This window comes from Ornithorhynchus anatinus, chromosome X1 (assembly GCF_004115215.2).
Source record: "Ornithorhynchus anatinus isolate Pmale09 chromosome X1, mOrnAna1.pri.v4, whole genome shotgun sequence".
Taxonomy (NCBI): Eukaryota; Metazoa; Chordata; class Mammalia; order Monotremata; family Ornithorhynchidae; genus Ornithorhynchus; species Ornithorhynchus anatinus.
In genome coordinates, this window is record NC_041749.1 from 90,226,689 (window position 1) to 90,287,636 (window position 60,948).

At 47.8% G+C, this 60,948-nt stretch overlaps 3 protein-coding genes across 5 annotated transcripts; 1 reads left to right on the plus strand and 2 right to left on the minus strand.

The window, feature by feature from the left end:
* Positions 1-15,359: 15,359 nt before the first annotated feature.
* Positions 15,360-38,761, minus strand: LOC100074417 (cytochrome b-c1 complex subunit 1, mitochondrial). Its single transcript, XM_001505983.4, has 13 exons — positions 38,654-38,761; positions 33,061-33,201; positions 32,475-32,561; positions 30,430-30,559; positions 29,759-29,957; positions 28,655-28,734; positions 26,344-26,459; positions 23,351-23,494; positions 22,441-22,601; positions 21,523-21,608; positions 19,348-19,436; positions 16,420-16,495; positions 15,360-15,660 (listed from the first exon to the last, which is right to left on the minus strand). The coding sequence occupies exons 1-13, from the start codon at positions 38,720-38,722 to the stop codon at positions 15,596-15,598; spliced, it is 1,443 nt and encodes a 480-aa protein (XP_001506033.2). The 5' UTR covers positions 38,723-38,761; the 3' UTR covers positions 15,360-15,595.
* On the plus strand, positions 38,761-51,669 carry LOC103170413 (nuclear pore complex protein NUP62-like). 2 transcript variants are annotated; one of them, XM_007668311.3, is made up of 6 exons: positions 38,761-38,898; positions 41,554-41,633; positions 43,135-44,757; positions 44,963-45,018; positions 47,609-47,679; positions 50,393-51,669. In XM_007668311.3, the coding sequence occupies exons 2-6, from the start codon at positions 41,614-41,616 to the stop codon at positions 50,762-50,764; spliced, it is 2,142 nt and encodes a 713-aa protein (XP_007666501.2). In that variant the 5' UTR covers positions 38,761-38,898; positions 41,554-41,613; the 3' UTR covers positions 50,765-51,669. The 2 variants fall into 2 exon arrangements, with proteins under 2 accessions (XP_007666501.2, XP_028906992.1); XM_029051159.2 differs by lacking the exon at positions 38,761-38,898 and adding an exon at positions 39,280-39,343.
* A 1,088-nt stretch (positions 51,670-52,757) lies between these two features.
* On the minus strand, positions 52,758-56,750 carry LOC114806543. Of its 2 annotated transcripts, none has more exons than XM_029051544.2 (4): positions 56,658-56,750; positions 54,243-54,304; positions 53,969-54,072; positions 52,758-53,720 (listed from the first exon to the last, which is right to left on the minus strand). In XM_029051544.2, the coding sequence occupies exons 1-4, from the start codon at positions 56,678-56,680 to the stop codon at positions 53,274-53,276; spliced, it is 636 nt and encodes a 211-aa protein (XP_028907377.1). In that variant the 5' UTR covers positions 56,681-56,750; the 3' UTR covers positions 52,758-53,273. The 2 variants fall into 2 exon arrangements, with proteins under 2 accessions (XP_028907377.1, XP_028907378.1); XM_029051545.2 differs by lacking the exon at positions 56,658-56,750 and adding an exon at positions 55,005-55,127.
* Positions 56,751-60,948: the final 4,198 nt, after the last annotated feature.

The following is a 60,948-nucleotide window of genomic DNA, read 5'->3' on the forward strand; positions in this document are numbered from 1 at the left end:
GGATGGCAAGAAACGGGAAGGTGGAAAGTGAATCAGAGAAGGCCTCCTGGAGGAAGTGACTTTGTAGAAGGGCTTGGAAGGAGGGGAGGGATGTGGATTGACGAAGAGGAGAGGAGAGGGTGCTGTGGGTGAAGAGGGCAGGGGGCGGTGGGTCAGAGGCAGGCCAGGTGTGAGCGAGAGACAGTTAGCAGGTTTGTTTCAATGTGCACCGCATAGACTCTGTTCTCCTAGATCCCAGGGCTCTCTGCAAACAGATTTCTCCTTCTCTCCCCCCTAGACTTGAAGCTCCTTGTGGGTAGGGAACATGTCTATCAACTCCATTGTACTGTACTCTCCCCAGCGCTTCGTACAGTGCTTTGCACACAGTAAACCCTCAAAAAATGCCATTGTTTCTCTCTTGAACCTTCCTCTACTTCCCCACATATTTTTCTAAAGCCTCTTCTTTGAGGGCCACGGGTCATGTCTATTCAACATGAGGGGAGAGTGGCTTGGCTGAGAGGGTTAGGACAGGCAAGGGGAACGGGGCCTCGTGGCCATGACCCTCACCCCCTCCCATCCTCCTTGGTCACTGCTGCTGCTCAGCAGAGAAGTAGGCCAAAGAGGCACCTTGCTGCCCCCTTACCTCCCAGTACAGCCACTGCTCCTGGCTTTGGAAAAGTACAGGGGAGGGCAGCAGAAAGGGAAGTTTGTCCCACACAGCCCTGGGCTGAGACGGCAGGGGAATGGGGGCTCATGAAGCCCCAGGCTTGAGGAGGCTGAATAAAAGAAATGTACACGAAGCATTTAAGAGAAATATTCTAAGCCAACTTTGCAGACTTAACTGCCAACATCTTCTCTAGGAAATACATCGGGGAGAGGTCTTTCTGCTCTTTGGAGGGAGCTCCAAGGGCTTCCATCTCTTACCAATGGCCCTAGGCATTCCACCTGTGGGCACAGACTAGTTGGGGGTGAGCACAAAGATATTGGGCTAGCGGGCCTTTTTTGTACTACAGCAAGGGTAATTTGCTCATTTTTCTAAGTTGTGGAAGGGGGGGCAGCATTATGATTCTGGAAGCATCACGCCACAGAAGTGAGCACCCCACAGAAACGGATAGTAGTGTGGCTTAGAGGAAATAATAATAATAATAATAATTGTGGTATTTGTTAAGCACTTGGTATGCACCAAGCACTGTACTAAGTACAGTGGGTTAGATACAAGATAATTAGGTCAGGCGCAGTCCCTGTCCCATAAGAAGCTCACATTCCAAGTATGGGACTGGGAGTCAGGAGACGTGGGTTCCAATCCTGGCTCCACCACTTGCCCACTGGGTGGCCTTGGACAAGTCACTTGACTTCTCCAGGCCTCAGTTTCCTCATCTGTCAAATGGGGATTCAATACCTGTTCTCCCTCCCCCTAGACTGTGAGTCCCATGAGGAACAGAGACTTTATCTGATCTGATTGCATTATATCCACCCCAGGCCTTAGCACAGTACTTGGCACATAACACATAGTAAGTTCTTTTTTTTTTTAATGTGGGTCTCCCCGACTAGACTGTAAACTCTCTGAAGGCAGGGATAGTGTCTACCTATTCCATTGTATTCTTCCCAGCTCTTAGTACAGTGCTCTGCACACAGTAAGCGCTCAATGAATACCACTAATTGATTGCTTAACATATACCAGAATCATTATTATTGTAGCAGAGCATCCTCCTCCTACGGGCACTAAACTGAGACTCAAATGGGTCACGGAGCACAATGGGGTAGACTCAGGTCAAGAACTAAGGGCCCCTGATTTTCCAGTCCCCTCGAGCTCTGGGCAAGTTCAGCTCAACCTCCTCCCACTGCCAAGCAGGAAATGGGCAGGATGCCAATAGGCCCCTGGTACCCTTGGCAGGGAGACCACATCCTTGTGCACCAGCCAGGAAGGCATGTAAAGGGTTCCATCTTTCTGGGCTGCCCTCTTCCGCTACTCCCACCACAAAAGGCTAGTCCCTTTCCACGGCTCCAGTAGGCCCACAAACTTTCCAGAGCCCTTGCCCTGCTCCCAGACTTGTGGGGGGAAGATGCAGAAACAAGCCCCTCGCCTTGCTAGGCATAACATCTGCTCTCAGCCATTCTGCAGGGAAAATCATTAGGGAAACATTCAGTTCCTCACCCGGAAGCTCCCAGGGACAAGTTCTTGCCTGCCCCTTACCAGTCACCCTGCTGCCGCCCGGAGACATGAAAACTCAGACACTGCACAGCTAGGTCTCACCTCCTTTCATTTTCCAAGCCACAGACTACTCTGGCAGCCAGCAGTTCTCCCCGTCGACCCCCTCGCCGGGCCCTACTGCCAGGTGTTGTGGCCAAACATTCCCACCTGGCATACAGGAGTATGTCCACCTGGCTTACTCCTATTTGCCACGTTGGGCCCACCGGATCAAGCCTCGAGGTGACAGCTCTTCAGTCAATCAACTGCTCAATCGATGGTATTTATTGAGCACATACAATGTGCAGAGCACTGTACTAAGTGCTTGGGAAACTACAATGCAACACTCTCCAGCCGCCAAAGGCCAGAAGGATTCCCTGGCGATTCACAATGATGTCAGACTTTGGGCACGGTACAAAGCACAAAAGAGCTTTTTTCCTCGGACTTGTTTTAATCCATTTAGCTCTTGCCTAAAACATATCCCTGGCTAGGTTCTGTCTTTAAAAGAGCTTCGCAGTGCAGTGTTTTGCTGTTGAAGAAGAAATGGCTTCAGGGGATGATTTACAGAACAGTTCATAAAATGATTCATGCCTTCACTCTCTCGGCCACACCCAGGCGTTCGTTCGGGGAGCAGAGCCAGGATGAGTACCGAGACCTCCCGCTCGTGATATCCCTCCAGTGTCTTAGAGATCTAGCGCCTTTTTTTATGCCCTTGGAGCCCCAGGGGGGAAGAGCGCGGAATCAAATATCGGGCGCTTCTTTGCTTCTTTCGAGTGGGAGCAGGGAGAACAAGCTAGGAAAGAGGCCCCTGGCGTGGGAGGGAAGAAGGGAATCTGGCACTCTCTGTTCTGCCACGAAAGCCCCAAGTGTTCCTGTGTGTTTGCTCCTGAAACTAAGCCTATCTAACCCCCAAGATCAAAATGGGTCTGTATCAAAGGCTGGGGCTCGTTGGAACTCCCTAAGATGTCGTCTGAAGTCTTTTCAACTGCAAATTTTTTCCCTAGACAACGGGACCCAGAATCTGTACAGTTAACAGGGCCGGAACAATATGATAGATTCTCATGTTTACAGTCGCAAGGCAACAAACCAATGCCAAAGTGGGGGCCCAGCTATACCAGCACATTTGCCAGCTCTAGATTGCAGAATGATAATAATAAGGGTATCTGTTAAGCGCTTACTATGTGCCAGGCACTGTTCTGAGCACTGGGGTGGATACAAGCAAGTCAGGTTGGACACGGTCCATGTCCCATGTGGGGCTCACAGTCTCAATCCCCATTTTACAGATGAGGTACCCGAGGCACAGAGAGGGGAAGTGACTTGCCCAAGGTCACACAGCGGACAAGTGGTGAAGCCGGCATTAGAAGCCATGACCTCCTGACTCCCAGGTCTGTACTCTATCCACTGCGCCATGCTGCTTCCCTCTGTCCCAGCCAGAGTAACCTCCCCAGCCCCCAGGAAACTCTTCAGCAGTAAAATACAACTCCTCCTCCACCAACCCTGCTCTCCATGTTTCAAGTCCTGGGGCTTGCTAAAAATGAAAATTGTGGTGATTGCTTAAATGCTTACTCTGTGCCAAGCACTGAGGGATGTACGAGATAATCAGATCGGACACAGTCCCTGTCCCACTCGGTGCTCACAGTCTAAAAGGGAGGAAGAATGAGCATTTTATCCCCATTTTACAGTTGAGGACACTGAGGAATGGAGAAGTCAAGTTACCCGCCCAAGGTCACACAGCAGGGATTAGTACCCAGGTCACCTGACTCCCAGTGTTGTGCTCTTTCCACTAAGCCATGCTTTCTTGTTTAAATGCCTTTGGGATCGCCCTCTGTGGCATACCACAGCCTGGGAATTGGTTGCTTGGGAGGTTGGCAGGACCCTTGGTTTGGGGCATTTAAAAACAGGATGAACAGGGCCCTGGGAAAGGAAAATGATGCATTTCATGTCCTGGCTGGGATAGGGATTTTCCAATCCGGTCCAAGGTCTAGAGCTATGGGACATTTCCTCAGTGAGCCTCCTTCCCTTGCAGGACATCAGAGAGATGTAAGCTTCCGAGACCAAGGTTTGTTTGATAAGATAGTTTGAGGACTACGGTTTTATCCCCCCCCACCCGCCCCTGCCCCCCATTCACCCATCAGGGTCCTATTCCCCAAGAAAAATTCTCTCCCTTTAAAAATGGCCGATGGAGGGATTATGTGAGACTCGTGCCAGTGGGAATCAACTGCTGTGCCAGTTGGTTCAGAAGTTTCCTCTCCCTCTGGCACTGAGGAGTCCAGTTGCCAACCACAACATTGGGATGTGATGACTCAGCAGTCTGGGGGGAGATTTTTTTTTTTTTTCAGAGGCCCCAAGATTCGAGATCCCTCACAAGCTGGCACATGAGGGACCTCTTCGATGAATCATCTACAGTCAACCAAAACGCGCCTATAGCTGAAAGGCCAGTTGGTATCTGAAGGGCATCTCTTCCTCTCGCCTCCAAATTCAGGGGTCTAGGGGACTTAGCTTCAAGAGGTAAAGTTCTTCCATTTGGGTATGGCTAGGGGAGTAACCCCTCTCAGGATGGCACCTGGAGAGTTTCCAGTACTCTACCAGTCTCGGCTACAGGAGGGAGAGTCAAACAGAGGTCTACCCATTCCGGACCTAGCTTGGGCAGTGGCTACCAAGTGGAAGGCAATCTGCTACAAGTCAAAACTCACCTGTGCTGGGCAGCAGTGGCCTGGGAGAGATTCGAGGGCGGAGACTCGAGTTTACTGCATGGAAGGCGGCAGTGGTAAACCACTTCCGTATTTTTACCAAGAAAACTCTATGGATACACTACCAGAACGATTGCAGATGGAAAGCGGGGTGTTCTGGGAGAGATTCATTCATTCATTCATTCAATAGTATTTATTGAGCGCTTACTATGTGCAGAGCACTGTACTAAGCGCTTGGGATGAACAAGTCGGCAACAGATAGAGACAGTCCCTGCCGTTTGACGGGCTTACAGTCTAATCGGGGGAGACGGACAGACAAGAACAATGGCACTAAACAGCGTCAAGGGGAAGAACATCTCGTAAAAACAATGGCAACTAAATAGAATCAAGGTGATGTACAATTCATTAACAAAATAAATAGGGTAACGAAAATATATACAGTTGAGCGGACGAGTACAGTGCTGTGGGGATGGGAAGGGAGAGGTGGAGGAGCAGAGGGAAAAGGGGAAAATGAGGCTTTAGCTGCGGAGAGGTAAAGGGGGGATGGCAGAGGGAGTAGAGGGGGACGAGGAGCTCAGTCTGGGAACGCCTCTTGGAGGAGGTGATTTTTAAGTAGGGTTTTGAAGAGGGAAAGAGAATCGGTTTGGCGGAGGTGAGGAGGGAGGGCGTTCCAGGACCGCGGGAGGACGTGACCCAGGGGTCGACGGCGGGATAGGCGAGACCGAGGGACGGTGAGGAGGTGGGCGGCAGAGGAGCGGAGCGTGCGGGGTGGGCGGTAGAAAGAGAGAAGGGAGGAGAGGTAGGAAGGGGCAAGGTGATGGAGAGCCTTGAAGCCTAGAGTGAGGAGTTTTTGTTTGGAGCGGAGGTCGATAGGCAACCACTGGAGTTGTTTAAGAAGGGGAGTGACATGCCCAGATGGTTTCTGCAGGAAGATGAGCCGGGCAGCGGAATGAAGAATAGACCGGAGCGGGGCGAGAGAGGAGGAAGGGAGGTCAGAGAGAAGGCTGACACAGTAGTCTAGCCGGGATATAACGAGAGCCCGTAATAGTAAGGTAGCCGTTTGGGTGGAGAGGAAAGGGCGGATCTTGGCGATATTGTAGAGGTGAAACCGGCAGGTCTTGGTAACGGATAGGATGCGTGGGGTGAACGAGAGGGACGAGTCAAGGATGACACCGAGATTGCGGGCCTGCGGGACGGGAAGGATGGTCGTGCCATCCACGGTGATAGAGAAGTCTGGGAGCGGACCGGGTTTGGGAGGGAAGATGAGGAGCTCAGTCTTGCTCATGTTGAGTTTTAGGTGGCGGGCCGACATCCAGGTGGAGACGTCCCGGAGGCAGGAGGAGATGCGAGCCTGAAGGGAGGGGGAGAGGACAGGGGCGGAGATGTAGATCTGCGTGTCATCTGCGTAGAGATGGTAGTCAAAGCCGTGAGAGCGGATGAGTTCACCGAGGGAGTGAGTGTAAATGGAGAACAGAAGAGGGCCAAGAACTGACCCTTGAGGAACTCCAACAGTTAAAGGATGGGAGGGGGAGGAGGCTCCAGCGTAGGAGACCGAGAATGATCGGCCAGAGAGGTAAGAGGAGAACCAGGAGAGGACAGAGTCCGTGAAGCCAAGGTGAGATAAGGTATGGAGGAGGAGGGGATGGTCGACAGTGTCAAAGGCAGCAGAGAGGTCAAGGAGGATCAGAATGGAGTAGGAGCCATTGGATTTGGCAAGAAGGAGGTCATGGGTGACCTTAGAGAGAGCAGTCTCGGTAGAGTGGAGGGGACGGAAGCCAGATCGGAGGGGGTCTAGGAGAGAATGGGAGTTAAGGAATTCTAGGCATCGATTGTAGACGACTCGTTCTAGGATTTTGGAAAGGAAGGGTAGTAGGGAGATAGGACGATAACTGGAGGGGGAAGTGGGGTCAAGAGCGGGTTTTTTTAGGATGGGGGAGACGTGGGCATGTTTGAAGGCAGAGGGGAAGGAGCCCTTGGAGATTGAGTGGTTAAAAATAGAAGTTAAGGAAGGGAGGAGGGCAGGGGCGATGGTTTTAAGAAGGTGAGAGGTAATGGGGTCCGAGGCGCAGGTGGAGGGGGTGGCACTTGCGAGGAGGGAGGAGATCTCCTCTGAGGATACTGCAGGGAAGGATGGGAAAGTAGGGGAGGGGGTTGTTGGGGGGGAGGGGAGAGGCGGAGGGGTGACTTTGGGGAGCTCAGACCTGATCGTGTTGATTTTCGTGAGGAAATAGGTGGCCAAATCATTGGGGGTGAGAGATGGGGGAGGGGGAGGAACAGGGGGCCTAAGGAGAGAGTTAAAGGTCCGGAACAATCGGCGGGGGTGACGGGCATGGGTGTCGATGAGGGAGGAGAAGAAGCTTTGCCTGGCGGAGGAGAGGGCAGAGTTAAGGCAGGAAAGGATAAATTTGAAGTGTGTGAGGTCGGCTTGGTGCTTGGACTTTCGCCAGCAGCGCTCAGCAGCTCGAGCATAGGAGCGTAGGAGGCGGACGGAGGAGGTGATCCAGGGCTGTGGGTTAGTGGAGCGAGAGCGGCGGAGGGAAAGGGGGGCGAGAGAGTCGAGATGAGTAGAGAGGGTGGAGTTGAGAGCGGAGACCCGCTCGTCGAGAGTGGGAAGAGAGGACAGGGCGGCAAGGTGAGGAGAGATGCTATTGGAAAGACGGATGGGATCGAGAGAGCGGAGGTCTCTGTGGGGCAGTAGCGAAGATTTGCAGGGGGAGGGAGTGTGAGAGATGAGGCAGGTGAGAAGGTTATGGTCAGAGAGAGGGATTTCAGAGTCGGTGAGGGAGGAGATAGTGCAGCGGTAGGAGATGACGAGATCGAGGGTGTGACCGAGTCGGTGAGTGGGCGCGGTATGGTGGAGGAGGAGGTCGGCAGAGTCGAGGAGGGATAGCAGGCGGGCGGCAGAGGAGTCATCGGGTACATCCGTATGGATGTTGAAGTCTCCAAGGATCAGAGTGGGCAGAGAGAAGGAGAGAAGGAAGGTGAGAAAGGGGTCAAGGTGGTTGAAGAAGTCGGAGGTGGGACCGGGAGGGCGGTAGATGACAGCGACAAGTATCTGGAGGGGGTGGTAGAGGCGAATGATATGGGCTTCGAAGGAGGGGAAGGAGAGGGAGGGGGGAGGAGGGATAGTGCGGAAGCGGCAACGGGGCGAGAGGAGGAAGCCGACACCTCCTCCCTTACCAGTGAGTCTGGGGGAGTGGGAGAAGGAGAGGCCTCCGCTGGAGAGAGCGGCGGCGGAGACCGTGTCTTCGGGAGAGAGCCACGTTTCCGAAAGGGCGAGGAGGAGGAGAGAGCGGGAGAGGAAAAGGTCATGGATGAAAGGTAGCTTGCCTGTAATAGAGCGGGGGTTCCAGAGGCCACACTTGAAAGTAGCAGTGGGTGCAGGGGGAGGAGGGGGGGAAGGGCGGGGGGAGGGGAGGGTTTGGATGGGAAGGAGGTGGCGGGGCCCTGGACGAGGAGAGGGGGATGAGGGGTGGCGGTGGGACAAGAGGACTGGGATGGGGCATGGGTGGGGAAGAGAGAAGGGGGGAGGGGGTGAAGAGGGGGTTTGGTGGGGGGAAGAGTAGGGGGAGGGGGAAGAGGGGTAGCGCTGGTAAAGTGGGGTTCTAGGGCAGGAGAGAGGAGGGGGGGAGGAGACAGAGGAGAGAGCGGGAAAGAGCTGAGCGAGAGAGGGGAAGGGGAAGGGGAGGATAGGAAGGGGTGGGAGGGGGGAGGGGGGGAGGAGGGACATGGCGAGGCCAGAGAGGTGGGAGGCAGCACTGACAACAATAAACAGTAATAAACGAAATCGGTAATATAGCAACATGATACAATATGATACAATACAGTAGTGCTAATATAGCAACATGATACAGTATGTGGCTGAGGTGTCGCTACGGGTCAGAAATGACTTGATGACATAAGACAAGACAAGGGGAGTTAAAGGAAAGAGCTGCTCCTTCCTTCTCCCTTCCAGTTTTCCTAATAGAGACCCCTCTCCATACCCAAAGCCCCAGGAGAAAGATAGGCGATGCCATCCCCACCATCAAGCACTTCCAGTGTCCCACCCTTCCGTGCCAGAATACATGACTTCCAGCTCCATCCTCAGAAAGGATTCACAAGATCCAGGCCACTTGAAGCAGTTCCGGAGTCCCACACCTCTCTGACTTCACATCAGGGCAACCAGAACAAGTCATCTTCCACCTCCCCGCAACCCGAGGCACTTTCAAATCAGGGGATCATTCCAATAAGAGCCTTATAGGAGACCTGCTAGACACTGCTATGCTTCTCCCCATTCGATCTTTAGTCAAACTCTTCAGTTATATTCTGTTATACTGTACTCTCCCAAGGGCTTAGTAAAGTGATTGGTTATAGATATAGCAAACCTACCACTAAACCATTCAGCTGTCTATCTGTTGCTGAATTGTACATTCCAAGCGCTTAGTACAGTGCTCTGCACATAGAAAGCACTCAATAAATACCATTGAATGAATGAATGAATATGTCTTCCCTGCTTGCTTTACCTGTTCTCTCATGGAATTAGAAGCTCCAAGTACATTTGATCTAGGGTTTAGAGTCATGAGGTGGGGGAAAAGGCATCTCTTTATGTAACATAAACTGAGATTAACAACCTTGGGATTGGTCAGCCAGCCCACTCACTGACTGTACCTCGATCTCACCTATCTCGCTGCAGACCCCTTGCCCATGTCCTCCCTCTGGCCTGGAACTCCCTCACCCTTCATATCCGACTGACCATCACACTATCCGCCTTCAGTGCCTTATTAAAATCACATCTCTTCCAAGGAGCCTGCCCCGACTAATCCCTCGTTTCCCCTAATCACTCTTTTCTGTGTCACCTGTGCATTTGGATCTGTACCCCTTAAGCACTTGATATTCACTCCACCCTCAGTCCCACATACTTACGTTCGTATCCTTACAGTCTGCCTTTTCCCTCCGTCAGTAATTTATTCTAACATCAGCCTTCCCCTCTAGACTGTAAACTCTTTGTGGACAGGGATTGTGTCCACCAACTCTGTTGTATTGTACTCCCTCAAGCATTTAGTACAGTGCTCTGCACACAGTAACTGCTCAATCAATACCACTAATTGATCGATAAACTCTTCAAGGGAAGGGACAGTGCCTTTTCTCCTATTGTCTTCCCAAAAACCTAGTTCAAAGCTCCACCCGCAGTAAGCCTTCCATAAATGCTAATGAAAGTTGACTAAATTACTCAGTTGAGTTTGGAAGAAGGGCAACATGGCGGACTTCCTGGAGAAGATGGGTTCTGAGGTGAATTTTCAGTTACTTGGAACACGTGAAGAGAGAGCCGGGATGGTGAATAAGGAGCATATGGGGTCGAGAAACACTACTGAAACAAAGGGCAGGGGCCAGAGAACAGGAGCTGAAGTGATGACGTAGGTAGAGGCAGACTGGCAGAGGAGGGAAGATTCTGGAGAAGCTCACTCATAGACTGTTCAACCTCTGACCGGTCTCCCAAGGGCTAAACTCCCACATCCCATAGGGCTGAACTCTCCTGTCCCGAAGAGGAACTGTCTCCAAATGCAAGCAAAGATTTGAAAAGGCTGCTCTTCCTTATCGCAAGAGAGTTGGATGGGTTCTCTGGCTTAATCAATCAATAGTATTTATTGAGCAGTTACTATGTGCAGAGCACTGTACTAAGTGCTTGGGAGAGTATAATACAATAGAGTTAGCAGACATGTGCCCTGCCCACAATGAGCTTACAGCCTAATGAAGTAAGGCTTCAAAGCTTTATTGAAGGCACATCTCCTCCAAGAGGCCTTCACAGACTAAGCCCCACTTTCCCTCATCTCCCACTCCCCTCTGTGTTACCCTGACTGGCTCCCTTTTCTCTTCCCCCCTCCCAGTCCCAAAGCACTTATGTACATATCTGTAATTTTATTTATCCCTCTGCTCTTCCCCCATCCCAGCCCCAAAGCACTTATGTACCTATCTGTAATTTTATTTATTCGTATTGATGTCTGTCTCCCCCACTCTAGACTGTGAGCCCGTTGTGGGCAGGGAATGTCACTGTTTCTTGTTGTATTATACTTTCCCAAGTGCTTAGTTCAGTGCTCTGCATGCAGTAAGAGCTCAATAAATACGACTGACTGAATGAAAAACAAAACACTGAGCACTGTCCACAAATCAGTGCCTGAGCCTAGGGGCCCTCTTGCCTGAAGTTTATTACCCTTCCAAACATCTGCTTATCCCAGCTGAAGGAGCCAGGCTCTGGTGGGGCAGCCCTGTGTCGGACCACTGCCATCTCTCCATCAAGCCACAGGACCCAGGCCTGTCCCCAAAAGGCCACTGAAGTGAAATCATTCATCAGTCCCAAAGAGTTTACAGCTCTACAGTAAAGCACACTTTCTAGCCCTTAATTTGGGGCGCAAGCTGCAGATTAGTTTCACTACAGTTATGAAATGAGAATTGAACAGTTTCTGACTTGTCTCGTACATGCTAGAAGTTCTGAGACAGGGAGTCTTGGTAAGCACAAACAGTTTAGCTCAGACGATTATTCTTGGACTCTGACTCAATGATGTTCCCCCTGCACTGAACCTTTTTAAAAAAAATTTTTTGCTTGTTGGGACAATGTCTGAAAAATCAAATGGAAAAGCAAATATATCCCCGGAATCACCCAGAGAATCCAAATCGAACAAGGTGGAGATTTAGCGCCACCTGCTGAAAACTATTCACCCAAACCAGCTGAGCAGTCCATGAAGTCTACTGGTTGCCCTTGATGGCAACCATGAAATCCATGAAGTCTACTGGTTGCCCTTGATGGCTTGGTATGATATTACTGAGAATAAGACGTAGGAAAAAGAGAGGGACTTGGGGATGGGCTCGTTTGCACTTCATTACTCGAAATTGGTTCTTAAAAACTTCTGGGGCACGTGTCAATTCACAAACATCGATCTGTAACTGCTTTGTCATCAGAATTCATCTTTCTACCTAAACCCTGTCCTCCACGCTGTCTTTTTCATCACCATAGACAACACCACTATCCTCCCTATCTCACTAGCCTTGGCATTATATATATCTCACCTTGGCATTATACTCGATTAATCTCTCTCATTCAATTCACACATTCTATGTGTCTCCAAATCCTGTTGGTTCTACTTTCAGACATGGCTAAAATCCACCCTTTTCTCTCCATCCAAATTACTACTACACAGATTCAAGCACTTATCCTCTCCCACCTTTACTGCATCAACCTCCTCGCTGACCTCCCTTGCCTCATGTCTCTCCTCAATCCAGTCCATACTTCACTCTGCTGCCTGAATCGTTTTTCTAAAAAAAAATTCAGTCCATATCTCCCCACTCTTCAAGAACCTCCAGGGTTTGACCATCCACCTCCGCATCAAGGAGAAACTCCTTATCCTTGGCTTTAAAGCACTCAATCGCCTTGCCCCCTCTTAATTTATCTTGCTGATTTCCCAGTCCACACAATTCACACTCTTCTAAGGTCAACCTATTCAATGTATCTCAATCTCACCTAACTTGCCACCACAACTCTTTGCCCAGACCTTCCACCTGATCTGGAAATCCTTCCCCTTTCATATATCACAGACAACCACTCTCCCCACCTTCAAAACCTTAATAAGGTTAAGAGGCCTTCCCCAATTAAGCTCTTTTTCCCCCCACTCCTCCGCCCTTCTGTGTCAACTATGCTCTTGGATCTTTACTCTTTTAGCACTTGAGAGTCACCCCACCTTCAGCCCAGCAGCACTTACATATCTGCAATTTATTTTAATGTCCTTCTCCACCTAGAGACTGTAAGCTCCTTGGACCGAAAGGAACGTACCTACCAACTCTGTTGTATTGTTCTCTCCCAAGCGCTTAGTACAGTATTCTGCACACGGTAAGTGCTCAAAGGCCACTGACTGATTCAGCTCTGAGGACAAATTATTTATAAGAGCAAGAATAGGATGGGTGTGAAACCAAAGTCGAAGCCTTTGTCCACATGTTTGGTCCAGCTCACAGGCACTTCTCAGGAAAGTTGGTGTCAGACAGCCCTAAGATAGGGGTGAGCCAGCACAAGTAGGAGACAGATCTAAACTTGGATTTTCCTTTTGTGTAGGCTGCATCTCCAATCTAAGCATTCTTCCCCTTTTCTCCCCCTGGGGCAAACCTCCTACCACATGATCCCATTATGGCTCTGGATTGCCTGATAAGGAAGAGCAAAAGGAACTGGAACCAAAGCAAGCAATTTGCACACCCACAAACCCCCCAGCCTCCATTTAAGGTAACTTAACTCCTTCCTGACTGGTCTCCATGAAACTGGTCGGATAGTTCATGAAGGGTATTCACTGGAGTGCTTACTGTGTGGAGGGCACTGTACTAAACACTTGAGAGCACAATAGTTAATGGAATGATCCCGGCCAACAGGGAGCTGACACTCTAGACGGGGAGACAAACACTGAATTGGAGAAGGGAAATGGTAGACTGTAAGGATAAGTACATAAGTGCTGTGGGGCTAAGTGAATATCAAATGCTTAAAGGGTACAGATCCAAGTACACAGGACACAGAGAGGAGGACAGGTAGGGGAGATGAGGGCCAAGCCAGGGAAGGCCTCTTGGAGACATATTTGGGGCGGGGGGTTTGAAGGTGGGGCGTGATAGTCCATCAGATATGGAAGGGGAAAAATATTGCCACACCATTCAGGTAAGGAGACAATCTGATTTGCTTGTATTACCCCCAGCACTTAGTACAGTGCCTGGAACATAGTAATCACTTAAATACCACTATTATTATTTTCCAGAGCACCTCTACATCAATCACCTCACTGTCCTCGGAGCATCCCTAAAGTCAAGAGGCCAAGATCAGCAGCCTTGAGGCAGAGAGGTTAAATGACTTGAACAAGGTCACAGCAGGTGTGTGGCACAGCTGGGGTTAGAACCCAGCACCCACCTTTCCCATTATAGTCTCCATCATAAGGACATGCAGCATGGCCTAATGGAAAGAGTATGGGATTGGGAATCAGGAGACCTGGGTTCTAGTTCTGGCTCTGCCCCTTGTCTGCTGGGTGACCTTGGGTAAGTAATAATTATGGTAGCTGTTAAGCACTGTGTACCAGGCGCTGTACTAAGCGCCGGGGAGGATAAATGCAAATCGAGTTGGACACAGTCCCTGTCCCACATGGGGCTCAGTCTTAATCCCCATTTTACAGATGAAATAATAGGCACAGGAAAGTGACTTGCCCAAGATCACACAGCAGACAAGCAGCAGAGGCAGGATTAGAACCCAGGTCTTTCTCTCAGGCCTATGTTCTATCCACTAGGCCACACTGCTTCTCAAGCCACTTAACTCCTCTGTGACTCAGTTTCCTCACCTACAAAATTGGGGTAAAATATTTGTTCTTACTCCCTTAGGATGAGAGAGCCTTATGGAACAGGGACTGTGTCCAATCTGATGATCTTGTGCTTGCCCCAGGCAGGGCTTAGCACATAGTAAGCATTACTTATTAAGATTAAGACATTATTATTATTATTGTGTACATAACCCTGAAATTAGGGATTGTACTTGGGAGTTTTATTCTTTAACTCAACAAGCACCTGGAGAGAAAATGTGATTTTTGCAGATTTTGCTATTAATAATGTATTGAGTGAACAGCTTCAGCTGGAGGACTAAAGCCAGCTGGCTGCAAACCTGCCAAGCAGCAAAATGATGACCAATTGACAGTGGGTGTTTGCCACATGTCCCAGCAATAAGGAAGGAAGGTTTAGGGTTTCTTCAACTGTCTGTGCTTTAGTTTGAAGACAGGATCCTAAGTAAGATACAACATCTCTAGCCCCTTGAAACATTAATCTAACAAATGAAATAGTTCTGTTGGCAAAGCTCTAGCCCAAAGTAATAATAACGGTATTTAAGCGCTTACTACGTGCCAGGCACTATATTAAGCACTGTGGGGGAGTGGGAGAATACAAGAAAATCAGGTTGGACAGTCCCTTTCCCACACCAGGCTCACAATCTTAGTCCCCATTTTACAGATGAAATAACTGAGGCACAGAGCCCAAAGTCACACGACAGAAAACTGGCAGAGCTGGGATTATAGCATGGCTCCCAAAAGTCGATTCCTTTTCTATAAGATGCCTGCCCAGCTCTGACCAGAGAAAAGAAATCAGCAGGACTTTACCGAAGGATGAAACCTCAAGAGTGAAGCTGGCCAGAATCCGTGAAAGCTTCTTTGCCATTGCACTGCCTTTCCAACCCTCCAACGTACCCCTCCCAGTTCCGAGCCTCTCTTCTGTCAGCTGGAAACAGTGTGTACCCAGAGCTGGAAAATCCGTTACCACACATATCAAAGAACTCATATCTGCACCGACAAAACCATCACTCAATGGCCCTCAGCATTAAATGGACTGTGGCTTTTGTTTAGGCTGAAACATCCCAAACTGGAGACATCCCATCTCCGTTTTGGAAACCTTTGACTTTAGGCTAAACTTCCATCTCTTACCACCATCAGATGTAGTATTTGCCAAAAGGAAAAAAAAAATTCACTTCCTCCGATTTAATTTGTTTTTATTTAGAAGTGATTACAGCTTTTGGTTTGTTTGCCCCCACATCCCCTCTCCCCTCGATGATCTGGATTCAGTTAACCAAGAAAGGACATTTAGCGAGAGAGAGAGAGAGAGGGAGGGAGAGAGGGAGGGAGGAAGGAAGGAGGGAGGGAGCGACTTTCCTAGAAGGGTCTCCGTGGACCAAGATGTCACTATTCCTGCCCTTGGGTGAGCTTGGAGCTTAAAAGCGAAGCCAAAACATGCCGCTGCGGATGCGGTTATAATCTGGGAGTTGTTCGATGGGACCTGAGTGAACAAAGCAGGATTAGAAAACACGATGTGGAGTTTGCACAGACCAAGAGGGGGGAAAAGAAAAAAAATAAAACAAACCCCAGTTCATTACTGCTGCACTCATGATATGACAACAGCTTTCTCCCCCTGCCCTGCCCCACTGAGGGACAAGAGGCCCCAAGAAATGCTCAATGGCCCTGCAGACCAGCATTCCCAGAGCCTTGTTCCTTTGAGATCACTTCCTGCTCTCTCCAACTGTACAGTGACTAAAGTCCCAGATGACACAAAAACCCCAAGACACCCCCAGCCCCCACCAAACCCCACTTGAGACCAACTAACAGGATACTAATGGGCTCTGCTCTGTTTTGACGGAGCCAAGTTTTACCCTGGGAGGTGAGTGTGGGGGAGGAGAATTCACCACATACTTTGGAGGGAAGGGGAAGGGGAGCCGCTGGGACAGGTTTCCCGAGAGGGAACTCCCCATGACTGACAGGGAGCAGGTCAGAGCAGCACAGTGAGGAGCCTCACACCTTAGCTGTTTTTTATATAATAACTGGAGCAGCTTGGATGGTGCTGGGACAGGAGTGGAGGTTGTCTATCGGTGTGCACACGGGCGCATGCACACACACCTCTCAACCCTGAATTAATTTCCTTTTCACAGAAATATAACTCTCCCGCAAAGTCACAATGGGGCTGATGATTTCAATCCAACTTCAGAAGCAAGCTTGGCATTGCCCAGTTTTTCTAGCGTTCCCACGGGACAGAGTCACTTACCAATTCCAGCAACTGCAGGGCATTGGTCATATATGTATTTAGAGCAAACCTCTCGGACGGTGATGGCATCAACAGCCTAAAGGAGAATCAATCACACACGCACAAAAGTAAAGAGTTATCTGCCTATAAATTGATATTGTTGAAGAAGATTGCTCCTAACTCTGGCAAAGCAGTTTCTGTCCACTCCTAACAATCACTGAGGAAGAAATGCTATCAGAACCACCCAATTACAGACTAATTACTACAAAGTGTACTACAAAGTGAATAATTATTAACTACCCTCCTTTGCCAACCTTAGTATTACACTGAAGATGCAAGCGATTACTACAAACAGTTCAACAGCTGTAGTCAGTGGTTCTGAGGTGTAGCCATGACCATTTTGAGAGAGCTACCAACAAGATCATCAAAGTACGGAATGAAAATATCCCTTTCATGGACGTTAGAGTTTTTCATGTATTTTATAAAACTTGTTTACCTAAACACTATCTACTTCAAACCATTTGCCGTTATATATTTTTAATGGATCACAGAAATGTCAGGAAGGTGGAATAGTGATCACAGAAGTCTCTGCGAAATACTTCTCCAGAAATGATCATGGAAGTCTCTGCGAAATACTTCTCCAGATACCCAATTCATTAATTCTCACCAGCTCCTATCCTACCTACCCCGTTCCCTGCAACTCTGCCTATCACCCCTCCTTGGCTCCCTTCTCTTTCCACCCTCACCTGCCAGCCCCCTCCCCAGGCATGTGCTGGGCATGAGGCAAATAACAGTGGCAATTCAGAAAGGGGTGCGATCACTGAAGTGCGGGTGTCCTCTGCCACCGATAGCCACACCCCGCCTTCCCTTGAGCAGGTATTAGGAAGCGAGAGGTCCAAGATGTTCCCCACAAGCCACTAAGGTAAAGGATTGTGGCCCCACAGTTGCTTTGGGGCTCCAGTAAACCTATACCACCTCCTTATTCTCTCTGGATGCTTTATGGGGTTATCATAGGGCACCCCTTCAGAAAGCAGAATTCTTGAACCTGCCAAGTGGAAGCAACATGCCCTGGTGGAAAGAACATGGCCTTGGGAATCAGAAGACCTGTGTTCCAATCCTGACTCTGCCACCTGCCTTCTATGGAACCTTGGGCAAGTCACCCTTCTGGGCCTCAGTTTCACCTCAAACAATGGGAGATTAAATGCCCCTTCTCCCTCTCGCTCTAAGTCCGAACTAAATATCTTATCTACTCCAGCTGATCCCAGTTCCCACCTACAATTGGCAAAATCCCTACCATGCTGCAGAGCAGCTGACCTGCCTTGAGTCATCAATCACTTTAAAACACTTTTTCTATTGCACTTTAATAGATTTAGAATCATTTAAGGCCACACTGTTTGATGTCAGATGTTTGCCACTGGACCTAGACAGGCCCAAAGGCTCTCACCCAAGTTGACAATCAGGAGCAATCAGATCCGCTCTATCTCGTCCCTCTCCACCCTATTCCTACCTCCAGCTCCAAGGTATAATTCAATATCGCCTATTATCCCCCTGGAAACTATACTGTTGTCGGGCATGTTGCCTAGCAACATTACGGTTGCCAAGAGCACAGCATGGCAACCATCACAGGTCAGGGCAAGTGTCCAGGCAGCATCTGCAGACATAAGGATCTGGGTATAAACTAGGAGATTATGGGGTCTCTGGATCCAGAGGGAAGACGAGAGGGTGTGTCTTTGTGCCTATTCAGGTCCTTGGCTAAGCCTTCCTGGGACACAAAGACCATAATTCCAGGTTAGCAGGGAGGAAGAACATGGAACATTCTCTTTTTTTGAAAATAATGCAGGGTCAGCTTGCTGCTCAGAACACAGCCCAGAGGACAGGGCTTGCAAACAAAATGACTGAGTTTTACTCTCACTGTTCTGCCCACCTATTTCCTGAAAGAAAGTGATGAAAGCTCTGGAGTGATGATAGCGGCGCACATATCCTCAGGAGACCAAAAGAAAAAGATCAGCCACTCCCTTATCTTGCCTCCACTCTGGGTCTACCGGTTTTTCATAAAAAAAATTCTGCTCAGTAATACATGTGTTGGACACCCCTGTTCTATGAAATTATAGACAAGTATATTGCATGACTTTTCAGGTTACAAAAAGGCACGACAAAGTAGAAAGCTGAGGTTGATTTTTCAGACTAAATGAGACTCAGGTTAATTCAGAAAACTGAGAGTTCAAGTAACCTTAGCTGAGTTTGGCCACCTTGGAGGAATGTATCCATTGTAATGATCCAAGATTCTTTCCTCAGTTACCTCAAATGGCCCCAGTTCAAATAGCTACTAATTAAGATAACCATGGCTTGAATAATCCACTTTCTACTCCATACACGTTTTGGCACCTAGGGCCTATTTTTTTTTTTTAAATTGGCCATCTTGATGAACAGCCAAGTTAGTCCTGTCAGAATGTCCAGAAAAATACCTGACAGGGAGAAAGAAACTGAAGTTTTATGACAAGATTAGGTCAAATCAGAGGAACACAGGGGTATGTTGGACTGGGCTGAATGAAGAGGTCTTAATTCAAGGGCACTCTGGGCTCCGGTTCACCGAGTTATTAACATCAAATGCTTCTTGAAGGCGGGCCAAAGACTGTAACCAACAGGCACCCTATGGTTCTTGGCAACAAGTCTCATACCCAGAAACAAAGACCCCTGAGCTATGTTTTCAAAAATGGATTCCAAATCAACAATCTACTTTTGTAGGCAGCTGAGTTCTGACTTCTGTCCAATCTGGATCACTCCCCCACACCCCAAACCTTGGCACACTACTTGATGAAGCGAGTGCACAGACTCAAACGACGGCCCCAAAATGGGACACATTTACAGTCCTCTTCAGAAATGTCTACCCCAGAATAAAGAGGAGCAAATAAATAAAGACCAACTCTTCTGCCAAGAACCAATACATACAGCGATCCTGCTTTCCCACTCCGACAAGGGAATGCGGCGGCCGTAGGTCAAGAGGCTGCGTCCAATATCCTCACACACTGGGGTGGTACCTGCAATAGGAGTACAACGTGCCTTTAGCAGTATATCCTAGAAATGGGGGTCCCTCCTGGAGGACCTCCTCGACACCTTCTAGTGGGAAGGGAACGCATCTGTTATATTGTACTCTCCCAAGAGCTTAGTACAGTGCTCTGCACAAAAGCACTTAGATGTAAATAAATAAAAATATAAATAAGCAGCAACATGACAGTGGAAAGTGCTTAACAAATACCATTATTATTAGATATGATTTAATAATTACTATAATTAACAATGATTACTATAATATTTTTATCACCCACAAATGCTACCTTGAGGAAATGCCCAGGAAAAGCCTGCTTGATATCCAAATTTGAGAAAGCTCTCATTCGTTGGGTTGACTGCAGTTCTGGGAAACTGAATTCCCACCAGTTTGGAGATTACAAGAGAGGCTGGAGCATCCAGGCTCAGCCACATATGCCAGGATCTCAGAATGACTCCATGGTCTCACAGACAGAGCCCAATAGCTTAGTTCACCAAACGTGGCTGACGGCTCTGCTAGTTCCAGACTTAGCACACCCTCAGATACTCTCTGCCCCTGCTTGTTTGCTTTAGTTGATTTGAGGATTAAGGGAGAAGTCCCTCCAATATCTCACCCCCAAGGTGAAAAGCCAGTGTGTTTGCATGTCAAGAAGCCCATGTGGGCTTTTCCAGTTCAAATGGGATTCCTGTCCCTAATTTCCGGACAACGTCACCTGAGAACAAGGGGTGGGTCAGATCAGGGACCCTACATGTTTGGATCTCTGCACCATGCTGCAGGTGGTCAAAGAATATTGGGGGGTGGCCAACTACGCTGGAGTCTCTGGTGCAATCTCCTAAAGAGCTCTGGAGATTCCTTGAGCAACTCAGGGCATCCATTGGGTGATGGCTCCTACACTGGGGGGAGACTTTTGCCCAAATCTCTTCCCCCTACCTTAATAGCAGATGTTACAGAAACCCAAGGAACCTGACACCCAAAACCAACAGAGCCAACAGCCCTGATCTCTGGCCTCAACTTCACAATTCATTTGTGAAGTTGAGATGGGGGAACTCGGGCCAGCAAGCTATGTCAGTTTTGGTGGGGAAGGAGTTCTCTCATCCAATCCCTTGGAGTGCTCAGAGGGACAACACAGCATCCTAAGGGAAATGGAGGAAAGATCAGAACAGCAAGCTGTGGCAGCTAATTCTAGGTCTCATATGGCATCGCCCATCCCCGCCTCACCCTTAGACAACCCATTAGGGAAGGTTCTAACTCCCAGAGTTGTCTAGCACCCATTGTTCTAGCAATCTTGACCTCCGCCTCCTTTCTTGCAAACTCACAGGCAAGCTGATGGGATGAGGATGGGGAAGAGACAGTGATTATTGCCCTGAACAGGCCAGAAATCCAAGGCCCAACCTGGCCAGGTTCAGAACCTACCAGAGTCCCGCAGTGAGACAACTGAGAAGTGACCCAGAACTCACTTTCAGAAATGCTGCTGCACATGGACCCAACAACTCACTAGGCCTCTGCTGCAAGTCTCCAGAAGTGAGTGCTTAGCCACTATGGGTTTGGTCAGACTTCTTTCTAGCTTGGCAGCACCCTGGCCCTCTGTCCTACAACATGGGATTCTGGAGGCTACTCAAAACCAGCCTGAGCCCAGTCAGGTTCAGCCTTGGGCAGAACCAACCTGGACTTGGGCAGGGGGAGGGGGCCTCTAATGGGAGCGGGATGGAAAAATGATCAGGAGGGGGATGAGGACAGATGCCGGGGTGGGGGTGGGGGGCGGCGGCGGCACAGAAAGACTGGCAGGGAGTGAACCTGCGGTAGCAGAGGCGCTGTTCAGCTCTAACCAATGTGGCTGGCAACTAGTGGAGCATCAAGTAGCAATCAAGCCTTTGACTTCTCTACAACACAATGCTTAAGAAACAATATTTTCTTAGGGATGCCCGGAATTGCCCTACGGTGTAGCACTGTTCTGGCCAGGCATATAAACATTAAACACGGATCAGCAGCGAGGCTCACACTCTTTTCCTTCTTTAAAATTGAAACTCAGATCCAATCAAAAACCTTCCATTATGACTTTCTGGTGTCTGGAAACATACCATCCAATTGAGCCAACAAGGCATTTCTCAGGGTGTTCTTGCCTCTGGTCACCTCACTTTCTGTCGCACTGGTACACAGGCGCATCCTAAATAGGTGGAGGGAAAGGGAAGAATGGCTCTTAGAAACCCTGGCCAGGTTGGAGGGGACAATCCAAAGGCTTTTCTTTTAAGCCCTATGGAATACCCTTTTAATCAGTTGAGCATTCTAACCAGTTACCATACAGAAGACATCAGAAACGTTGCTTCATAAAGACGATAACCAGAGCGTACGCTAGGACACAAAATGTAGCGGAAAAAAAGGGGAAGTAGCTACGAGATGACAGATTTATTTTTTTGGAGCCCACTGGCAAGGGTGAGTTGTAGTAATAAAGGAATGTTTTTTGTAAGCTCCAGAAGACCAGGAATCATATCTGTAAATTATTTTTTATAGAACACACAGCTCCGTAACACAGGGGTTACGTTCTGACAGACCCTTAACCGGTAACTGTATGCATGTGCATGAGGATTCCCCCCCCTCCACCCAACATCACATTCTCTCCAGATTAACACGTGTTCTGGGAAGATTGTTCCTAATTCCCTAATAGCATTATATTCAAAACGCATAATAAGAACATGTTATGGAAGAACTGACTGAACCTAGAAGAGCACTATGTACCCCAAGGCTCTTATGTATAATATTGCTACTCTTCTTTTTGCTAGGCAGCTAAAACATTGGCACAGGTGAGCAGGGAGGTTGCAGTATGCTGACAAATTTGCAGCTAAAAGCAATTTACATTTGTGCAGGATGACTTCCTGGGGGGGGGGGTGGCTGCACGTAAACAAAGGCCCACACAATCCCCCATTGGAGCTTATACAGAGACAGTAGAAAAACTAACAAACCCCAAAACAGAAACTGATCAGTTCTACTAAGGCACTTACCACTGGCCCTGTGCAAAAAACATTGTGTCATCTATATTCATTTTATCAGTGACAAAATGCATTCCAAAAAGACCAGTTTCTGAGTAGCAGATGTTGAAGGTCTGAAAACTCTGACAGATTTTATTTGCTGCAGCAACTGCGGCCAGAGGACTGGATTGATGCTATAACCAAATTTAAAAAGTCAGAATCAGTTTATGTTGCCGCAATGTCATCTTAGTACTGTTTATCTGCCTCTAACTGTTCAATCAAGAGAGCTGAAGCAACCAAACACATACAAATTCTGATCTAATTTTCTCTTTCTTACAAAAGATATCCTGCCTCCATAGAATTTGTGCAGGCTTTTCTATATACTGTGGGTCTGTCTCTCTCTCTCACTCTCCCTCCCAGCTTGGGGCTGCCATGAAAAAGTTAGGAATAGGCACTTTTTCAGTGACAGTGGGTGTTTTCTTTAGTCTTCTTTCTCCTTCAAATGGGATGACCCGTAGGTTTTCTGATCCTCTTTCAAGTACCATCTGAGGGCTCAGCTTGAAGAAAGTCCAGGCCAGATGAGGTCACATATTTTCTTGGATTTCTCTAACTGCATCAGGAACAAACACTAGACAGCCTGGGAGCAATAATCCCTTCATCCCATCAGCCACCTTTGACACTAATGGGTTTACCTGTACATTCTCATTCAATACAGTTTTCTGTTTACTTTTGTTTTTCTTGTTTTTCTTGTCATTTCTACTGGGTACACATGCAAACTGTGTCTGCCTGTCTCCTCTATTTCTTAGGAATCTTCCAAAGGGGGAAAAGAAACCAATGTTAAAACTCAAAGTGAATGCCCAGCTAATCAGTTTTTTCACCACACCAATACCCCGAAGTTGTTCCAGAACCTTCACACCCCTCATCCTCAAGAACAGTCTCTTACCGTGCCTCCTCCATAGGTAATGTCATAATGACCAATGATTGAGTTGGCAACAAGGAGGGCGACATTGTCTGGGTTGGACCAGCCAGGTCCCTCTACCGCAAAAGCAACATGAGCCAGAGGTAAACCATCATCTCGGTGACGGATCTGAAATAGAGACAACCCCAAAATGGAGGGTGTAGTCAGGAGTTTAGTCTCTTCAAAAGCATATGAAAAACAACAGAAAAACATTAAAGTATCCCTGAGCACTACAAAACATAGTTCCTAGCCTTTTATCTCTCCTATGGAACCCTACAGTTTCACATACAATCTTGGGTATTTCACCACACCCCAAAAAGATTCTTTGGTTGTGAAATAACCAGCAATATTGAGAGTGCCATACAGGTAGAAATGTTCAGTTTCAGATTTTTTTTTTTAATGGTATTTGTTAGGGGTTCACTGGGGTAGACACAAAATAATCAAATTAGGCACAGTCCCTGTTCCACACCGGGCTCAGGGTCTAAAATGGGAAGATAGAACAGATGTTTCACCCCCATTTTAGAGATGGTGAAACTGAGGCAGCACAGAAGCTAAGTGACTTGTCCCAAACCACACAGCTGGCGAAGGGCAGAGCCATGATTAGAACCCAGGTCATTTAACTCCCAGGCCCATGCTCTTTCCACTAGACCATGCTGTTCTCACAATTTGAGTTAAGATTTCAGATTCAAGATATGGAGTAACCCTGCTCATAGCTCACTTGTCAGAAATTTTATGTTAATTCTCAAACAGAATTTGATAAGAAAGATAAGTATGCACTGGTAATGTAGCATCTACTAGTGATTTAAGCTACAGATGAGAACCCCTGAATTATCATATCCATAGTTTGGGTTGAGTTTTTGTACCACACATTGTTTGCAAAACAATTTTGAGAGGATTCTCTCACCACTCTTTTCACAAGAGCTCGCCATCATCACTTCCTCACACTTCTATCTTGGTGAAGTTCCATTAGCTTCTCCTATTCACCACATCTTGCCACTTACCACACTGGCACAATGTCAACTTTTGCAACATTCAGACCTGACTCCCAGTGTTTGTCAAGCTTTTTAAGTGGCTCACGTAAAAAAACTGCAATATGCTGAATTAAAGCATTTTAGTATCCTCCTGAGGTAATTAAGGGATGTTCATCATCTTTATTTTCCAAATGAGAACAGTGTCTCAGGTAACATAACGTGACAAACAGAGGAGGAATCAAACCCCACTCCACACTGTCAGCTTCCACGTTCACTCAACTGCTAAATCCTGCTGGTACTTCTCCACGTTACCTGAATCTGCAAGGATCTCTCCTCCCAATTGGCTACCTCTCTAACAGCAGTTAGTAGTACAAGTATTTATTAAGCGTCCATCTGCACAGCTCTTTCGAGAAAGAATTTGTAGATGACAGTTCCGGGTCAGGGGCCTCTCAAGCCCAGTAGGACTACATTATGCATCTCCTCCCTCATCTCCCTGGCTGCAGCCTTTTCCTCCTTCTCGATGACGGAAACCCAACCCAACGCTCAATACGTTTGCCTGATACAATTTCTGTTGTTCATGCCTTTGAATTGTGGCATTGAGTTTTTTTTGACTCCACTAATTTTAGAAATAGATGGGTCTAGATGGGTAAAGCTATATGGAGTTGTTCTTCGGTTCAAAGATGATGCTGATGAAAAGACGGCATCCGTGACTTTGTCTCAGAGAGAATCTTCCACTCCATGAAAAAGTCAGCAGTGAACCTTTTCTGGACCTGTCTTTTGGGTGAGCGTTGCTCAGAAACCAATGCTTAAGGGAAGAAAGATATGTCCTACTGTCAAAAGGACCCGCACCGAGTCATCCGTGGCATGCACTGTGAGATGGCTGGCAGGGAGTACAGCCCGGTGTAGCCTATAGTCAGAGCAGGATAACACAGAAACCCTCAGCAGCAGCTGGTACCACTGTGTCCTTAGCCATTTGGCAAACCACTGGTGAGTACGATACTCAGTGGGGCTGAGTAAGGGTTGAGAACCAGAGGGCTTTTCCACTTTATTACAAAAAATAAAGGGAAAGGCCAAAGGGGGAAGGGGCAGGGGGGAGTCAAGAACATCAGGGGAAAAAAATAAACTGCACTGTTGTCCTTTACAAAATAGACAGACCTGACCGGAGAATAGCAGGAGCATCAGGATAGAACACAAGCAGATGGGCAAGGGCAGTCATTTCAGGGGCAGAAGAGCATCACCCCATTGCAAAATCAGCCGCCTGTCACCTAGACTTCTCAAACAAGATGCATCCAGAGGCCATGTTCATGAGGCACCCATCATCAAGCCTTATAGTCTCACCCAGGCCTGTGGTGTTGACGCCACAGCCAGCCAATCCAGAAGATGCCATAATTACTGGGCGATGAATTCTCATCAGCGCACAGTGGCCCAATCAGAAGGGGTACAATATGGAAGGGACCCTTGCAGACAGTGTGAGCGTAAGGCGGAAAAAGTAAAGAATCCACATTCTGCATCACACAATTTCCCCCAGAAACTCCACTCTGGGTTAGACCTTTGAGAGGCAACCACAAAGGGTTGGGTAATGAAAGTGGCGATGCATAAAGTGGAAGAGTGGGAAAAGGGAAAAAATGAATTTAAAATATGTGGAGTGGAGTGTTCACAATGACAACATCACACTCTTCTCCAGGTCAGCCAGGAAGCTTGGGGCGGGGGGGACCTCGGGTCCCCAAAAGGCCTCCATCTTCCTAGGCTAAGCCAGCATGGAGATATGGAAGTTAAAAGAAAAAGGAATAGATAGGGGGCTTACCCTGCTTGCAGTCCTATTCTGCCTAATCCTGGGTCTGAAGCATAAGACACCAAGATCTGTAGCCGCTTGTTTAAAATCATGCATTTCGACCACCAAATTTACTCTATCATGCCTCAGGAGTCAGGTGATCTCGCAACAGAAGCCTGGGTCGCTTCACGCTTGTGTACACTTCTTTAAGACAACGCCATTCCAGAGGAGTTTACCTCACTTCCAGTGAAACGGCACAAGGGAAGGACAGGCACTGCATCCTCTGCGTACTCCACGGGGACTCCGCTAAAGTGCTGACTGGCAAGATCTACCAGCTGCTTATGCTCCACACCTGGCAAAGGAACAAGTCAAGAAGAGCTTCTGACCCTGAGTACTATTTGAATAGATTTCACTTTAATATCACAGTCCCAATCCCTACCCCAGAGAAAATATCTTAATGACCTTCAAATCAGTTTAAGGGCTCCATTTACAAACTCCGAAGTAAAAAGATATGTTAGAGTTGTCCTTTGGTTCGACGATGCCTTTGGTTGACTTTGTCAACGTCTTCGAGAATTTCTTGCACTTTGTCCATGAAAACACAATGGTAAACCTTGTCTGATTTCCTGCCATTTGGGTGAGCATTGCTCAAACACCAGTGTTAAGAGGGGAAAGGTAAGCTCTACCACCCATAAGACATGTGCTTGAGTTATGTTTGCAATACTTGTGATGGCTTGCACTGAATCACCCTCACCAAGAACATCACCCTCACCAAGAACACTTGTGCCCTGAAGCAAACTTTGCAAGAAGAACAGGTGCAGTCTTCAGTCACAGAATATCTGAGACCTCAATGGCAGCAGCCACCACTATGCCTTCACCTATTTGGTTAATCATCCTTGACCAGGATATTCAGAGTGGTTTAGTTATGGTAGAGGGGAGAGGGCACGACCATTTCTACTTTATTGTGAAAACCAAGGGAAAGGCCGAAGACAAAAAATTGGAAAAAAAAAGGAGGAATATCTCTCTCTATAAACCTATGCTGTTGTCCTTTACACAATTAGACACACCAGAGCAGGTGAATAGCAGAAGCATCAGAAGAGGATATAAGCAGGTGGGCAAAGGCAGTTGCATCACATGATTGCAAAACCAGCCCCGTCACCTAACGCTTTGAGGAAAAAATATGTACCCAGAAAACATGTCCACAAGGCATCCATCATCAGGTCATATGGCCTCACCCAGGCCTGTGGTTTTGACGTCACACCCAGCCAGACCATAAGCTCCAAGAGATGCCATAGTTACCGGACAATGAATTCTCACTGTTGCACAGTGGCCCAGTCAGAAGCACTACAATATGGAAGGGATGCTTGCAGACAGTGAGGGGGCAGAGTGGAAAAAAGTAAAGAATCCACACACTGCACCACACGAGCTAGGAAGGAAACCAGGAGAACACTGATTTCCTCACAAACTCCTTTCTGGGTCAGGCCCTTGGGAGGCAGCCAAAAGGGGCTGGGTAATGGGAGTGGTAGCTGCATGAAGTAGAGGACTAGGAAAAGGGGAAACAAATGAATTCAAGCTATGTGGAGTAGAGTGGTCACACAAGCAATGTCACACTCTTCAGGTTAGCCAGGGTAGGGTTCCCCAAGAGATCCCCACTCTCTTAGGCTAAGCTAGTGGGAGAAATGGAAGTCAAAAAGAAATAGATGTGAAGGTCAGGATGGGGGCAACTGAGAATTTATGGTAGTGAGACAGTAAAAAGGGGATCTGATCAAGAGAAATCATGGGGGAAATACAGAAATGGGACAGAGGCCAGGTTTCCGGGGACGCCCCACCAAAAAAATTCTTCCCGCCTGGAAATTCACCTCTATTTTCCAGAGCAAAGAGACCCCAACAGGCCTCAGAAAGAACTGCAACCACAGGGAATATTTGTAAATTATTTTGTAATTTGTATTTGTAAATTATTTTTACACTCACCAAATTACACTTAGCTGCTTCTTATAAAACTACAGGGACAGAAATACCTTTCAACATTAATATCATCTTCAGTACCAATTGAGCTCTTGCGTCCAGAGCCTTGTTACTAGGCCCCTGGAGAACATACAAAAGCAGCAAGAGGCACGACTGAGGAATCCCCCGCAACCCCACCCTCTGCTCTTCCCCCTTCCCCTCCGCTCAGCACTGTGCTCATTTGTTACCTTGTTACAAAATATTGTACCTTGTTACAAAATATTACCCTATTTATTTTGTGAATGAGGTTTATATCTCCTTGATTCTATTTATCTTGATGATGTCTTGTTTTGTTCCACTTTGCTTTGCTGTCTGTCTCCCCCATTTAGACTGTGAGCCCGTTACTGGGCAGAGATTGTCTCTATCTGTTGCCAAATTGTACATTCCAAGCACTTAGTACAGTGCTCTGTACATAGTAAGTGCTCAATAAATACTATTGAATGAATGAATTTACAGTGGAATAAGTCGCCGTAAAAATGGGCCGTCCAACCTAAAGTCATCTCGTGCGGAAAGATGGAAGTTGGTAGCAACAGAAGAGATACTGACCTCCTGCAGCAGCCAGCACCATCCGAGGGGCCTTATAGTGAGTATTAATAAACTGGGTGAGATCTGCCCGGGTCAATTTCCTGAAGGGGGACAAAAACGGCGGTGGCAAGTTTGAGATCTTCAAAGTTCAAAAGCCTACCAAAATGACCCATAGTAGGGAAGGGAAAATATCAAGAGCAAATATTCGAATACATCTATTATTATCACAACTCTGGTATTTGTTAGACGCTTACGAGATGTCAAGCACCATTCGAAGCACTGGGGTAGATACAAGTTAATCTGGTCAGACACAGTCCCTGTCCCACATGGGGCTCACAGTCTAAGTAGGAGGGAGAACAGGCACTGAATCCCCATTTTACAGATGAGGTAACACAGAAGAGACACAAGGGAGTTCAGTGACTTTCCCAGTCACACAGCAGGCAAGTTGTAGAGCTGGGATTAGAAACCAGGTATTCTGACTTCCAAGCCTGTGCTCCGCCCACTAAACCACACTGCTCCTCTCTGGTCCCAATCTATGACACTTGCAGTAAAGGATATAAGATCTCACCAGCAATAGACTCAATTCTAAGTGTGATATTCACCTATACTTATGGATAAACATAACAATATTGTTCAGGGAAATAAGCCTCTCTGAACGTACTCTTTGGTATCTATAATTCAGTTTGGCCCTCCATAGAGGGAATATTCCCCCCCACCCCCCGGCCCAATCTCAAGAATAAAAGAAAAGCTGCTTAAATTCCAGGCTGTTCCAAGGTCAACTGTGTGAGAATATGAATAATCTGCTCAGAACAGACACCAAAATGAATGGTCTGCTACCCCTCGGTCTGACAGGCCTAGTCCGAACTTTCAAGCCTCCATGCAACAATTTACCTTAGCTGACAGATATTTCAGTCATGTTAGCCTTGGCAGCTGAGAATAAACACATAAAGAAGGGCACTTGTACCAATATAAAGGAAAAGGAAAAGGTAGGAGAGATAAATTAATTGAATTACCATACTAAGGCAAAGCTGTGAAACTAACTGGGTAATCCCTTCAACAGAAGAAATACAAAATAAACGCGGACTTGCGAAGTTGGTACCTGCCACTCCAGGTTTGCCTACTCACTTGGCATTCTCACTGGATCCTTCAACAGTCTGACCAAGTGCAGTGCCCTGGAAGGCAGTTGCATGCAAATAATCAAAGACAACATCACGCAAGCAACTGTCGTTCTCTTGCATCTCCCGAAGAATGACATCTCGCTCCTTCTCAATCTGAGAATCCTCCAGGCTGCAATTCTGCACGATGTCAGCCAAGATTTCTACAGCTAAAAGAAACATGCTAGGTGAAGAGTAGAAGACCTCGGGAAGACGACATGAACGCTATTCGGAAAGAACATAAGCAGTGGCCTGAACAAATATGGCAACGGGCCACCTAGGCCAGTGGTCTGCCTCCAACAGTGGCCCCCCACAGAAGGCTTAGAGTGTGATGACTGCCCTTTTGAAATCCAGCCCCATGGTTAGTGGTGTTACTTTGCAAAATGCCTAACTACTCCACTCTGGGCCTCTCACCCATGGTCTAAAACTTAATGGAACTACCTAGGTCAGCAACATCTGGCTCTTTAAGGAAAAAAAAAATTACCTTCCATTCTTGTCTTAAGAGATTTTTGTGATGGAAGGGAACAGGGATCCACAGGACCTAAGCCCACCTGAGCTACTCATCTAAAGTGGAAGCCTTAATCCCCAACTCTCCCCACATCCAGTCCCCAGGTGGCCATAGTTTGGACATGACACCGCTACCTTTGGGAAGGTCCTTGGACAAGGCTTTGATGTAGTACGCTGTGTGCTCCCGATTGCTGTAAGCATTAAGGTGGGCCCCCATGCTCTCCACTTCCTTTTCCAAGGCATTTCCAGGGCGATTCTTTGTGCCCTGAAAGAAACCAAGAGAGAAATGGAAACATATCACCTCTATTCCGAGATGCCTAGCACAAGACAGAACTACCCTGAGTTTGGATGTTACTTTTGCCAGAACACTCTAAGAGTTACCCTTCTTGAAAAAAGCCAGTGATTAATTCAAATACCTTTAGTTGCTACCAAAACACTCATTGAAACAAACATGTCCTATCACTAAAAAATTCCTGCCTGTTTGGAGCTCAGATGAAGCTCAGTGGGAACCGCCACGTTAACAGCTACTTCTCAGCAAGAAGTTGACACCTATTATAGCTATTACTGAATTCCCCATCATATAATGAAATACCACTTATGAACTGGAGACTTTCACAGATTTAACCCAAGTGGGTAAAGAGAAGAATATTCAGAATAACCAGTGTACTTTCGATTATACTTTCAAAATACTTAATCGAAATTATATATTTCGATCATATCATCCCTGCTCTTGTTTTGGAGGGTGGGGTGGAGAGGGAGGAAAGGGGGGAAGAAGAGAGAGAATGACACAAAGGGAGGCAAGGAGCGGTACTGAAGCAGAGAGATTTCCAGACTCTGCAGCAAGTCACAGCAAGCAGGTCTCGCATAGCGAGCAGGGCCTGGAACACACCACCCTGCTCAGTACCATAGCTAATACCATGGCTCTCGTGGTGAAGACTGGAAGTTTTCTGGCGCAGATGTTCTACCACATCAGCTGCTTGAGAAGAGTGCCTGGACGGCAGACACAGTGGAATGCCAAAAACCACCAGTCTAAGCTGTGAAAAGCCCTTACCAATTATCCAGACTTTCCAGTTTTCCAGGGCCAGAGGATGACCTGGGAAAAACTGAGAGCTAGCAGGAGTTTTTTTTAAACAGTGCTTATGGTGTCCACACTCATCTTCAAGAAAAAGGATGATCAGCCCTTTTTTTCCCTTATCAGGCTATAAAAATGACTGTTCCCTATTTGCCCCAAATTTAAAATCCTATAAAACAATCATTTTCATAAACAGGAAGTTGAGCCATTTATCACAAAAATAATTTAAATACAATAGCTTCCCTTTAATTCAAGAAATGGAAGATCAGTACCTGTTTCAGTCTTAGTATTTATTGTAGGGCTTTTTTTAAAAATAGTATTTGTTAAGGATATGCTACGTGTCAGGCATTGTACTAACCGCTGGGGTAAATATAAGCAAATCAGATCAGACAGTCCTCATCCTACACGGGGGTCCCCATTTTACAGAAGAGGTAACTGCTGCGGCACAGAAGTGAAATGACTTGTCCAAGGTCATACGGCAGAGAAGTGGAGGAGCACGATTAGAAACCAGGGCTTCAGACTCTCAGGCCTCTGCTCTTTTCACTAGGCCATGCTGCTTCTCATTTAAAAAATAAGAAGAATTGTGGTATTTGTAAAGCGTTTACTTTGTGTCAAGCACCATTCTAAGCACTGGGGACGACAGAGGATAATCAGGTCAGACCTAATCCCTATCCCAAACAGGACTCAAAATCTATTTAAAATAATATCTCCTCTTAACTACATCCAGTTCTCCTAAAACGGGTGGATTGGGTTCACCCTGCATTAAGGAAAACTCCCAGTGGTCAATGCCATGTGCCTGCACACAACCCGCTTCTTCTGACCCCCCGCCGCTGTCCTGGGTCTCACTAGGGTTGCAGTATCAGACAAAAGGTCCCTTATTTTCTAATAAGATCCTAGCTGAAACACGTAGTGAACACACACATTCTGGCAGAATTGAACTGACTGACAATCGATGGCTACTTAAAATAAAAGGTGATTGATACTGACATGAAACAGCAGAGCTAAAACAGAAATGAAAAGAGCCTGATATTCCCTAGAAACACCAAATATCAGACTCTCAAAAGGGTTCAGAAACCATATGGAAGTGTCTAATATGGCTTTGACTTACTTTAAATGCAAGATGCTCCACAAAGTATCCTGCTCCATTGTTCTTCTCATTTTCATAACGGCTTCCTACATCAATCCACACACCCACCTACCAGAGGAATGAACAAAACGATCATTAGCTTGCCCAGCGTCTCACAATTGAACCTGTCACCAAAAACCAGGCTAGAACTACACCTCATCTCCGGCAAAATAAGTTACATTTTTACCTTTTGCCTTCAGCTTAGTCAGTGGCTATTAATCACGTCAAGCCAACCACAGGATAAAAGGATATAGATCGTAAGGCTATCTAGGCTGGCATAGACATAATTGCAAGGGCAGAAAAATCCATAGTGATGTCCCATTTCAGGCCTATTTTAAAACAAGCTGCCACTTTTGCCTGATTTGTTCAGTGATAAAGAAGTCTGGCTCCTGCAGCCTTTCCCAAATTACAGTGCTCTTCCCTATAAGGCTGGCAGGGTCCCAAACCTATCTATCCTTTTAATCAGAACTGGAAAAGAGGCTTAACTCAGAAGCCTGAGGAGAGTGTAATCCAAATCAAGGGGACAGATGCAGACCACAGCTTCCTGCTGAACCCACCCAAAACTTACTGTGCAGGTAGGCTGATTGGAGTTCTCTGATGCCACACGGAATCCATTGGCCAGAGTGCTGACATGGGTCTCTGGAATGTTCTGGAGAGCCTGGACGTAGGAAGCAGTGCTACGAGTTGCAGGCAGCTTCAAAAGAGACGGCTGAAGAAAGAAAATCGTCAGAGAATGACTCTCAATGAGGACACAATCAAAATCAGCTCAAATAAATACATTATGATACTGGTTAGGCACCTGCAATGTGCAAAGTCCAGAACTAATTGCTTCAGAAAAATCACCAGGACAGAATCATTCAGGAACAGTCCCCTGGCCCACAAAGGGCTCATAATCTAAAGGGGATGAGGTGGATAGGGATTCAAGGCAGGCAAAAGGGGAAAAAAAGCTAAAATAAAATAAATTAAAAATTACAACTGTGGATTACTCAAAGGGATGGTACTCTGTCCCCTTGACTCTAGGCAGGGTCAAATTGCTACAATCCCTTCAACATTCCCAATGTTGGGACAATAAGCTTCTGCCCATCATCCTGGAGGCAGTCCTAGCCCTCAAGCCACCCCCAAAGGACCCAAAGAGCTCCAATGAGGGGGGTGGGGAGAGATTACAGGCCAGGTGGTACTTGGCTCCTCCCCACACTCTTGGCTTCTGGGTGGGGAAGATCTAGCTCTCATGGTGCCCAGCAGGAGGGTGGAGGCAACCCCCAGCACATTTCACTCTAGGCGGGAGGCTTGGGGGCGATTGTTACAGCCAGGAGACATTCCCCTTAACAGTGATTAAAAACATTCTCCTGAGAGGATCATTTTGGGCAACAAGTCAGATGATTGACAATGAAAAACCCTCTCTCGACCCCACTTCCCCTTCCAGATATCGTCCTATCTCCCTCCTACCCTTCCTTTCCAAACTCCTAGAACGAGTCGTCTACACTCGCTACTTTGAATTCAACTCCAACTCTCTCCTGGACTCCCTTCAATCTGGCTTCTGTCCCCTCCACTCCACCGAAACTGCCCTCTCAAAGGTCACCCAGGACCTCCTTCTTGCCAAATCCAATGGGTCCTACTCTATCCTAATCCTCCTCGACCTCTTGGCTGCCTTTGACACTGTCCACCAACCCCTTCTCCTCCACACCTTATCTCACCTTGGCTTCACCGACTCCGTCCTCTCCTGGTTCTCTTATCTTTCTGGCCATTCATTCTCGGTCTCCTTCGTGGGCTCCTCCTCCCCCCCCATCCACTAACTGTAGGGATTCCTCAAGAGTCAGTTTTCGGCCCTCTTCTGTTCTCCATCTATACTCACTCCTTGGTGAACTCATTCGCTCCCACGGCTTCAACTATCATCTCTATGCAGGTGACACCCAAATCTACATCTCCTTCCCAGTTCTCTCCCCCTCCCTCCAGGACGTCTCCACCTGGATATCTGCCCGCCACCTAAAACTCAACATGTTTAAAACTGAGCTCCTTATCTTCCCTCCCAAATCCTGTCCACTCCCTGATTTCCCCATCACTGTGGACGGCACTACCATCCTTCCCATCTCACATGCCCGCAACCTTGGTGTCGTCCTTGACTCAGCTCTCTCAGCCCACACACCCAATCCATCACCAACACCTGACGGTCTCACCTTCACAATATTGCCAAGACCCGCCCTCTCCTCTCCATCCAAACTGCTACAGTGCTGGTACAAGATCTCATAATATCCCGACTGGATTGTGTCAGCCTCCTCTCGGACCTCCCTTCCTCCTGTCTCTCCCCACTCCAGTCTATTCTTCATTCCGTTGCCCGGATGATATTCCTACAGAAACGCTCTGGGCACGTCACTCCCCTCCTCAAAAACCTCTAGTGGTTGCCTATCAAATTCCGCACGAAACAAAAACGACTCACTCTTGGCTTCAAAGCTCTCCATCACCTTGCCCCCTCCTACCTTGCCTCCCTTCTCTTTCTACTGTTCACCCCGTACACTCTGCTCCTCTGCTGCTCACCTCCTCATGGTATTCCGTTCACGCCTATCCTGCCGTCGACCCTGGCCCACGTCCTACCGCTCTCCTGGAATGCCCTCCCTCCTCACCTCCGCCAAACTCTCTTCCCCTCTTCAAAGCCCTGCTGAGAGCTCACCTCCTCCAGGAGGCCTACCCAGACTGAGCCCCCCTTTCCCTTCTATTCCCCCTCCCCCCCTTCCCTCTGCTCTTCCCCTTCCCCTCAGCACTGTGCTCATTTGTATATAGTACTCTATTTATTTTAATGAGGTGTATACCTCCTTGATTCTATTTATCTTCATGATGTCTTGTTTTGTTCTGTTTTGCTTTGCTGTCTGTCTCCCCCATTTAGACTGTGAGCCCATTGTTGGGCAGGGATTGCCTCTGTTACCCAATTGTACATTCCAAGCGTTTAGTACAGTGCTCTGCACATAGTAAGCGCTCAATAAATACTATTGAATGAATGAACTAACTACAGTCCAAGGAGAAAAAAGGACAAATCACACTCCAATGAAACAATGGGGCAAAGGGCTGGTGAAGCCACTGAAGTCACTACTACAGTCTAGTTTACAACCCTTATGCCTCCCACTACTATATGCATTTGGATTTATAACCCCTTTCAAAAAACAATGTGGCCCAGTGGAAAGAGCACAGGCCTGGGAGTCGGAGACCTGGGTTTTAACCCTGTTTCTGCCACTCCTCTGCTATGTGACCTTGGGCAAGTCATTTCACTTCTTTGGGCCTCAGTTACCTCATTTGTAAAATGGGGATTAAGACTGTGACCTCCACATGTGGGACAAGGACTGTGTCCAACCTTAGCTTTTATCTACCCCAGTGCTTAATAGAGTGCCTGGCACTGTCCTAATGTCACACAGTAAACTGACCGCACCAAAGGATTACTTATGAACATATCGAAATGATTCTAGAGCTTGGTCTTTTAAAGTACTGTACAGTGAAATCTAGTTTTTTCACTTATTTTAAAAGCCCAAATACACCTACTTGTTTCATATTTGTATTTTCCCAAAGGAAAGGCAGAGGGGACATCTTAAAAAAAATTATGGTACTTAAGTGCTTACTATGTGCCAAGCACTGGGATAGATACAAATTAATCAGGTTGGACATGGTCCTTGTCCCACATTGGGCTCACATTCTTAATCTCACTTTTTTTTTTAACACAAATGAGGTAACTGAGGCACAGAGAAGTGACTTGCCCAAAGTCACACAGCAAATGATGGAGCTGGGATTAGAACCCAGGTCCTTCTGACTCCCAGGCCTGCCAAGTTCATTGTGTTTATAAAAAGCTGGAAGTCCGGAGTCTTCACTTTCAGTGCTTAAATCCTTTCCTTTCAGCAAATTGATAGTAAGAACAATGAATGAGATAAAAGGGTTTTACTGACTTTATTTTATTAATGCCTGAGCAGTTGGACAGTGGTACCTGCACTGTTGCTTTGGGTGAGGGGGTGGGCAAATGCCATCCTACATTCATTACTGTGGCCCAAAGTTCCTAGGCATCCCCCTCTCGGTAACTGTCTCCACACAGGTAGCATGGAAGGAGCAACTGATCCCAAGGAGCCATTACCATCAAGTCCCCATCACACTCACCTAATTGAGTGAGCCTAGCCACCTAAAAACATTGTTAGTTCCGCCCAAAACAGATGGTCCAGGAAAGTAGTGTGGTCTAATGTAAAGAGCATGGACCTGAGTTCTAGTCCTGCTCTACCATTTGCCTGCCGTAAAACTGTGGGCAAGTCTCTTCACTTCTCTCTGCCTCCTTTCCTCACCTATAAAATGAGGACTTAATACCTGCTCTCCCTCCCACTTAGACAGGAAGCCCCTGGTGGGACGGGGATTGTGTCTGACCTGATTATCTTGTATCTATTCCAGCATTAGTACTTGGCACAGAGTAGGTGCTTAAATACCATCATCATCATCATGATTCCAAAGGAAATCATTCCTTTGGAAAAATATACAGGTTGATGAATCTGTACTTTTTTAATGGTATTTAAGTGCTATGTGCCAGTCACTGTACTAAAGCACTGGGTTAGATGCAGATAATCAGGTTCGACACAATCCCTATTCCACATAGGGCTCACACTCTCTTCCCCACTTCTACTTTCTCCTCCTGTCCGTACTTTTTAAACACTAAGGGGAGGAAGCCTTCCCCTATTCATTTTGGCAGTTCTGCCCCACTTAATCACTTAAATACCTGTAGCACTTACCTACTTATCTTTATACTCTATTATTTCCTCCTTTGTGGAATTTAGAGCCATCTCTCCCACCAAATTGTAAGCTCCTTGAAAATCACAGGTTCATACCTATTCTATTGTTCTCTGCACACAGGAGGTGCTCAATAATCATTACTATTTATAGCTGCAGAAAAGACCATCAATGCCTGAAGTGGCCTGGGCTCTCAGGGCAGGGAAAGACAGGCTGACCTAAAGCCACCAGGAGAGACAATGACTCCCTAAATTGTGCAGCAGCTGCTCAGCCTCACCATTTGCAGAATGCCCACGTGGAATTGCCCACCCTTCCTGTCCACAAGTGAATCAGGCCAAGTCCAAGCCCCAAACTCGAGCTCAGGATTTTCAGCACATGCAAGAATCTCCTTGTGTCCCCTTGCCAACAAGTCCGAAGAATACATTTCGCTTAACACAAACTTCGAGGTGTTTTCATAAACCAGGCAACTATACCAGGGGGAAAAGGCAGCCCACAGTGATTTCCCAAAGACTTATAGCATTCCACACCATTCTAGGGCTTGTAGTATTTGAATCCTTTGAAAGTCTTTGGGTCTAGAGAATTCCATATCAATATATTCAAAAATCTCCATTTTATTTTAATTTAATCCTCAATTACTTTCCTCTACAGGTTTTTGTAAGAGACCAAGGAACACGAAAAGGCACTTAATGTCAAAATAGCTGAATCTCGGAGAGGCCTTAGGATGAGTCTCAGCCATGTTCTGAAAAGGTCACCCTGTGGAACCAAATCCCTTCAAATGCTTCCACTGGGCCTCTCAAGAAGGCAGCCAAATAGGAGGCAAAAGAAAAAATATCCTATTAGGCGGCATGAGACACTTCGCAAAACACCACTGAAAAAGCAAGGAAATATGGATTAAACCCGGAGAGCGGAGAGATGTCAGACCTGGGTCCCCAGGCATACACCTGGCCCTTGCCTAATAGGGGTAAAGTGCCCAAATCCTTCCTAAATCTTTAACCCACTTGAAAAGGTGCCTGCAAAAACGGAGGTGAGGGAGGATATATATGTTCAGTCCGTCCCGCAGCGCCAGGGCCCATATCTAAAAAGGCGAGAGGTCAGGCCCCATCATGACCCGAGTGACCCCTAAGGGTTTCGAACGCGGGGGGCACAAACCTGATGACCTTAATCGGCCACATGGACCGAAAAGGCGGCCAAGGCACCCAGCGTTCCGAGCCCCTCCGACTGCAGGACGGAAGCTGAGCCCGGGACCTCCTCAGACCCCCATGACCTTCCCTCAAGGGCTGCTGGGCCTAGCGGGGCCCTGTGCCCGCCAAGGGGTTCCGGGGCGCTGCCCGCACGCGGACCCCTCCGGGCGGAATTCCGAGACTGCCATAATCAATCCGACGATTCCCGTTAAGGGACGTTAAAAATAGGTGACTTACCGAGCGGCAGGCCCGAAAAAAGGCCCTACCTGCAGCACCACCCACCCAGCACACAGAAGAAGCCGCCATTTCCCTTCTCTTACTCGCCTAGGCTGTACTGCGCATGCCTGCTAAAGGCAGTTCATTTCTTGCCATCCAGAGTGCGCATGCGCAAAAGCTAGGCGACTTGGCGAAGCCTCTAACGCCCCTTGTTCGAGGAACCCGGTACCGCAGAGAGAAATCCTACCGTAATTGCACTAATCTAGGTTTGGTTTTCATTCCTTCTGCTTTTCCTCTTTCCCTCCTGCTTTTCCTCTTTCCCTCCTGCTTTTCCTCTTTCCCTCCTTTCAATGATCCACTGAATAATGAGGCAAAAGCCTCATGAGTGTGACGAGGGGAGGGCGAAGGGGGGCAATTAATTTATAATACAGTTGTGTTAGAACTTTCTCCAACTTATTAAAAATACTCTTTTCCCCTTAAACTTATGATGAAGTCAAAATGAAATGAAATAGAAAGTGCCTGGTTTGCTTATAAGTGATCAGATTCTCCAACGGGTCCCAACTGACTCTACTCCTCAACATTCTAAGTCCATGGCAGAGCTTCAGTTACTCCTCTAGAGTGGGGTGGGGCGGGGTGAGGGAGGTTGGGGGGAAGAGAGCTTCTGTAGGAGCAAGCTCTGCCCTGGGAACTCCACTGCAGTCGGCTACTCCGGTATTTCCTTTACTTTGTTGGCTCTTTTCCAGGGTCCCCTAGAAGTCTGAATGCTCCAGGGTAAATTTCCTAATAATAATTATTATTATAGTATTTGTTAAATGCTTACTATGTGCCAAGCACTGTCTAAGCACTGGGGTAGATACAAGGTGAGCAGGTCATCCCACATGAGGATCACAGTTTAATCCCCATTTTACAGATGAGGTTACTGAGGCACAGAGAAGTTAAGTGGCTTGCCCAAGGTCACACAGCAGACAAGTGGCAGAGCCGGGATTACACCCCACATCCTGTGACTCCCAAGCCCGTGCTCTTTCCACTGAGGCACGTTGTTTCTCTGAGCCACGTTGCTTCTTCTAAATGATATTACTTCCCCCTTCCACTGGCCATGGATATGGATTCAGATCCAGAGCATAACTGAAGGGTTTCCCAGGATCTCAAGCAGCCCTGAAGTAACCCTAAGCCCTGGAGGTGGCCCTAAAACCAGTTCTGACTTGGGGGGTTTCTATACTAGACCAATCCTCCTGAAACATCCTAAATCACACTGCTCATCAAGGCCAACCAGTCTGGAATGAGATGGGTTGTCAGGGAGGAATGGTGAATGGGGCTTTTTGGTACTCTGTCAAACCATAAAGCCTGACTACCTCAGAGGACCCTCCTGGCTGGTGTATGGAGTATTGCATAGGTACAGAGGCCAGCAAGTGGGCTTTGGATTTCCATGGAACTGGGGAAGCAACACTGAGAAAGTGGTTGGGAAAAGAATTATCACTGAATTATTGAAAAATTGTTGCATGACTTCCCAACGACCAAAGATGCTAACAGATGAGATGAGTTGAGCAGGAATGTAGTATGAAGAAATGGAGGGAAACAGATATTGGCTTTGATTTGCAGGTGAGAAGAAAGAGAGAGAATCAGGGACACTTTGAGGTGGTATTTGAAACCATGAGGGTAAATGGGCCTCCCAAGAGGATGAATGTAGAGTGAGAAGGATAAAAGACCCAGAAAAGCTCCCTGAGGATGCCCAAAGTAAAAGAGTGAGGAGAGGAAGAAGAGTCAGCAAAGGAAGTTGAGTAGTGGTTGAAAGGGTAAAATAAGAACCAAGAGCAAACAGTGTCTACAAAACCAAGGCTGGAGAGAGATTTGAGATTTGACACAACTATGTCCGAAGTGGCAGAAAGGTTAAGGAAGATTAGGATGAGGGTGTAAAACCTTGTCAAAGATGTGAAATCTTCATAAAAACCTTTTGAAAATTTAAGTATATTACACCCACTGATTCCCCTTTACATGTTTATTGACCTCTTTGAGGAACTTGAGCAGATTAGGAAATCATCGTTTCCTTCTCCCAACACTTTTCATTCATTCATTCATTCAATCGTATTTGTTGAGCGCTTACTATGTGCAGAGCACTGTACTAAGCGCTTGGAATGTTCAATTCGGCAACAGATAGAGACAATCCCTGCCCAACAACGGGCTCACAGTCTAAGCACTTTTCTAAGCACTTGGATAGATATAACATAATCAGATCAGGGATAGTCTCTATTCCACATGGGGCTCACAATCTAAGAGGGAAAGAGAGCGGGTATAATAGTAATTATGGTCATTGTTCAGCTCTTACTATGTGTCAACGACTGTAATAATAATAATGATGGCATTTGTTAAGTGCTTACTATGTACCAAGCACTGTTCTAAGCACTGGGGGATACAAGGTGATCAGGTTGTCCCACGTGGGGCTCACAGTCTTAATCTCCATTTGACAGATGAGGTCACTGAGGCACAGAGAAGTTAAGTGACTTGCCCAAAGTCATGCAGCTGACAAGTGGCGAAGCTGGGATTAGAACCCATGACCTCTGACTCCCAAGCCCTTGCTCTTTCCACTGAGCCACACTGCTTCCCTAAGCACTGTACTAAGCACTGGGGTAGATAATCGGGTTGGACCAAGTCCCTCCTCATAGAGCTCAGTCTAAGGGGGTTGGAGAACAGGTATTTTATCCCCAATTCACAGACAAGGAAACTGAGGCTCAGAAAGGTTATACTGATTTGCCCGATGTCATGTAGCAGCCCAGTAGTAGAGTTGGGACTAGAGTCCAGGCCTCTTGACCCTGTTCCAGGTTCTTTCCATTAGGCCACTTCACCAACAACAGGTTGTATTTTTTGAGTGCTCAAGTATCTTAAACCAAATTCTAGATTTGACCAATTTATCTCTCTTCTTACAGCTTACACTCTTGCTAGAAACACTGTAAGTCCCCACTGAGCAGTCCTTCGAGTGCTCCAAAATGGATGCCAACCGACCCAGGTAATTTATTTAAATACAATCTATCAGTTTGGTTTAAAACATCTTGTATAGTCACAGCAATTTGATTCACTGCCTCTTGACCTGTCTGCCATAAAAAAAAACCCCAAAAGACCAAAAAAAAAAAATTGGGGTGTGGGAATCTAACAGCTCTCTCAGTAAAGACCATGTTAAAGAATTAATTGAGCCTCTGTGCCATCTCCTTTTCTTCTCTGTATGCACTTTTATCCCACATTCATCAAGAGTCCTCACTGACTCCCAGGCCAACTTCTGGCTTTTTGTATATTTGAAAATTCTTTATCTGCTCTGACATCTTTGGCAAGGAACTTTTCACACTCCTTTTTGACCCCACCTAATGGCCTCTTTGTACTTGACCTGCTTTCTGGATGCTATATTGTTATAGATACTTCTTTTACCCTGCCAGTTAACCTTGCAGATTTATACTTGGCAGAGTCTATTTTTCTATGCAGGCCTTTGATATTTGTGTTATGTGGGAGGGAAGGAGGAAGGGAGGGCTGGAGGGGCACAGGGATATAGCAGATTCCAGAGGGCTATTTTTTTTAATCCACTCCTTTTAACAACTTCTTAGAGGCTCCATTTTATCATAGTTCCCTTTTCTACAATTTAATATCCTCGTGTTATCCTTTTGGCTTTTGCACCCTAGAAAAAAAATGACAAAATTGATCTAGTTATACCAGAATGACTTTCCCTCATATTCCCGCCTGCCCCAGGCTCCATTTCAAGCTTTAAACTCAAAGAATGAAATACAGATGAGACCCAAATATGGATGAGCTGGAGAAAAATTAGATCAAGTCCCACCAGCGGGCCACCAGGGAGACCAATATCAGATGTACTGGGTTAGTTAGCAGTGCTTCCTCTTCTCCCACCTCTACTTAAGGCTTTGGAAATTCTCAACCGACTTTAGTCCCTTCTCAGGAGTGTCTGGGTCCTTCCAGGTGACAGATTTGAGGCATTTCAGAGGGATCCCAATTTTGCACAGAGTGTGGAAGGTTGGGGTCAGAGGAACTGGGACAGAGCTCTGCTTTTCAGCTCAATGTGAGCATGAGCGTGGAGCCCAGGGAGAGTGGGTTTCAGAGGGATGGGATGATTTTAGGAAGGAAAGAAGCTCTGGGCTGCTTAAGCACCGTTAACTTGATTTTTGCCCCAACTCCTACAATAAGCCTCCCTTTCCCAACAATCTCCCCATCGCCTTGCCCTTGATTTCCAGTCCAGTCCAGTTCACACTTTTTCAGTCCAAGCTCTGGGCATAATTAAGACTAGGTGGGGCCATCAACCCTGGATGGGGCTAGGGGCTTGGGGCAATGGAGGAAGTGGTTTCAGTTGGGCATCATGGTAACACAATATCCTGAGGTTAAAAGAGGCCCTAACTTCAGGGTCTTTCCTGTTCCGAATATCTCACCAGCCCCTGAAGACACAATCCAGTTCACTTTGAGATCTTCAACCAGCCCCAGTCTCACTTGCATCATTCGCTCTTTCCTTGCAGGATGCCCGGACTTGGCCCCAGCTATAGCTCGGGTCCCAGGTTCAGCTTGGGTCCCGGCGTCAGCTCCAACCCCCAGGTCACCTTGAGCCCCAGAATCAGCTCCGGCCCCCAGTTCAGCTTTGGTCCCAGCATGAACTCCAACCCCCAGTTTGGCTTTGTCCCCAGCATGAACTCCAGCCCCCAGTTCAACTTGGACCCCAGGGGCAGCTTGGGCCACGAGGCTAGCTCTACTGCTGGAGTCAGCTCTGGCTCCCAGTTCAGGTTTGGAGCCAGTGTCAGCTCTGGCTCTCAGTTACATTTTGGAGCCGGTGTCAACTCTGGCTTCCCGTTCCACTTGGGAGCCAGTGTTAACTCTGGCTCCCAGTACAGCTTTGGCCCCAGCATGAGCTCAAGCTCCCAGTTCGGCTTTGGCCCCAGCTCGGGCTCCCAGTTCAGTTTGGGCCACAAGGTCAGCTCCAGCCACAGTGCCAGCTTGGGCCCTATCGTCAGCTCTGACCCCCAGTTCAGTTTGGGCCCCAGCATCAGCTCTGGGTCCCAGTTAGGCTTGACCCATAAGGTCACCTCTAGCCCTATCGTTGGCTCAGGACCCCAGTTCAGCTTCGGCCTTAGCACCAGCTCCAACTCTCAGTTAGGCTTGGCCCATAAGGTCACCTCTAGCCCTATCATTGGCTCAGGACCCCAGTTCAACTTCGGCCTTAGCACCAGCTCTACCTCTCAGTTCAGCTTGGGCCACGAGGTCAGCTCTAGCCGCAGTGCCAGCTTGGGACCCATCACCAGCTCTGACCCTCAGTTCAGCTTGGCCCCCAGCCTCAGCTCTGGGTTCCAGTACAGCTTGGGCCACAAAGCCACCTCTAGCCCTAATGTCAGCGCAGGTCCCTGGTTCGGCTTCGGCCCCAACACCAGCTCTACCTCCCAGTTCAGCTCGGGCCACAAGGTCAGCTTTAGCCGCAGTGCCAGTTTGGGCGACCAGGTCAGCAGCTCCAGCCGCAGTGCCAGTTTGGGCCCCATCATCAGCTCTGACCCTCAGTTCATGTTGGCTCCCAGCATCGGTTCTGGCCCCCATTTCGGCTTGGGCCACAAGGTCAGCTCCAGCCCCCAGGTCAGCTTGAACCCCAGCATCGACTCCGGTCCTAGTTTCGGCTTCGGCACCAGCGTGGGGTCCAGTGGCACCAACGTTGGCTCCGTTCCTCAGTTCAGCTTTGCCCCCATCGTGGGCTCCAGACCCAAATTTGGCTCCGACCCCAGCATCAGTTCCCTCGCCAGATTTGGCTTCAATCCCAACATCGGCTCCAGCCCTGCATTTGGCTCCGGCCCCATCGTCGGCTCCGGACCCCACTTCAACTTTGGCCCCAGCACCGATTCTGGTCCCCACATTGGCTCGGGCTCCAACTTTGGCTCCAGCCCCCAGTTCAAATTTGGTTCCAACGTCAACTCCGGGCCCAAGTTCAGCTGCGGTTCCAGCGTCGAATCCGGCCCCAAGTTCGTCTTTGGCGCTGGTGTTGACTCCAGCCCCAAGTTCAACTTCACCCCCAGGCCCAGATCCAGCCCTGCCTTCAGCTCTTATGGCATCAATGTCAGCCCTGAACAGGAATACATGGAGGTGTCTCCGCCCCAAGGAACAAGGTAAGGAAGGCAGCGAGCCTGGTGTGGCCGTACCTTCAGGTTGGTGCTAGGACATGCCCCACTTGGGTGAGAATGGGTTTGTCCTGCTCTGGTGGTGTCCAGTCAGTGGCTGCTGGGCTTAGATCCAGGAGACCCAGAAAGTGGGGCTTCCAGGTTGTGCTGGGCTGGAGAGAGATTGAACTGGCCCATTTTGTCTTCCTTTTAGGGATGGATTTCAGTCCTCCATGGGCTCCAACAACCCGTTCCCTTCACTGGCTGCAGGTAAGTCTCAGTGCTGAGCTCCTGTGGCCCTTCCTCGTCTCATTCCACAAAATAACAGCAGGAGCTGTGGGCAGTTCAACTCTGGCCTCTCTTTTAAGGTAAACTTGCTGTTTCCTGGGTTGTTGTTCTTCGTATCCCTATCAACCTACTGATGGCATTTACTGTGCCCCTACTGAGTGCAAAACACTGCCACGCAATTGCCACACAAGTACTACTGTGTTTGGAAGAGTTCAACAGACATAAGACATACATTCTCTGCCCCCAAAGAGTTTGCAGCTTAATGGGGAAAGAATCTGTTGTATTGTTCTCCCCCAAGTGCTTAGTACAGTGCTCTGCACACAGTAAGTGCTCAATAAATGCCATTGATTGATTGAAGACAACCGAGTAAAAATTATTTACAAATAATGGGAGCAGGAGGAAGAACCAGGATCCAACAGGAAGTACAAGTCCATCAGGATGAAAGAGCTGAATAAGTAACTGAGTATACAAATAAGCATGCATATCTATAGAAGTGCTGAGGATAGAGTTAAAATAAATAAGTGCTCAGGGTAACTAGGGTGTTGTGGCAAAGTTTCTTGAAGGAGGTGGACTTTTAGGAAGTCTCTGAAGATGGGGATTGCTGTGCTCTGGCAGATTGGCAGGGAGTCCCAAGCTGGGCAGGGCCACCTTCAGAAAGCCACACACCCTGAGGTAAGCGTCTTTAGTGCCGCCCCTCACATGGTCCATGGTGCAACATTTCCAAGATGGCAGCCTCTCACTGTGCATGACTAACATGGAGTTGCTGCTGGGGCCGGAAGAAGGTTCTGGCAAGGGGGAATCGAAAGCTGATGCAGAGGCAGAGTGGGGTCTGACTGCCGGAACATTTTTTTGATGCTTTTAAAACACTAAGCAAAAAACTGCAGAGATATTTTTACTTCACTGGGCTGTGGGAGGGATGTAATGGGTGGGACCTGCACAAGCTCTCAGGCGTCATGACGGCTTTGTCCCTAAACATCCTCCACTGAGGAACCCTAGTAGTGGGTACTCAACCATACCTGCTTGGGTCCAGGCAGGTGGTGGCAGCAGCCAGGTCCTTGAAGCAGAGGTAGCTAGGACAAGAGAGTCCCGTAGCTGGCAGGGGAGATCGCCCCCGAAAACTGAAGGGGGCCTGTTCGTGGGATTGGAAGTGGCTGCAGGGCTGCGGTGGGAAGATAAGCTGCAGAGTTTCAACAGCAACCAGGGACAAGGTCTGTGGATCCCGGCCACGAGAGAGTCCAGCTGTGATGGCTCTGATTCAGCTTGGGGAATCCCCTCTTTGGGGCTCTTGTTACTGTGGGGTAAGCACAGAGCATCTCCAAGGCGAGCAGGCCCCAAGTAGATATCTTCTGCACTGATTCGAAGCCGTCACTATCCCTGAAGGGGCAGAATCCACCAGCCCTTTGCCATCGGGACAAAGGCAGAACATCTCCACAACGACAACAGCCAGGGACTAGTCAGGTGCAAGAAGCAGGGAGGAAGCTCAGGGGATAGCTACTTCAGGTCTGTTTGCTCACAACTCTGAGCACCCTGAAATAAACAGCTGCCTGGCTGCGAGGGACTGGCGGAAGGACTGTTGTTAGGGGGTGGGTGGAGAAGCAGAGGATCCTGTAATACATTAAAAATGACTGCCGCACCTGTGACAGAGTGAAGGGTGGGGTGGGGACTCTGCACATGTGCTGTGGCCATCTTAATGAGGTCAGGGAATCCTCGTGAATGTCCCAAGTGGTGGCCATCTTGGACGAGTCAAGAAGTAATTTGAGATCACCTGCAACCCTGAAGTAGAGCCTGCTGGTCTTGCTTACCATTGGAAGTGAGACCTGAGGTTTGGGAGGAACAGAGTGCGAGAGGAGTTGGAGGTGTGAAAGTTGAGAGCAAAGTACAATAAGAAGGTGAGTTTGGGAAGAGTGAAGAATGCTAGCTGGGGAGTTCAGGATGAAAGGAAGAGATATGAACTATTAGAAGAGCTAGTAGAGAGCCTTGAAGACAATTGGGAAGCATTTTGGCTTGCTGGAATGAGAGGTTGAACAAAGAGGGTGGGTGTCTAGCTGGCGCAGAAGAGGCATACCCAGGAAAGGTGTGGAAGAAGAACAGTGCCTGGCATATAGTAATTACTTAGCAAATACCACAAACAGAGCAAAACCAAACCAACTGGGAAGGAGCAGAAGAGAGCAGTCCCACTAATTCCCTGGCTGCATGTCTCTCCTTTGCTTTGAGCGCTCTCTTCTCCCCTTAATCTCCAGCCTCAACTTCTGTTCTGTCCAAGCTGCCTTTGCCCAAACATCTCTTCCTCAGTCATCCTTTGATCTCCAGGTCTGTGCCCAATCTGTCACTTAGGCATGGACTTCTGTCCCTTATCATCTCTAGTCTTGTTCCCCCATCCTTCCTCTTTCTTCACCTTTCTCTTGCAGCCTGATGCCTACCTCCTCCAAGAAGCTTGCTCTCCTGCATTAGCTCCCCCTGCTCTCCCCCCTGCTCCTCACCTCATTCTTGCAGTGAGTCTATATATTCATATTTTGGTATCAGTCCAAGATCTCCTATCTCACCACTCTTTCCCTTATGACTCTACCCACAGGCAACCCGCCCACTGCTTCCAATAAGATTGGTCCAGTTTATGAAGCCAGCAGGAATCCAGTGCCATTCCAGGTCAGTCCATTTTTCTCGGCAGTAAACAGAAACTCTTAACTGCTCGATTCAAGACTCTCCACCGACTGTCTCCTTTACCTTTCCACACTCTTCTTTCATTCATTCATTCAATAGTATTTACTGAGCGCTTACTATGTGCAGAGCACTGTACTAAGCGCTTGGAATGTACAATTCGGCAATAGATAGAGACAATCCCTGCCCATTGACAAGCTTACAGTCTAACTGGGGGAAACAGACAGACAAAAGCAGTAGCAATAAATAGAATCAAGGGGATGTACACCTTATTAACAAAATAAATAGGGTAATAAAAATACATACAAATGAGCAAATAAGCACAGTGCTGAGGGGAGGGGAAGAGAGAGGGGGAGGAGCAGAGGGAAAGGGGGGAAAGGAGGCTTAGCTCAGGGGAGGTGAAGGGGGGGGCAGAGAGGCAGCAGAGGGAACAGAGGGAAAAGGGGAAGCTCAATCTCAGTCTGGCAAGACCTCTTGGAGGAGGTGAGCTGTCAGTAGGGCTTTGAAGAGGGGAAGAGAGTTCGTTTGGCGGAGGTGAGGGGGAAGGGCATTCCAGGACAGCAGGAGGACGTGGGCCAGGGGTCGACGGCGGGATAGGCGTGAACGGGGGACGGTGAGGAGGTGAGCGGCAGAGGAGCGGAGCGTGCGGGGTGGGTAGTAGAAAGAGAGAAGGGAGGCGAGATAGGAGGGGGCAAGGTGATGGAGAGCCTTGAAGCTTAGAGTGAGAAGTTTTTGTTTCGTGCGGAGGTTGATGGGCAACCACTGGAGGTTTTTAAGGAGGGGAGTGACATGCCCAGAGCATTTCTGCAGGAAGATGATCCGGGCAGAGGAATGAAGAATAGACTGGAGCGGGGAGAGACAGGAGAAAGGGCCCAGTTTCTTTCATTTGCACCTCCCAAACTAACCTCTGGATGGTGCTTCAGTCTCAACTCTCCCATTTCCAACACACTGGAATTCTCCCCCAACTCCCACATCTGTCCAACCGTTTCCCTATCTTAAAACTCCTCTAAACCTAAACAGGAGGAATCCCCAACTAATCACCCCTTCCCGGTTAGGTCATTCCATCAAGTCACCCTTAAAGCACGTAGGTTGAGTGTGTTAGTTTATTTACTGACTGCATTTATTCATGATTTACTTATTTTATGGTTTCTAGTTGTAGCTAGGTTTTTCCTCTTATGCCAGTGTATAGTAATAATAATAATAATTGTGGTATTCATTAAGCGCTTACCTGTGGGCCAAGCACTGTACTAAGCGCTGGAGTATATACAAGATTATCAGTTCCCACATGGGGTTCACAATCTAAGTAGGAGAGAAAACAGGTATTGAATCCCCATTTTGCAGATGAGGAAACTGAGGCACAGAGAAGTGAAGTGACTTGTCCAAGGTCACCCAGCAGGTAGGTGGTAGAGCAGGATGAGAAACCAGGCCTCTGACTCCAAGGTCCAAGCTCTTTTCCACTAGGCCACGCTGCTTCTCAATGTGTGAATATAATCCTTGTCTGCCTGTCTCCCCCATAAGCTCCTGCAGAGGAGGAACTCTGCCTTCCACGTTTAGTCTGTGTTCCCCAGCATTTACCTAAAGCCAAGCAGCATGGCCTAGTGGAAAGAGCATGGGCCTGGGAATCAGAAGACCTGGGTTCTAATCCCAGCTCTGCCACTTGTCTGTTGAGTGACCTTGGGCAAGTCCCTTCACTTCTCTGTGCCTTGGTTACCTCATCTGCGAAATGGGGATTAAGACTGTGAGCCCTGTGCGGGACAGACAGGGACTGTGTCCAACCTGATTATCTCATATCTACCTAGTACTTAGTACAATGCCTGAAACATAGTAAGCGTTTAACAAATACCAAAACAAAAAAGTGATCGATCAATCAGTACTATTTACTGAACCCTCACAATGTGCTTGGAAGAGTGCTCTGCATTTAGCAAATTGGGTGAGACCTTTACAAGATGAACTTTCTGCCCCATCCTCCCTTGAAGAGAGTCAAGGAGTAAATGTTCAGTCCATGTTTCTCCACTCTCAAGAACTTCCAGTGGTTGCCCATCCACTTCCACATCAAACAGAAACTCCTCACTATCGCCTTTAAAGCACTCAATCATCTGGCCCCTTCCTACGTTACCTTGCTGCTCTCCCATTACAACCCAGCCCGCACATTTCGGGCCTCTAATTCCAACTTACTCACTGCACCTTGATCTCAGCCCTGACTCTTGGCCACATCCCGCTGCTGGCCTGGAACGCCCTCCCTCTTCATATCCAACAGCCAGTTACTCTCCCCACCTTTAAATCTTTATTGAAAGCTCATCTCCTCCAAGAAACCTTCCCTGACTTGGCCCTCATTTTCTCTTCTCCCCCTCCCTTCTGGATCACCCTTGCACTTGCATTTGCTCCCTTTTTTCACCCCTCCCTCAGCTCCACAGAACTTACGTACATATCTATAATTTATGTATTTATATTAATGTCTGTCTCCTCCTCTAGACTGTAAACTGGTTGTGGGCCGGGAACGTGTCTACCAACTCTGTCGTATTGTTCTGTTCCAAGCTCTTAGTGCAGTGCTTTACACCCAATAAGCGCTCAATTAATGTGATTGATTGACTGATTGAATGGAAAATGCTGCTGTATGGGTCCAGGATTTTTGGATAAATATGTTGCTTTCTCTTTCTTAAGTCTCAAGGAACTCATTTTTTCCCTGGTCTTCTTCCTCTAGGGGACCACAGACCCTGATCCCATCACTCTGAGTCAGATGGAGCCAGCCTTCCAGAGATCATTCAGTACCCAGGAGCAAATTCGGGGGTCCATGGAAATGGGCAGGGTCAACAGTACCAATCAGCAATCAGGTCAGAGAACCCAGCTGAGTCTCTTCTCCTCCTCCCCCTTCTGCACCAACCAGCCTGAGGCCAGAAGAGGAATCCTGAGCAGGAATCAATCTCCAGAGGCCAACTCTTCACCCTCCAACTTCAAACCCAAGGGCATCTTGGTCCCAGAAAGCTTCAAGGCCGAGCAACAGCTCCCTCAGGCCGCCGAAGGTGCAGCTCATTCCCCCCAGAATGTCTGTCGCCGCCTGTCCTGGGATTCTTAAAGCTATAGAGTCAGGGAACTAATGTGTGGGTCACCCTCTTCTTTCTCTGTACACCCTCACATCCCACACAATTCACATTTCATGTCCCCCTCTCTTTTGTGTACGTGGGCAGCCCCCCCCAGCTCCTAAAGCCCAATAGTGCTCAGATTCTTAGTTCTTAGATGCCCTAAGGGCCAGGCTCAGGCCCTCTAGCTTAGCAATCATCCCCTTCCTAGACCCTCAGCCCAGCACCTAAATAGATTCATTACAGTTACAAATCTTCCTCCTTACTTGTGATAACCTAGAGGACAAGGAAAGGCAGCTTCTGGCCCTTAGCTGACTCAAGGAAGTAAGTAAAAGCCTCTTCAACTCCAACCACACCCCATACCTTCGATCACCACAGAGCACTTTGCAGAAGGTCCTTTGTATCCAAGTACCTAGAAAGAACAAGCTCTCCATTGATGTGCACCAAGATGCCTCTAACCTCTCCCATCCCAAGAATCCCCAACTTCACCTTCATCTCCCCTATGCCCTCCCCAACCTATGTGGCTTCTAGACAGTATAGGGACTGTGAACATCCTAAAGGCAAGCGGTGATGTCAGGGGACGTGGTTGGGATGCCAAGGGTGGTCAGGATGACTTAGAAAGGTTGTTCTAAAAGGAAAAAGGCAGGGACTGCCTTTAAGACCACTAAAGAAAAATTGTCACTCCTGCAAGAGTCATCTACCAGAACCTCTCCTTCCACTTTCAAACATCTAAGTCTTTTAAACACCTACCCTTTCAAGGCAGCTACACCTTCATCAGGGTCAAGAGAATTGGGAAAGTTTGAACAAAAATCATATACTTTTTAAATATTAAGACCCTTGTTCTCTCCTGTTATGATTTCAATACAGTCTCAAAACATTAAATTTCTTGTTATGAACTCAGTAAATGATTCTGCTGGTTTGCTTTTTTCATACCCATTCAAAATGAATGACTGGCTGTACTCAATCCACTAGAGGATGGGCCCAGGTGAGATTGGAAAGCAGACATTTTGGTTCAATGTGTGTGTGTGTGTGTGTGTGTGTGCGCGCACACGCGCATGGTCCTGTGAAAACTGCCATAAAGGCAAGGGGAAAACAGTAACCCATCTGAAACCAAGTCACTGTTGCCCTGCCCAACCACTATGTAGCTCTGCTCAGCGGCAGCCCTCTGGCATCAGCTGGTGGAGTGGAGATCCTTAAGGCACGGGGAGCAGGGGCTGTCTGGAGTTCTAACAGGTGAAGGCAGCAGGACATTAATCAAGGGAGGTGGGGGTGGGGTAGGATTTAGGGACCACATTTCTGCTTTCACACCCCCATCCCACATACCGATGGAGTCGAAGGGGGACTCCCACCCACCTAGTGAAACTCCCAGGAATGGACCACTTAGCGTCCCTAACTTTCCTTCTGTTTTCATATAAACCTCTCTTGAACATACAGGTGCTTTTTAGTCTGCCCAACTCCCATTAGCTTCACAACCCACTTCATGAGGAGTGTTTCCTGTGCCTTATTTTGCACTTGAAACAGCAGACCTCGCTGTTTGAGCTCTGGGATGGGGGAAAAGGCTAAAGGCAAGTGGTGTAACTACAACCCAAGCTGAGCAAGTCACTTCACTACTCTGTGCCTCAGTTACCTCATCTGTAAAATGGGGATTAAGATGGCGATTCCCATGTGGGACAGGGACTGTGTCCAGCCTGATTACCTGCTATCTAGCCCAGAGCTTAGAACAGTGCCTGGCACACAGTTAAGTGCTTAACAAATACCAGAAAAAAAAAACCTCGATGGGTGTGGGGACTTTGCTTCCTAAGGAAAGCTGTGTTTCCTCAGTAGATGGACAGTAATGAAGTTCCAAGTCCATTCCCATACCTCCTAGCCAAAATGGTATTCCCATGTGGGTAGGGTATTCTTGGACCAAGGCTTACCAAATGGATGAGGGACTAGTGGCTTTGATGGGCTTTTTGTCATTCCTTTATGACAAAAAAATGAGACTTTGAATTTTTGAATTTTTCATTTATTTTTTTCCAACAACTTCAAACACTACATGAGACGACAAATGTGTGACCATATTTGCTCTGGGAAGACCACCTAACCTATAATCAGAATCAGACCTTTACAGAAAGGGTCAAGTGCTGCAACTATTTGTATTTGGACAATAAATTCAGAGCGTGGAAGGACTTATGGGTTCCACCTGGGTCTTTTCAGCGAAACCTAGACACGGAGAATAATTATCAGCAACTACCTATCATTCTACAATACCTTCCCATTAAATTCCCCTGCCCAATAACACACATACCCGAGATGTCTGTGTGTAGGGAGTGGGGGGAAGGGGGACACACCCTGATTTTTCAAATGAAGAAGTTAAAACTCAGAGGGATTAAGTGCGTTGTCCAAGGTCACAGCAGATCACTACCAAATCTAGAACAAGAACTTGGGTCTCCCAGCCTGAAATACATTTCCTTAAGCCACACTAACTAGCTGAAGAGCTTTCCTAGGACAACCATCTGAGCTGCCCTAGTTCCAGGAAAGGCGGCGACGCGCCCCGCGAGCATAGTAGACCCTCTGGGTGGGCCTGGAGGGCATCTCCGGTTGGGAGCCTCGGATATTGCCATTTACAGCCCGGGAGCTATAAGTAGAAGTTGGAGAAGAGATGCTCGTGTTCAGGCTGCTGTAACGAAGCTGCCTCCTGCTCCGGTGCCAAACATGGGGCAGAGGTGGCTGGACCACTTCATTGGAACGCAAGTAAGCCGGTTCCCCGGCTCCAAGAGAGCTGGCATCGATGGAGAAGTTGCTTGCATCAGCCGAGCTGGTTGAGGCTGCCTCTTCCTGGGCCACCTGAGCGGAGTTACCATAGGTGTTGCCCTGATTCCCACCCATTCGGGGGCAGGAATTGGAGAGATTGACAAGGGTCAGCAGGGCCTGAATCTCACTTATGGAGAGGTGTTCAGTGTCTGCAATCTCCTGCAAAGAAGATTTTTTTGAGCATCAGGGTAGGGAAAAGCAAGAACAAATTCCATTAAAAATATGTGTGGTCTTGGGGGTCCCCGGAGCCTTTTTTTATGATTCATTCATCACGAAGGAGAACAAAGCAAGCTTTTCCATAAAAACTGTCCCAGCATTTAACAGGCACACCCTTCTCCCAGTCTGCCTCTCCATTTCTGAATTTCACTCTCCTCCTCCTCCTCATCCCGGGTTTGGGTGGGGTGTACCTGCAGTCCCTCGGAGTTGATAGTGTCCTCTGCATCTCTAAAGAGACGCCCCTCATCACGATGAAACACAGTGGGAACAGAAGAAGAGCTCGAATCATTAGTATCTGGTAAGAGACAAGGGCTAAGAGTGAGAGAGGCTGGGGAGAGGGACTGCTATGTTGAGAGGTTGGTAGGGTAACAGAAGTAAAGTCAGAGGTTCAAACAACGGACCACGGCAACGCAAAGCAGCCGATTGCCAGGAGTGGGTGGGGTGAGGGGTGTTCGTTCTGCTTACCTTCTCTTGACGGCTCCATGTAGAAGCAGTTGGGAATCGGGTTGCTATTCAGGCTGCGCAAGCTGTGAATGAGATAAAGATAGCGACCATGCACCTCTTCTCGTTTTTAAGCTCCTACTGCGTGTTGAGCAGGTACTAGGTGCTTGGGAGCATAGAAGAAAAACAGAAGAAATGGTTCTGATCTTCAAAGACCTTACAATTTCATGAGGGGAAACAGGCAGACACAGATCTGACCACATATGAAGAAGGGAAACATGAACATAGACACAACTGTAACAAGAGTAAGAAAGCAATGAAAAAACCTGGACTAAATAACTGCTACTCGCATGAGAATTCAGGGAGGGGGAGAATTACCCAAGGATTGCAGGCCGGGAGGTTTGAGCTGTTAGAGTTCAGAGAAGTGCATAACGAATACCACAGTTATTACCATTATTATTGGAGAATCAATCAATGGCATTTATTGAGCGTTAATTCATTCATTTATTCAACCGTATTTATTGAGCACTTACTATGTGCAGAGCACTGTACTAAGCGCTTGGAATGGACAATTTGGCAACAGATAGAGACAATCCCTGCCCAATAACGGGCTCCAGTCTAAACGTGTGCAGAGCACTGTACTAAACTCTTGACGATATTGTACTTTGCCAAGAGGCTTCATATGGGTAGACTGGAGGCCAAGCATAAATGAAAATATTTAGGATCGTTAAAAAATTTTAACCTATGATTTCTAACAATGGGATGAAATTAAAAAGGCTCTACAACCTCCTCCACCCTCTGCCCCGCGCCCGCTAAAGTGCCGTCTCTTGCTTCTCCCAACTTCACCGTGCAGATTTGATTATTCAGGCAAAGGTAAACAGTGCGGTGCAACCGTTCCCTTTCCAGCGCGACACTCCCTCGCGGAGACCACGCGGGGCCGTTTCCTCCCCGGCGGAGACGAACGTCATATCCCGCGGCCGGGGAATCACGTGGCCCCGCTTCCCGCCCAAACGCTGCAACCCCATTTCCGAAACGCCTTCCAACCTTGGTCCCTTTACGCGCTCTCCTCCCCTCCCCCTCTCCTCTCTCCCCCCTCCCCCACCCGCTGCCAACCCCGTCCGGCCCTGGGACCGGCGATTTCGGACCAACCGCCTTCGGGCCAACCGACTTTGCGACGGTGCGCGTCCTGCGGAGGGGTGGAAACCCATCCGGGATTCGGGGACCTCCGGGGCCTCGTCCGTCCCCGTCGCTGAGGCACCGCGCCCCATCTTGGGACGAAGGGAGGGGTCGGAGCTGCGAGGCCCCGGGGCCGAACGGTGCCCTACGGAAGTGGGAAGATGGGGCCGCGTACATCCGGGGAAAAAGCAAAAAGTGCTGCGGATGTGAAATGGAAGCCCGAAACCATTCATTCATTCATGCATTCATGCATTCAATAACCTGCCCCTGCCCTTCCCCCCGCCCCTCCCCCCAGAAAAATAACGGATGCCCCCAGCAAGTGCTGAAATGAGAACAGATACGAAAATAGATGAATAAATAAATAAATAAAAACCCGTGGAAACGCGTCTAATGGAGGCTGGAGTCTCCTAACTCAAAATATCCCAATCCCAACCATCGGCTGACTCGCCATTACTCGTTCTCCTGCTCACGACACTTAGCCCCGCTCCTTGCCGCTCCGTTGAATCGATTCCCTGTCCGCTCCCTTGCCTACATCTTCACCGCCCTCTTTTCCCTCAGAAATGCCGAAAATAATCCAAAAGAAATACTTCAGTTCCAGTCCGTGTCCCATTACGGTCCGCGAACCAAGAAAGGGTGGACGGACACGTAGAAGAAGACGGGGACGAAAATCGAGGGTCGCTACGAGATAAACCCCTCAGAATTAAAAAAAAACACACATTTCCCTCAGAAATGTCGAAGAAAAATAAAAAAAAATTATTTCAGATCCAGTCCGTGGCCCGTTACAGTCCGCGAGACAAGAAAGGGCGCACCGATGGACAAGCAGAAAGAGAAGGGGACGTAAATCGATGGGAGCTATGAGATAAACCCCTCAGAATTAAAAACAAAATTTCCTTGAGAAATATCGAAAAATTAAAAAAAAATTACTTCAGATCCAGTCCGTGGTCCATTACAGGCCCCCGTCAAGGAAGGGAGGACCGGTGGACAAGTAGAAAGAGAAGGGGACGCAAGTCGATGGGAGCTATGAGATAAACCCCTCAGAATTTTTTAAAAAAACATTTCCTTGAGAAATATCGAAAAATAAAAAAAAATTACTTCAGATCCAGTCCGTGGTCCATTACAGGCCCCCGTCAAGGAAGGGCGGACCGGTGGACAAGTAGAAAGAGAAGGGGACGCAAGTCGATGGGAGCTATGAGATAAACCCCTCAGAATTTTTAAAAAAAAACATTTCCTTGAGAAATATCGAAGAAAAATAAAAAAAATTACTTCAGATCCAGTCGGAGGCCCATTACTGTCCGCCCGCCAAGGAAGGGCGGACCGGTGGCCAACCAGAGAGCGAAGAGGAGGCAGATCGATGGGAATTATGACAGAAATCCCTCAGAATTCAAAAAACGTACCTCAGGGTAATTCTTCGCAGGCCCCGCGTCGAGCTAACCGTCCGTTGCCAACGCGACTTGGCACCGAGGGGCTTGTGGGAGAGTGCGCGCGAGAAGGCTCCACCCTATCACCATCAAGGGGTGGCAGCCCCGCCTCCTTTTCGCCAGTAGGAGGCGGGGCTGCCACCCCTTGATGGTGATAGGGTGGAACCTTCTCGCGCGCACTCTCTCTCCCCCTCCCCCCTCCGTCTCTCCCTCCTTCCGTGTCTCTCTCTGTCTCTGTCTCTCTCCCCTCTCTGTCCGTCCCATCTTTGTCCCTCCCCTTTGACTCTCGAACTGCCCTTTAGCCTACTCACTCTCCCCCGCCCGACCCTCGTCTACTACTCGACTAACTTTCCTTCCCCCGCACCCCCCCGTTCCTGGCCTTCCCGGGACTCGCCATCTACGAATTAAATGGTAACGGGGGTCCCGGAGAAATACATCACTTGAGTATATTATTGCGTACTCTATTTATTTCATTAATGATGTGCATGAATCTATGATTCTATTTATTTTGATAGCATTGATGCCTGCCTACTTGTTTTTTTTTCTCTGTCTCCCACTGTGGGCTGGGAACATATCTACCAACTCTGTTATATGGTATTCTCCCAAGCATTTAGTACAGTGCACTGCACACAGTAACTACTCAATAAATAGGATTGACTGACTGGCTGATGAGGAGGAAAGGGAGTTGAGATCCCTCGAAAGGGTACAGTTGACTCCTCTCTGTCTGGCATTTGGGATGTACATCCCCTTGATTCTATCTATCGCTATTATTTTTGTCTGTCCGTCTCCCCCGATTAGACTGTGAGCCCGTCGTTGGGCAGGGATGGTCTCTATCTGTTGCGCAATTGTACATTCCAAGCGGTTAGTACAGTGCTCTGCACACAGTAAGCGTTCATTAAATACGATTGAATGAATGAATGAACATCTAAGGAGACAGGAAACAACCCAAACGCCAAAACAACATAGAAGACAAAGACGAATGTGGTCGACAAAAACGAGCAGTAGGGTGTTGTGGTTAAGGCGGCTCAGTTCTCCTACATCTGTAGTGGTTTTCCTAGATGCCCAATAAACACTTTTTGATTGAATGATTCTCTTTGGACTTAGTCTGTAAAACTAGCAGAATCAGGGAAGTGGTCTAACCATCGTTTAGACTGTGAGCCCGTCATTGGGTGGGGATTATCTCTATCTGTTGCCGAATTGTACATTCCAAGCGCTTAGTACAGTGCTGTGTACATAGTAAGTGCTCAATAAATGTGATTGAATGAATGAATGAATGAATGAATATTATCCATGTCTTCTTGGGTGCATGTCCCTGGGAATAACTTGAATGTCTCTCAGAGTTTGTCAGGGTGATAGTCGATGTCTGCTGAATTGGAAGTTTCCTGGAAGAGAAGTGCATTCCAGCACCTGAATCCGGAGCTCTTGTTGCATCTTCCAGCATAGCGACAGAGAAGGAATTGGAGAGGATCAGGCTTCCTCTCCACCCCTGCTTTACCCTACTGGCAATGGGAACAGATTTATAAAGGAATTCCCCACCCCCACCCTCCCACACACACACACCTTGCTTCAACACAGCCAAGACATGCCATCTTGAGATAGCCCAGAATCTTAATTAACTTTCCAAGGCAGACAAATATTCTAAGCAATTTCCAGAGTAGTAGGGTATTGAGGTCTTGGTGCTACTCCCTTGTGCTTTTCCTGTGTCCGACATCCTGCAAAGTTCACAACCACTGTGCCACACTGTGATTCCAGAAGCTTCCACTCGATGATATTCGTCAGTAGTAGATCCAGGAAAACCCTGGCTAGATTCTTGCGAGGTGTGGTATGGCCCAGTAGATAGAGCACGGGCTTGGGAGCCAGAAGGACCTGGGTTCTAATACTGGCTCTACCTCTTGTCTGCTGTGTAACCTTGGTTAAATCACTTAACTTCTTTGTGCCTCAGTATCCTCATCTATAAAATGGGGATTAAGATTGTGAGCCCCACGTGAGACGTGGATTGTGTCCAACCTGATTAGTTTGTATTACCTTGGCATTTAGTAAAGTGCCTGGTACATAATAAGTGCTTAACAAATACCATTTAAAATTATGGCAGTGAGATGCAATTGCCAGCTGCAATCTCTCTTCTTGGTGATGGTAGCATTTTCAAGTTCTTGTGGCATCTTTGTTCATATGTGAAGGAAGAATTTGCATAAAGATGTAAAGTGTTTAAGCAGGGTGTCTCCCTCCATTCTTTGAGGATCACAGCAGGTTTGCCATCCGGACCAGATACTTTTCCATTGTATGTGCCTCTGAGTGCTGCAGTGATTCTGCCATTTCTCCTATCTGCAATATATTTTAATGTATATTTTCCTCCCAGACTGTAAACTCCTTGTGGGCAGATATTGTGTCTACCAACTCTACTGTGTATAGTCAGTCAGTCGTATTTATTGAGCACTTACTGTGTGCAGAGCACTGTACTAAGCAGTTGGGGGAGAGTACAGTATAACAGACATATTCCCTGCCCACAACGACCTTACAGTCTAGAGGGGGAGACAGACATTAATCTAAATGAATAAATTACAGATATGTACATAAGTCCTGTGGGGCTGGGAGGGGGGGATGAACAAAGGGAGCAAGTCAAGGCGATGCAGAAGGGCACTGAAGAAAAAGAAAAGAGGGCTTAGTCACGGAAGCCTTTTTGGAGGAGATGTGCCCTCAATAAGGCTTTGAAGGCGGGTGGAGAGTAATTGTCTGCCAGCTATAAGGAGGGAAGGCATACTTTCCTAAGCACTTAATACAATGCTCTGCACACAGTAAGCCTCAATAAATACCATTGATAGATTCCCCAACATTTGAGTCAAGCAGAATGTTTTCTGTGTTTTTTGAAGGGCCTCATCTTCAATGGTAGGGGGATATGTTGAGGAGAATATTGAAATATTGTTATTAGTAATCACAACAATAATAGTAGTGCATGCCAAGTGTGCAAGCACTCTAAGGAATCCTGGCATTAAATTTAAATAGCGTTATTGCATAAAAGCACTAAAAGAAGAGTATTATAATGGAGGATTGCTGAATAGTCAGCATGAACTTGGAGTAGTAGGAGTGTGGTAATTGTATTTATGAAGTGCTTACTTTTGATTGATGTATAAAATGCTTGGAAAAAATACAGGTGGCAAATAAACTAGGCCCCTGCCCCTCAAGGGGCTCACAATCTGAGAATATCCACCCTCCCTTCTGTGTCCCTTGGCAGTGTATCCTCAAGCACTTGGATACTCACTCCAGCCCCACAGCGCTTACGTGCATCTCCTTATTCTCTCCCATTTCCCCTCTGTGTAATTTATTTTAGTGTCTGTAGACTATAAGCTCCTTATGGACAGGGATTGCATCTATTAACTCTACTGGGTTGTACTTTCCCAAGCACTTAGTAAAGTGCTGTGTGCACAGTAAGCATTCAATAAATACCATTGATGGATTGATTAATTGAAGGTTGGAGAGAGGGGCTGGTCAACAGACATGGAGGAAAAGATGGAAAAAATAGCATAAGAGACAAGGACAACAATATGCATTCAATCATATTTATTGAGCACTTACTGTGTGCAAAACACTGTACTAAGTGCTTGGAAAGTACAATACAACAATAAAGAGAGACAATCCCGGCCCACAAAGGGCTTACAGTCTAGAGACAATAAGAGGGTTGGGCATTATGACTAGAGGAACAGAGTTTCGGGCTCCTCTTGTCTCAGAATCCAACAGTCCCAGCTGCAGCCTCAGCCTTCCCAGTGTTCTGAAAATTGAAGATTTTTCATGCTGCCACCGCTCCTCACCCTCCTGGCTGGAGGAAGGGATGATAGGAGTCATGAGATGCCATTGTTGAGATCATGGGGGAATTCAGGAGGTCTGGCTTTTGTTTAGTAGACGCTAGGTGATTGGTGAGCCCAAGATGGTGTTTGGTACATTCACTCAGCAATCATAGGCCTTGCTGTTGAATTTGCCAATCCCAAATGACCTTTCTAGAATGACTTTGAATCTATGTAGAAACGTTCTCTTCATGGCAGCTTTTTTTGTTGGGGGGGGCGGGGCGGGCATACCAATCTATGGTAGTTGTTGAGCACTTACTGTGTGCAGAGCACTGTCCTGAACCCTTGAGAGAGTACAGT

What these genes read in the sequence shown, in the direction of transcription:
- LOC100074417 (XM_001505983.4), bottom strand. Translation starts at nt 38,722, where the DNA reads ATGGCGGCTTCTTCTGTGTGCTGGGTGGGTGGTGCTGCAGGTAGGGCC. An exon ending in TGGAGCATCTTGCATTTAAA is followed by an intron (nt 30,560 to 32,474) that starts GTAAGTCAAAGC and finishes GGTTTCTTTCAG; the next exon opens with GGCACAAAGAATCGCCCTGG. An exon ending in GCCGTTTCACTGGAAGTGAG is followed by an intron (nt 23,495 to 26,343) that starts GTAAACTCCTCT and finishes TCTCTATTTCAG; the next exon opens with ATCCGTCACCGAGATGATGG.
- LOC103170413 (XM_007668311.3), top strand. Translation starts at nt 41,614, where the DNA reads ATGGATGCCAACCGACCCAG. An exon ending in GTTCCCTTCACTGGCTGCAG is followed by an intron (nt 45,019 to 47,608) that starts GTAAGTCTCAGT and finishes CTCTACCCACAG; the next exon opens with GCAACCCGCCCACTGCTTCC. An exon ending in GGAATCCAGTGCCATTCCAG is followed by an intron (nt 47,680 to 50,392) that starts GTCAGTCCATTT and finishes TTCTTCCTCTAG; the next exon opens with GGGACCACAGACCCTGATCC.
- LOC114806543 (XM_029051544.2), bottom strand. Translation starts at nt 56,680, where the DNA reads ATGGGCCTCCGACTGGATCTGAA. An exon ending in CATGGAGCCGTCAAGAGAAG is followed by an intron (nt 54,073 to 54,242) that starts GTAAGCAGAACG and finishes GTCTCTTACCAG; the next exon opens with ATACTAATGATTCGAGCTCT. An exon ending in TCAACTCCGAGGGACTGCAG is followed by an intron (nt 53,721 to 53,968) that starts GTACACCCCACC and finishes TCTTCTTTGCAG; the next exon opens with GAGATTGCAGACACTGAACA.